Source organism: Triturus cristatus, chromosome 2_1 (assembly GCF_964204655.1).
Source record: "Triturus cristatus chromosome 2_1, aTriCri1.1, whole genome shotgun sequence".
In the NCBI taxonomy this organism is placed as follows: domain Eukaryota; kingdom Metazoa; phylum Chordata; class Amphibia; order Caudata; family Salamandridae; genus Triturus; species Triturus cristatus.
Genome location: NC_140581.1, coordinates 1,198,948,676 through 1,199,020,230, shown reverse-complemented (window position 1 = coordinate 1,199,020,230; position 71,555 = coordinate 1,198,948,676).

Here is a 71,555-nt window from a genome sequence, read left to right as displayed (position 1 = left end):
AATAGCTAAGGTCTTAACTCTTACTCTGGCCTAATAGCTAAGGTCTTAACTCTTACTCTGGCCTAATAGCTAAGGTCTTAGACTCATACTCTGGCCTAATAGCTAAGGTCTTAGACTTGTGCTCTGGCCTAATGGTTAAAGTCTTAACTCTTACTCTGGCCTAATAGCTAATGTCTTAGACTCGTACTCTGGCCTAATGGTTAATGTCTTAACTCTTACTCTGGCCTACAGGTTAACGTCTTAACTCTTACTCTGGCCTAATAGCTGAGGTCTTAGACTCTTACTCTGGCCTACTGATTAAGGTCTTAACTCTTAGTCTGGCCTAACAGCTAAGATCTTAACTCTTACTCTGGCCTAATAGCTAAGGTCTTAGACTCGTACTCTGGCCTAATGGAGAAGGTCTTAACTCTTACTCTGGCCTACAGGTTAAGGTCTTAACTCTAACTCTGGCCTAATTGCTAAGGTCTTAGACTCGTACTCTGGCCTAATAGCTAAGGTCTTAGACTCTTACTCTGGCCTACAGGTTAAGGTCTTAACTCTTACTCTGGCCTAATAGCTAAGGTCTTAGACTCGTACTATGGCCTACAGGTTGAGGTCTTAACTCTTGCTCTGCCCTACTGGTTAAGGTCTTAACTCTTACTCTGGCCTAATAGCTAAGGTCTTATAGTCGTACTCTGTCCTAATGGTTAAGGTCTTAACTCTTACTCTGGCCTAATAGCTAAGGTCTTAGACTCGTACTATGGCCTACAGGTTAAGGTCTTAACTCTTACTCTGGCCTACTGCTTAAGGTCTTAACTCTTACTCTGGCCTAATAGCTAAGGTCTTAACTCTTACTCTGGCCTAATAGCTAAGGTCTTAACTCTTACTCTGGCCTAATAGCTAAGATGTTAACTCTTACTCTGGCCTAATAGCTAAGGTCTTAGACTCGTACTCTGGCCTACTGGTTAAGGTCTTAACTCTTACTCTGGCCTAATTGCTAAGGTCTTAGACTCGTACTCTGGCCTAATGGTTAAGGTCTTAACTCTTACTCTTTCCTAATAGCTAAGATCTTAACTCTTACTCTGGCCTAATAGCTAAGGTCTTAGACTCGTAATCTGGCCTACTGGTTAAGGTCTTAACTCTTACTCTGGCCTACTGGAAAAGGTCTTAACACTTACTCTGGCCTAATAGCTAAGGTCTTAGACTCGTTCTCTGGCCTAATAGCTAAAGTCTTAACTCTTACTCTGTCCTACTGGTTAAGGTCTTAACTCTTACTCTGGCCTAATAGCTAAGGTCTTAGACTCTTACTCTGGCCTACAGGTTAAGGTCTTAACTCTTACTCTGGCCTACTGGTTAAGGTCTTAACTCTTACTCTGGCCTAATAGCTAAAGTCTTAACTCTTACTCTGGCCTAATAGCTAAGGTCTTAGACTCGTCCTCTGGCCTACTGGTTAAGGTCTTAACTCTTGCTCTGGCCTACTGGTTAAGGTCTTAACTCTTACTCTGGCCTAATTGCTAAGGTCTTAGACTCGTACTCTGGCCTAATGGTTAAGGTCTTAACTCTTACTCTGGCCTAATAGCTAAGATCTTAGACTCGTACTCTGGCCTACTGGTTAAGGTCTTAACTCTTACTCTGGCCTACTGGAAAAGGTCTTAACACTTACTTTGGCCTAATAGCTAAGGTCTTAGACTCGTTCTCTGGCCTAATAGCTAAGGTCTTAACTCTTACTCTGTCCTACTGGTTAAGGTCTTAACTCTTACTCTGGCCTAATAGCTAAGGTCTTAGACTCTTACTCTGGCCTACAGGTTAAGGTCTTAACTCTTACTCTGGCCTACTGGTTAAGGTCTTAACTCTTACTCTGGCCTAATAGCTAAGGTCTTAACTCTTACTCTGGCCTAATAGCTAAGGTCTTAACTCTTACTCTGGCCTAATAGCTAAGGTCTTAGACTCATACTCTGGCCTAATAGCTAAGGTCTTAGACTTGTGCTCTGGCCTAATGGTTAAAGTCTTAACTCTTACTCTGGCCTAATAGCTAATGTCTTAGACTCGTACTCTGGCCTAATGGTTAATGTCTTAACTCTTACTCTGGCCTACAGGTTAACGTCTTAACTCTTACTCTGGCCTAATAGCTGAGGTCTTAGACTCTTACTCTGGCCTACTGATTAAGGTCTTAACTCTTAGTCTGGCCTAACAGCTAAGATCTTAACTCTTACTCTGGCCTAATAGCTAAGGTCTTAGACTCGTACTCTGGCCTAATGGAGAAGGTCTTAACTCTTACTCTGGCCTACAGGTTAAGGTCTTAACTCTAACTCTGGCCTAATTGCTAAGGTCTTAGACTCGTACTCTGGCCTAATAGCTAAGGTCTTAGACTCTTACTCTGGCCTACAGGTTAAGGTCTTAACTCTTACTCTGGCCTAATAGCTAAGGTCTTAGACTCGTACTATGGCCTACAGGTTGAGGTCTTAACTCTTGCTCTGCCCTACTGGTTAAGGTCTTAACTCTTACTCTGGCCTAATAGCTAAGGTCTTATAGTCGTACTCTGTCCTAATGGTTAAGGTCTTAACTCTTACTCTGGCCTAATAGCTAAGGTCTTAGACTCGTACTATGGCCTACAGGTTAAGGTCTTAACTCTTACTCTGGCCTACTGCTTAAGGTCTTAACTCTTACTCTGACCTAATAGCTAAGGTCTTAGACTCGTACTATGGCCTACAGGTTGAGGTCTTAACTCTTGCTCTGCCCTACTGGTTAAGGTCTTAACTCTTACTCTGGCCTAATAGCTAAGGTCTTATAGTCGTACTCTGTCCTAATGGTTAAGGTCTTAACTCTTACTCTGGCCTAATAGCTAAGGTCTTAGACTCGTACTATGGCCTACAGGTTAAGGTCTTAACTCTTACTCTGGCCTACTGCTTAAGGTCTTAACTCTTACTCTGGCCTAATAGCTAAGGTCTTAACTCTTACTCTGGCCTAATAGCTAAGGTCTTAACTCTTACTCTGGCCTAATAGCTAAGATGTTAACTCTTACTCTGGCCTAATAGCTAAGGTCTTAGACTCGTACTCTGGCCTACTGGTTAAGGTCTTAACTCTTACTCTGGCCTAATTGCTAAGGTCTTAGACTCGTACTCTGGCCTAATGGTTAAGGTCTTAACTCTTACTCTTTCCTAATAGCTAAGATCTTAACTCTTACTCTGGCCTAATAGCTAAGGTCTTAGACTCGTAATCTGGCCTACTGGTTAAGGTCTTAACTCTTACTCTGGCCTACTGGAAAAGGTCTTAACACTTACTCTGGCCTAATAGCTAAGGTCTTAGACTCGTTCTCTGGCCTAATAGCTAAAGTCTTAACTCTTACTCTGTCCTACTGGTTAAGGTCTTAACTCTTACTCTGGCCTAATAGCTAGGGTCTTAGACTCTTACTCTGGCCTACAGGTTAAGGTCTTAACTCTTACTCTGGCCTAATAGCTAAAGTCTTAACTCTTACTCTGGCGTAATAGCTAAGGTCTTAACTCTTACTCTGGCCTAATAGCTAAGGTCTTAGACTCATACTCTGGCCTAATAGCTAAGGTCTTAGACTCGTGATCTGGCCTAATGGTTAAGGTCTTAACTCTTACTCTGGCCTAATAGCTAAGGTCTTAGAATCGTACTCTGGCCTAATGGTTAAGGTCTTAACTCTTACTCAGGCCTACAGGTTAAGGTCTTAACTCTTACTCTGGCCTAATAGCTAAGGTCATAGACTCTTACTCTGGCCTACTGATTAAGGTCTTAACACTTACTCTGTCCTAATAGCTAAGGTCTTAGACTCGTTCTCTGGCCTAATAGCTAAGGTCTTAACTCTTACTCTGTCCTACTGGTTAAGGTCTTAACTCTTACTCTGGCCTAATAGCTAAGGTCTTAGACTCTTACTCTGGCCTACAGGTTAAGGTCTTAACTCTTACTCTGGCCTACTGGTTAAGGTCTTAACTCTTACTCTGGCCTAATAGCTAAGGTCTTAACTCTTACTCTGGCCTAATAGCTAAGGTCTTAACTCTTACTCTGGCCTAATAGCTAAGGTCTTAGACTCATACTCTGGCCTAATAGCTAAGGTCTTAGACTCGTGCTCTGGCCTAATGGTTAAGGTCTTAACTCTTACTCTGGCCTAATAGCTAAGGTCTTAGACTCGTACTCTGGCCTAATGGTTAAGGTCTTAACTCTAACTCTGGCCTACAGGTTAACGTCTTAACTCTTACTCTGGCCTAATAGCTGAGGTCTTAGACTCTTACTCTGGCCTACTGATTAAGGTCTTAACTCTTACTCTGGCCTAATAGCTAAGATCTTAACACTTACTCTGGCCTAATAGCTAAGGTCTTAGACTCATACTCTGGCCTAATTGCTAAGGTCTTAGACTCGTGCTCTGGCCTAATTGTTAAGGTCTTAACTCTTACTCTGGCCTAATTGCTAAGGTCTTAGACTCATACTCTGGTCTAATGGTTAAGGTCTTAACTCTTACTCTGGCCTAATAGCTAAGATCTTAACTCTTACTCTGGCCTAATAGCTAAGGTCTTAGACTCGTACTCTGGCCTAATGGATAAGGTCTTAACTCTTACTCTGGCCTACAGGTTAAGGTCTTAACTCTAACTCTGGCCTAATTGCTAAGGTCTTAGACTCGTTCTCTGGCCTAATAGCTAAGGTCTTAGACTCTTACTCTGGCCTACAGGTTAAGGTCTTAACTCTTACTCTGGACTAATAGCTAAGGTCTTAGACTCGTACTATGGCCTACAGGTTGAGGTCTTAACTCTTACTCTGGCCTACTGGTTAAGGTCTTAACTCTTACTCTGGCCTAATAGCTAAGGTCTTATACTCGTACTCTGGCCTAATGGTTAAGGTCTTAACTCTTACTCTGGCCTAATAGCTAAGGTCTTAGACTCGTACTATGGCCTACAGGTTAAGGTCTTAACTCTTACTCTGGCCTACTGCTTAAGGTCTTAACTCTTACTCTGGCCTAATAGCTAAGGTCTTAACTCTTACTCTGGCCTAATAGCTAAGGTCTTAACTCTTACTCTGGCCTAATAGCTAAGATGTTAACTCGTACTCTGGCCTACTGGTTAAGGTCTTAACTCTTACTCTGGCCTAATTGCTAAGGTCTTAGACTCGTACTCTGGCCTAATGGTTAAGGTCTTAACTCTTACTCTTTCCTAATAGCTAAGATCTTAACTCTTACTCTGGCCTAATAGCTAAGGTCTTAGACTCGTACTCTGGCCTACTGGTTAAGGTCTTAACTCTTACTCTGGCCTACTGGAAAAGGTCTTAACACTTACTCTGGCCTAATAGCTAAGGTCTTAGACTCGTTCTCTGGCCTAATAGCTAAAGTCTTAACTCTTACTCTGTCCTACTGGTTAAGGTCTTAACTCTTACTCCGGCCTAATAGCTAAGGTCTTAGACTCTTACTCTGGCGTAATAGCTAAGGTCTTAACTCTTACTCTGGCCTACTGGAAAAGGTCTTAACACTTACTCTGGCCTAATAGCTAAGGTCTTAGACTCGTTCTCTGGCCTAATAGCTAAAGTCTTAACTCTTACTCTGTCCTACTGGTTAAGGTCTTAACTCTTACTCCGGCCTAATAGCTAAGGTCTTAGACTCATACTGTGGCCTAATAGCTAAGGTCTTAGACTCGTGCTCTGGCCTACAGGTTAAGGTCTTAACTCTTACTCTGGCCTACTGGTTAAGGTCTTAACTCTTACTCTGGCCTAATAGCTAAAGTCTTAACTCTTACTCTGGCGTAATAGCTAAGGTCTTAACTCTTACTCTGGCCTAATAGCTAAGGTCTTAGACTCATACTCTGGCCTAATAGCTAAGGTCTTAGACTCGTTCTCTGGCCTAATGGTTAAGGTCTTAACTCTTACTCTGGCCTAATAGCTAAGGTCTTAGACTCATACTCTGGCCTAATGGTTAAGGTCTCAACTCTTACTCAGGCCTACAGGTTAAGGTCATAACTCTTACTCTGGCCTAATAGCTAAGGTCATAGACTCTTACTCTGGCCTACTGATTAAGGTCTTAACTCTTACTCTGGCCTAATAGCTAAGATCTTAACTCTTACTCTGGCCTAATAGCTAAGGTCTTAGACTCGTACTCTGGCCTACTGGTTAAGGTCTTAACTCTTACTCTGGCCTACTGGAAAAGGTCTTAACACTTACTCTGGCCTAATAGCTAAGGTCTTAAACCTTACTGTGGCCTAATGGTAAGGTCTTAACTCTTACTCTGGCCTAATAGCTAAGGTCTTAACTCTTACTCTGGCCTACTGGTTAAGGTCTTAACTTTTACTCTAGCCTAATAGCTAAGGTCTTAGACTCGTACTCTGGCCTAATAGCTAAGGTCTTAACTCTTACTCTGGCCTAATAGCTAAGGTCTCAGACTCGTACTCTGGCCTAATGGTTAAGGTCTTAACTCTTACTCTGGCCTACAGGTTAAGGTCTTAACTCTTACTCTGGCCTAATAGCTAAGGTCTTAGACTCGTAATCTGGCCTAATGATTAAGGTCTTAACTCTTACTCTGGCCTAATAGCTAAGATCTTATCTCTTACTCTGGCCTAATAGCTAAGGTATTAGACTCGTACTCTGGCCTACTGGTTAAGGTCTTAACTCTTACTCTGGCCTAATTGCTAAGGTCTTAGACTCGTACTCTGGCCTAATGGTTAAGGTCTTAACTCTTACTCTGGCCTAATAGCTAAGATCCTAACTCTTACTCTGGCCTAATAGCTAAGGTCTTAGACTCGTACTCTGGCCTACTGGTTAAGGTCTTAACTCTTTCTCTGTCCTAATAGCTAAGGTCTTAGACTCGTACTATGGCCTACAGGTTAAGGTCTTAACTCTTACTCTGGCCTAATAGCTAAGGTCTTAGACTCGTACTCTGGCCTACTGGTTAAGGTCTTAACTCTTACTCTGGCCTAATGGTTAAGGTCTTAACTCTTACTCTGGCCTAATAGCTAAGGTCTTAACTCTTACTCTGGCCTAATAGCTAAGGTCTTAGACTCGTAATATGGCCTACAGGTTAAGGTCTTAACTCTTACTCTGGCCTAATAGCTAAGGTCTTAGACTCTTACTCTGGCCTACAGGTTAAGGATTTAACTCTTACTCTGGCCTAATAGCTAAGGTCTTAACTCTTACTCTGGCCTACTGGTTAAGGTCTTAGACTCCTACTCTCGCCTAATAGCTAAGGTCTTAACTCTTTCTCTGGCCTAATAGCTAAGGTCTTAACTCTTACTCTGGCCTAATAGCTAAGGTCTTAGACTCGTCCTCTGGCCTACTGGTTAAGGTCTTAACTCTTGCTCTGGCCTACTGGTTAAGGTCTTAACTCTTACTCTGGCCTAATTGCTAAGGTCTTAGACTCGTACTCTGGCCTAATGGTTAAGGTCTTAACTCTTACTCTGGCCTAATAGCTAAGATCTTAACTCTTACTCTGGCCTAATAGCTAAGGTCTTAGACTCGTACTCTGGCCTACTGGTTAAGGTCTTAACTCTTACTCTGGCCTACTGGAAAAGGTCTTAACACTTACTCTGGCCTAATAGCTAAGGTCTTAGACTCGTTCTCTGGCCTAATAGCTAAGGTCCTAACTCTTACTCCGTCCTACTGGTTAAGGTCTTAACTCTTACTCTGGCCTAATAGCTAAGGTCTTAGACTCTTACTCTGGCCTACCGGTTAAGGTCTTAACTCTTACTCTGGCCTACTGGTTAAGGTCTTAACTCTTACTCTGGCCTAATAGCTAAGGTCTTAACTCTTACTCTGGCCTAATAGCTAAGGTCTTAACTCTTACTCTGGCCTAATAGCTAAGGTCTTAGACTCATACTCTGGCCTAATAGCTAAGGTCTTAGACTCGTGCTCTGGCCTAATGGTTAAGGTCTTAACTCTTACTCTGGCCTTAATAGCTAAGGTCTTAGACTCGTACTCTGGCCTAATGGTTAAGGTCTTAACTCTTACTCTGGCCTACAGGTTAAGGTCTTAACTCTTACTCTGGCCTAATAGCTAAGGTCATAGACTCTTACCCTGGCCTACTGATTAAGGTCTTAACTCTTAGTCTGGCCTAATAGCTAAGATCTTAACTCTTACTCTGGCCTAATAGCTAAGGTCTTAGACTCGTACTCTGGCCTAATGGTTAAGGTCTTAACTCTTACTCTGGCCTACAGGTTAAGGTCTTAACTCTTACTCTGGCCTAATTGCTGAGGTCTTAGACTCATAATCTGGCCTAATGATTAAGGTCTTAACTCTTACTCTGGCCTAATAGCTAAGATCTTAGCTCTTACTCTGGCCTAATAGCTGAAGTCTTAGACTCGTACTCTGGCCTACTGGTTAAGGTCTTAACTCTTGCTCTGGCCTACTGGTTAAGGTCTTAACTCTAACTCTAGCCTAATTGCTAAGGTCTTAGACTCGTACTCTGGCCTAATGGTTAAGGTCTTAACTCTTACTCTGGCCTACAGGTTAAGGTCTTAACTCTTACTCTGGCCTAATAGCTAAGGTCTTAGACTCGTAATCTGGCCTAATGATTAAGGTCTTAACACTTACTCTGGCCTAATAGCTAAGATCTTAACTCTTACTCTGGCCTAATAGCTAAGGTCTTAGACTCGTACTCTGGCCTACTAGTTAAGGTCTTAACTCTTACTCTGGCCTAATAGCTAAGATCGTAACTCTTACTCTGGCCTAATAGCTAAGGTCTTAGACTCGTACTCTGGCCTACTGGTTAAGGTCTTAACTCTTACTCTGTCCTAATAGCTAAGGTCTTAGACTCGTACTATGGCCTACAGGTTAAGGTCTTAACTCTTACGTTGGCCTAATAGCTAAGGTTTTAGACTCGTACTCTGGCCTACTGGTTAAGGTCTTAACTCTTACTCTGGCCTAATGGTTAAGGTCTTAACTCTTACTCTGGCCTAATAGCTAAGGTCTTAACTCTTACTCTGGCCTAATAGCTAAGGTTTAGACTCGTACTATGGCCTACAGGGTAAGATCTTAACTCTTACTCTGGCCTAATAGCTAAGGTCTTAGACTCTTACTCTGGCCTACAGGTTAAGGATTTAACTCTTACTCTGGCCTAATAGCTAAGGTCTTAACTCTTACTCTGGCCTAATAGCTAAGGTCTCAGACTCGTACTCTGGACTAATGGTTAAGGTCTTAACTCTTACTCTGGCCTACAGGTTAAGGTCTTAACTCTTACTCTGGCCTAATAGCTAAGGTCTTAGACTCGTAATCTGGCCTAATGATTAAGGTCTTAACTCTTACTCTGGCCTAATAGCTAAGATCTTATCTCTTACTCTGGCCTAATAGCTAAGGTCTTAGACTCGTACTCTGGCCTATTGGTTAAGGTCTTAACTCTTACTCTGGCCTAATTGCTAAGGTCTTAGACTCGTACTCTGGCCTAATGGTTAAGGTCTTAACTCTTACTCTGGCCTAATAGCTAAGATCTTAACTCTTACTCTGGCCTAATAGCTAAGGTCTTAGACTCGTACTCTGCGCTACTGGTTAAGGTCTTAACTCTTACTCTGTCCTAATAGCTAAGGTCTTAGACTCGTACTATGGCCTACAGGTTAAGGTCTTAACTCTTACTCTGGCCTAATAGCTAAGGTCTTAGACTCGTACTCTGGCCTACTGGTTAAGGTCTTAACTCTTACTCTGGCCTAATGGTTAAGGTCTTAACTCTTACTCTGGCCTAATAGCTAAGGTCTTAACTCTTACTCTGGCCTAATAGCTAAGGTCTTAGACTCGTACTATGGCCTACAGGTTAAGGTCTTAACTCTTACTCTGGCCTAATAGCTAAGGTCTTAGACTCTTACTCTGGCCTACAGGTTAAGGATTTAACTCTTACTCTGGCCTAATAGCTAAGGTCTTAACTCTTACTCTGGCCTACTGGTTAAGGTCTTAGACTCCTACTCTCGCCTAATAGCTAAGGTCTTAACTCTTTCTCTGGACTAATAGCTAAGGTCTTAACTCTTACTCTGGCCTAACAGCTAAGGTCTTAGACTCGTCCTCTGGCCTACTGGTTAAGGTCTTAACTCTTGCTCTGGCCTACTGGTTAAGGTCTTAACTCTTACTCTGGCCTAATTGCTAAGGTCTGAGACTCGTACTCTGGCCTAATGGTTAAGGTCTTAACTCTTACTCTGGCCTAATAGCTAAGATCCTAACTCTTACTCTGGCCTAATAGCTAAGGTCTTAGACTCGTACTCTGGCCTACTGGATAAGGTCTTAACTCTTACTCTGGCCTACTGGAAAAGGTCTTAACACTTTCTCTGGCCTAATAGCTAAGGTCTTAGACTCGTTCTCTGGCCTAATAGCTAAGGTCTTAACTCTTACTCTGTCCTACTGGTTAAGGTCTTAACTCTTAATCTGGCCTAACAGCTAAGGTCTTAGACTCTTACTCTGGCCTACAGGTTAAGGTCTTAACTCTTACTCTGGCCTACTGGTTAAGGTCTTAACTCTTACTCTGGCCTAATAGCTAAGGTCTTAACTCTTACTCTGTCCTACTGGTTAAGGTCTTAACTCTTAATCTGGCCTAACAGCTAAGGTCTTAGACTCTTACTCTGGCCTACAGGTTAAGGTCTTAACTCTTACTCTGGCCTACTGGTTAAGGTCTTAACTCTTACTCTGGCCTAATAGCTAAGGTCTTAACTCTTACTCTGGCCTAATAGCTAAGGTCTTAACTCTTACTCTGGCCTAATAGCTAAGGTCTTAGACTCGTACTATGGCCTACAGGTTAAGGTCTTAACTCTTACTCAGGCCTAATAGCTAAGGTCTTAACTCTTATTCTGGCCTAATAGCTAAGCTCTTAGACTCGTACTCTGGCCTAATGGATAAGGTCTTAGACTCGTACTCTAGCCTAATGGTTAAGGTCTTAACTCTTACTCTGGCCTACAGATTAAGGTCTTAACTCTTACTCTGGCCCAATAGCTAAGGTCTTAGACTCGTACTCTGGCCTACTGGTTAAGTAAGGTCTTAACTCTTACTCTGGCCTAATAGCTAAGGTCTTAACTCTTACTCTGGCCTAATAGCTAAGGTCTTAGACTCGTACTCTGGCCTACTGGTTAAGGTCTTAACTCTTACTCTGGCCTACTGGTTAAGGTCTTAACTCTTACTCTGGCCTACTGGTTAAGGTCTTAACTCTTACTCTGGCCTAATAGCTAAGGTCCTAACTCTTACTCTGGCCTAATAGCTAAAGTCTTAACTCTTACTCTGGTGTAATAGCTAAGGTCTTAACTCTTACTCTGGCCTAATAGCTAAGGTCTTAGACTCATACTCTGGCCGGATAGCTAAGGTCTTAGACTCGTGCTCTGGCCTAATGGTTAAGGTCTTAACTCTTACTCTGGCCTAATAGCTAAGGTCTTAGACTCGTACTCTGGCCTAATGGTTAAGGTCTTAACTCTTACTCAGGCCTACTGGAAAAGGTCTTAACACTTACTCTGGCCTAATAGCTAAGGTCTTAGACTCGTTCTCTGGCCTAATAGCTAAGGTCTTAACTCTTACTCTGGCCTAATAGCTAAGGTCTTAACTCTTACTCTGGCCTACTGGTTAAGGTCTTAACTTTTACTCTAGCCTAATAGCTAAGGTCTTAGACTCGTACTCTGGCCTAATAGCTAAGGTCTTAACTCTTACTCTGGCCTAATAGCTAAGGTCTTAACTCTTACTCTGGCCTAATAGCTAAGGTCTTAGACTCGTACTCTGGCCTACTGGTTAAGGTCTTAACTCTTACTCTGGCCTACTGGAAAAGGTCTTAACACTTACTCTGGCCTAATAGCTAAGGTCTTAAATCGTACTGTTGCCTAATGGTAAGGTCTTAACTCTTACTCTGGCCTAATAGCTAAGGTCTTAACTCTTACTCTGGCCTACTGGTTAAGGTCTTAACTTTTACTCTAGCCTAATAGCTAAGGTCTTAGACTCGTACTCTGGCCTAATAGCTAAGGTCTTAACTCTTACTCTGGCCTTATAGCTAAGGTCTTAACTCTTACTCTGGCCTAATAGCTAAGGTCTCAGACTCGTACTCTGGCCTAATGGTTAAGGTCTTAACTCTTACTCTGGCCTAATAGCTAAGATCTTAGACTCGTAATCTGGCCTAATGATTAAGGTCTTAACTCTTACTCTGGCCTAATAGCTAAGATCTTATCTCTTACTCTGGCCTAATAGCTAAGGTATTAGACTCGTACTCTGGCCTACTGGTTAAGGTCTTAACTCTTACTCTGGCCTAATTGCTAAGGTCTTAGACTCGTACTCTGGCCTAATGGTTAAGGTCTTAACTCTTACTCTGGCCTAATAGCTAAGATCTTAACTCTTACTCTGGCCTAATAGCTAAGGTCTTAGACTCGTACTCTGGCCTACTGGTTAAGGTCTTAACTCTTACTCTGTCCTAATAGCTAAGGTCTAAGACTCGTACTATGGCCTACAGGTTAAGGTCTTAACTCTTACTCTGGCCTAATAGCTAAGGTCTTAACTCTTACTCTGGCCTACTGGTTAAGGTCTTAGACTCCTACTCTCGCCTAATAGCTAAGGTCTTAACTCTTTCTCTGGCCTAATAGCTAAGGTCTTAACTCTTACTCTGGCCTAATAGCTAAGGTCTTAGACTCGTACTATGGCCTACAGGTTAAGGTCTTAACTCTTGCTCTGGCCTACTGGTTAAGGTCTTAACTCTTACTCTGGCCCAATTGCTAAGGTCTTAGACTCTTACCCTGGCCTACTGGTTAAGGTCTTAACTATTACTCTGGCCTACTGGTTAAGGGATTAACTCTTACTCTGGCCTATTAGCTAAGGTCTTAACTGTTACTCTGGCCTACTGGTTAACGTCTTAGACTCCTACTCTGGCCTAATAGCTAAGGTCTTAACTCTTTCTCTGGCCTAATAGCTAAGGTCTTAACTCTTAATCTGGCCTAATAGCTAAGGTCTTAACTCTTACTCTGGCCTAATAGCTAAGATCTTAACTCTTACTCTGGCCTAATAGCTAAGATCTTAACTCTTACTCTGGCCTACAGGTTAAGGTCTTAACTCTTGCTCTGGCCTACTGGTTAAGGTCTTAACTCTTACTCTGGCCTAATTGCTAAGGTCTTAGACTCGTACTCTGGCCTAATGGTTAAGGTCTTAACTCTTACTCTGGCCTAATAGCTAAGATCTTAACTCTTACTCTGGCCTACAGGTTAAGGTCTTAACTCTTACTCTGGCCTAATAGCTAAGGTCATAGACTCTTACTCTGGCCTACTGATTAAGGTCTTAACTCTTAGTCTGGACTAATAGCTAAGATCTTAACTCTTACTCTGGCCTAATAGCTAAGGTCTTAGACTCATACTCTGGCTAATGGTTAAGGTCTTAACTCTTACTCTGGCCTACAGGTTAAGGTCTTAACTCTTACTCTGGCCTAATTGCTGAGGTCTTAGACTCGTAATCTGGCCTAATGATTAAGGTCTTAACTCTTACTCTTGCCTAATAGCTAAGATCTTAGCTCTTACTCTGGCCTAATAGCTAAAGTCTTAGACTCATACTCTGGCCTACTGGTTAAGGTCTTAACTCTTGCTCTGGCCTACTGGTTAAGGTCTTAACACTAACTCTGGCCTAATTGCTAAGGTCTTAGACTCGTACTCTGGCCTAATGGTTAAGGTCTTAACTCTTACTCTGTCCTAATAGCTAAGGTCTTAGACTCGTACTATGGCCTACAGGTTAAGGTCTTAACTCTTACTCTGGCCTAATGGTTAAGGTCTTAACTCTTACTCTGGCCTACTGGAAAAGGTCTTAACACTTACTCTGGCCTAATAGCTAAGGTCTTAGACTCGTTCTCTGGCCTAATAGCTAAAGTCTTAACTCTTACTCTGTCCTACTGGTTAAGGTCTTAACTCTTACTCTGGCCTAATAGCTAAGGTCTTAGACTCTTACTCTGGCCTACAGGTTAAGGTCTTAACTCTTACTCTGGCCTACTGGTTAAGGTCTTAACTCTTACTCTGGCCTAATAGCTAAAGTCTTAACTCTTACTCTGGCCTAATAGCTAAGGTCTTAGACTCGTCCTCTGGCCTACTGGTTAAGGTCTTAACTCTTGCTCTGGCCTACTGGTTAAGGTCTTAACTCTTACTCTGGCCTAATTGCTAAGGTCTTAGACTCGTACTCTGGCCTAATGGTTAAGGTCTTAACTCTTACTCTGGCCTAATAGCTAAGATCTTAGACTCATACTCTGGCCTACTGGTTAAGGTCTTAACTCTTACTCTGGCCTACTGGAAAAGGTCTTAACACTTACTTTGGCCTAATAGCTAAGGTCTTAGACTCGTTCTCTGGCCTAATAGCTAAGGTCTTAACTCTTACTCTGTCCTACTGGTTAAGGTCTTAACTCTTACTCTGGCCTAATAGCTAAGGTCTTAGACTCTTACTCTGGCCTACAGGTTAAGGTCTTAACTCTTACTCTGGCCTACTGGTTAAGGTCTTAACTCTTACTCTGGCCTAATAGCTAAGGTCTTAACTCTTACTCTGGCCTAATAGCTAAGGTCTTAACTCTTACTCTGGCCTAATAGCTAAGGTCTTAGACTCATACTCTGGCCTAATAGCTAAGGTCTTAGACTTGTGCTCTGGCCTAATGGTTAAAGTCTTAACTCTTACTCTGGCCTAATAGCTAATGTCTTAGACTCGTACTCTGGCCTAATGGTTAATGTCTTAACTCTTACTCTGGCCTACAGGTTAACGTCTTAACTCTTACTCTGGCCTAATAGCTGAGGTCTTAGACTCTTACTCTGGCCTACTGATTAAGGTCTTAACTCTTAGTCTGGCCTAACAGCTAAGATCTTAACTCTTACTCTGGCCTAATAGCTAAGGTCTTAGACTCGTACTCTGGCCTAATGGAGAAGGTCTTAACTCTTACTCTGGCCTACAGGTTAAGGTCTTAACTCTAACTCTGGCCTAATTGCTAAGGTCTTAGACTCGTACTCTGGCCTAATAGCTAAGGTCTTAGACTCTTACTCTGGCCTACAGGTTAAGGTCTTAACTCTTACTCTGGCCTAATAGCTAAGGTCTTAGACTCGTACTATGGCCTACAGGTTGAGGTCTTAACTCTTGCTCTGTCCTACTGGTTAAGGTCTTAACTCTTACTCTGGCCTAATAGCTAAGGTCTTATAGTCGTACTCTGTCCTAATGGTTAAGGTCTTAACTCTTACTCTGGCCTAATAGCTAAGGTCTTAGACTCGTACTATGGCCTACAGGTTAAGGTCTTAACTCTTACTCTGGCCTACTGCTTAAGGTCTTAACTCTTACTCTGGCCTAATAGCTAAGGTCTTAACTCTTACTCTGGCCTAATAGCTAAGGTCTTAACTCTTACTCTGGCCTAATAGCTAAGATGTTAACTCTTACTCTGGCCTAATAGCTAAGGTCTTAGACTCGTACTCTGGCCTACTGGTTAAGGTCTTAACTCTTACTCTGGCCTAATTGCTAAGGTCTTAGACTCGTACTCTGGCCTAATGGTTAAGGTCTTAACTCTTACTCTTTCCTAATAGCTAAGATCTTAACTCTTACTCTGGCCTAATAGCTAAGGTCTTAGACTCGTAATCTGGCCTACTGGTTAAGGTCTTAACTCTTACTCTGGCCTACTGGAAAAGGTCTTAACACTTACTCTGGCCTAATAGCTAAGGTCTTAGACTCGTTCTCTGGCCTAATAGCTAAAGTCTTAACTCTTACTCTGTCCTACTGGTTAAGGTCTTAACTCTTACTCTGGCCTAATAGCTAGGGTCTTAGACTCTTACTCTGGCCTACAGGTTAAGGTCTTAACTCTTACTCTGGCCTAATAGCTAAAGTCTTAACTCTTACTCTGGCGTAATAGCTAAGGTCTTAACTCTTACTCTGGCCTAATAGCTAAGGTCTTAGACTCATACTCTGGCCTAATAGCTAAGGTCTTAGACTCGTGATCTGGCCTAATGGTTAAGGTCTTAACTCTTACTCTGGCCTAATAGCTAAGGTCTTAGAATCGTACTCTGGCCTAATGGTTAAGGTCTTAACTCTTACTCAGGCCTACAGGTTAAGGTCTTAACTCTTACTCTGGCCTAATAGCTAAGGTCATAGACTCTTACTCTGGCCTACTGATTAAGGTCTTAACACTTACTCTGTCCTAATAGCTAAGGTCTTAGACTCGTTCTCTGGCCTAATAGCTAAGGTCTTAACTCTTACTCTGTCCTACTGGTTAAGGTCTTAACTCTTACTCTGGCCTAATAGCTAAGGTCTTAGACTCTTACTCTGGCCTACAGGTTAAGGTCTTAACTCTTACTCTGGCCTACTGGTTAAGGTCTTAACTCTTACTCTGGCCTAATAGCTAAGGTCTTAACTCTTACTCTGGCCTAATAGCTAAGGTCTTAACTCTTACTCTGGCCTAATAGCTAAGGTCTTAGACTCATACTCTGGCCTAATAGCTAAGGTCTTAGACTCGTGCTCTGGCCTAATGGTTAAGGTCTTAACTCTTACTCTGGCTTAATAGCTAAGGTCTTAGACTCGTACTCTGGCCTAATGGTTAAGGTCTTAACTCTAACTCTGGCCTACAGGTTAACGTCTTAACTCTTACTCTGGCCTAATAGCTGAGGTCTTAGACTCTTACTCTGGCCTACTGATTAAGGTCTTAACTCTTACTCTGGCCTAATAGCTAAGATCTTAACACTTACTCTGGCCTAATAGCTAAGGTCTTAGACTCATACTCTGGCCTAATTGCTAAGGTCTTAGACTCGTGCTCTGGCCTAATTGTTAAGGTCTTAACTCTTACTCTGGCCTAATTGCTAAGGTCTTAGACTCATACTCTGGTCTAATGGTTAAGGTCTTAACTCTTACTCTGGCCTAATAGCTAAGATCTTAACTCTTACTCTGGCCTAATAGCTAAGGTCTTAGACTCGTACTCTGGCCTAATGGATAAGGTCTTAACTCTTACTCTGGCCTACAGGTTAAGGTCTTAACTCTAACTCTGGCCTAATTGCTAAGGTCTTAGACTCGTACTCTGGCCTAATAGCTAAGGTCTTAGACTCTTACTCTGGCCTACAGGTTAAGGTCTTAACTCTTACTCTGGACTAATAGCTAAGGTCTTAGACTCGTACTATGGCCTACAGGTTGAGGTCTTAACTCTTACTCTGGCCTACTGGTTAAGGTCTTAACTCTTACTCTGGCCTAATAGCTAAGGTCTTATACTCGTACTCTGGCCTAATGGTTAAGGTCTTAACTCTTACTCTGGCCTAATAGCTAAGGTCTTAGACTCGTACTATGGCCTACAGGTTAAGGTCTTAACTCTTACTCTGGCCTACTGCTTAAGGTCTTAACTCTTACTCTGGCCTAATAGCTAAGGTCTTAACTCTTACTCTGGCCTAATAGCTAAGGTCTTAACTCTTACTCTGGCCTAATAGCTAAGATGTTAACTCTTACTCTGGCCTAATAGCTAAGGTCTTAGACTCGTACTCTGGCCTACTGGTTAAGGTCTTAACTCTTACTCTGGCCTAATTGCTAAGGTCTTAGACTCGTACTCTGGCCTAATGGTTAAGGTCTTAACTCTTACTCTTTCCTAATAGCTAAGATCTTAACTCTTACTCTGGCCTAATAGCTAAGGTCTTAGACTCGTACTCTGGCCTACTGGTTAAGGTCTTAACTCTTACTCTGGCCTACTGGAAAAGGTCTTAACACTTACTCTGGCCTAATAGCTAAGGTCTTAGACTCGTTCTCTGGCCTAATAGCTAAAGTCTTAACTCTTACTCTGTCCTACTGGTTAAGGTCTTAACTCTTACCCCGGCCTAATAGCTAAGGTCTTAGACTCATACTCTGGCCTAATAGCTAAGGTCTTAGACTCGTGCTCTGGCCTACAGGTTAAGGTCTTAACTCTTACTCTGGCCTACTGGTTAAGGTCTTAACTCTTACTCTGGCCTAATAGCTAAAGTCTTAACTCTTACTCTGGCGTAATAGCTAAGGTCTTAACTCTTACTCTGGCCTAATAGCTAAGGTCTTAGACTCATACTCTGGCCTAATAGCTAAGGTCTTAGACTCGTTCTCTGGCCTAATGGTTAAGGTCTTAACTCTTACTCTGGCCTAATAGCTAAGGTCTTAGACTCATACTCTGGCCTAATGGTTAAGGTCTCAACTCTTACTCAGGCCTACAGGTTAAGGTCATAACTCTTACTCTGGCCTAATAGCTAAGGTCATAGACTCTTACTCTGGCCTACTGATTAAGGTCTTAACTCTTACTCTGGCCTAATAGCTAAGATCTTAACTCTTACTCTGGCCTAATAGCTAAGGTCTTAGACTCGTACTCTGGCCTACTGGTTAAGGTCTTAACTCTTACTCTGGCCTACTGGAAAAGGTCTTAACACTTACTCTGGCCTAATAGCTAAGGTCTTAAACCTTACTGTGGCCTAATGGTAAGGTCTTAACTCTTACTCTGGCCTAATAGCTAAGGTCTTAACTCTTACTCTGGCCTACTGGTTAAGGTCTTAACTTTTACTCTAGCCTAATAGCTAAGGTCTTAGACTCGTACTCTGGCCTAATAGCTAAGGTCTTAACTCTTACTCTGGCCTAATAGCTAAGGTCTCAGACTCGTACTCTGGCCTAATGGTTAAGGTCTTAACTCTTACTCTGGCCTACAGGTTAAGGTCTTAACTCTTACTCTGGCCTAATAGCTAAGGTCTTAGACTCGTAATCTGGCCTAATGATTAAGGTCTTAACTCTTACTCTGGCCTAATAGCTAAGATCTTATCTCTTACTCTGGCCTAATAGCTAAGGTATTAGACTCGTACTCTGGCCTACTGGTTAAGGTCTTAACTCTTACTCTGGCCTAATTGCTAAGGTCTTAGACTCGTACTCTGGCCTAATGGTTAAGGTCTTAACTCTTACTCTGGCCTAATAGCTAAGATCCTAACTCTTACTCTGGCCTAATAGCTAAGGTCTTAGACTCGTACTCTGGCCTACTGGTTAAGGTCTTAACTCTTTCTCTGTCCTAATAGCTAAGGTCTTAGACTCGTACTATGGCCTACAGGTTAAGGTCCTAACTCTTACTCTGGCCTAATAGCTAAGGTCTTAGACTCGTACTCTGGCCTACTGGTTAAGGTCTTAACTCTTACTCTGGCCTAATGGTTAAGGTCTTAACTCTTACTCTGGCCTAATAGCTAAGGTCTTAACTCTTACTCTGGCCTAATAGCTAAGGTCTTAGACTCGTAATATGGCCTACAGGTTAAGGTCTTAACTCTTACTCTGGCCTAATAGCTAAGGTCTTAGACTCTTACTCTGGCCTACAGGTTAAGGATTTAACTCTTACTCTGGCCTAATAGCTAAGGTCTTAACTCTTACTCTGGCCTACTGGTTAAGGTCTTAGACTCCTACTCTCGCCTAATAGCTAAGGTCTTAACTCTTTCTCTGGCCTAATAGCTAAGGTCTTAACTCTTACTCTGGCCTAATAGCTAAGGTCTTAGACTCGTCCTCTGGCCTACTGGTTAAGGTCTTAACTCTTGCTCTGGCCTACTGGTTAAGGTCTTAACTCTTACTCTGGCCTAATTGCTAAGGTCTTAGACTCGTACTCTGGCCTAATGGTTAAGGTCTTAACTCTTACTCTGGCCTAATAGCTAAGATCTTAACTCTTACTCTGGCCTAATAGCTAAGGTCTTAGACTCGTACTCTGGCCTACTGGTTAAGGTCTTAACTCTTACTCTGGCCTACTGGAAAAGGTCTTAACACTTACTCTGGCCTAATAGCTAAGGTCTTAGACTCGTTCTCTGGCCTAATAGCTAAGGTCCTAACTCTTACTCCGTCCTACTGGTTAAGGTCTTAACTCTTACTCTGACCTAATAGCTAAGGTCTTAGACTCTTACTCTGGCCTACCGGTTAAGGTCTTAACTCTTACTCTGGCCTACTGGTTAAGGTCTTAACTCTTACTCTGGCCTAATAGCTAAGGTCTTAACTCTTACTCTGGCCTAATAGCTAAGGTCTTAACTCTTACTCTGGCCTAATAGCTAAGGTCTTAGACTCATACTCTGGCCTAATAGCTAAGGTCTTAGACTCGTGCTCTGGCCTAATGGTTAAGGTCTTAACTCTTACTCTGGCCTTAATAGCTAAGGTCTTAGACTCGTACTCTGGCCTAATGGTTAAGGTCTTAACTCTTACTCTGGCCTACAGGTTAAGGTCTTAACTCTTACTCTGGCCTAATAGCTAAGGTCATAGACTCTTACCCTGGCCTACTGATTAAGGTCTTAACTCTTAGTCTGGCCTAATAGCTAAGATCTTAACTCTTACTCTGGCCTAATAGCTAAGGTCTTAGACTCGTACTCTGGCCTAATGGTTAAGGTCTTAACTCTTACTCTGGCCTACAGGTTAAGGTCTTAACTCTTACTCTGGCCTAATTGCTGAGGTCTTAGACTCATAATCTGGCCTAATGATTAAGGTCTTAACTCTTACTCTGGCCTAATAGCTAAGATCTTAGCTCTTACTCTGGCCTAATAGCTGAAGTCTTAGACTCGTACTCTGGCCTACTGGTTAAGGTCTTAACTCTTGCTCTGGCCTACTGGTTAAGGTCTTAACTCTAACTCTAGCCTAATTGCTAAGGTCTTAGACTCGTACTCTGGCCTAATGGTTAAGGTCTTAACTCTTACTCTGGCCTACAGGTTAAGGTCTTAACTCTTACTCTGGCCTAATAGCTAAGGTCTTAGACTCGTAATCTGGCCTAATGATTAAGGTCTTAACACTTACTCTGGCCTAATAGCTAAGATCTTAACTCTTACTCTGCCCTAATAGCTAAGGTCTTAGACTCGTACTCTGGCCTACTAGTTAAGGTCTTAACTCTTACTCTGGCCTAATAGCTAAGATCGTAACTCTTACTCTGGCCTAATAGCTAAGGTCTTAGACTCGTACTCTGGCCTACTGGTTAAGGTCTTAACTCTTACTCTGTCCTAATAGCTAAGGTCTTAGACTCGTACTATGGCCTACAGGTTAAGGTCTTAACTCTTACGTTGGCCTAATAGCTAAGGTTTTAGACTCGTACTCTGGCCTACTGGTTAAGGTCTTAACTCTTACTCTGGCCTAATGGTTAAGGTCTTAACTCTTACTCTGGCCTAATAGCTAAGGTCTTAACTCTTACTCTGGCCTAATTGCTAAGGTCTTAGACTCGTACTCTGGCCTAATGGTTAAGGTCTTAACTCTTACTCTGGCCTAATAGCTAAGATCTTAACTCTTACTCTGGCCTAATAGCTAAGGTCTTAGACTCGTACTCTGGCCTACTGGTTAAGGTCTTAACTCTTACTCTGGCCTACTGGAAAAGGTCTTAACACTTACTCTGGCCTAATAGCTAAGGTCTTAGACTCGTTCTCTGGCCTAATAGCTAAGGTCCTAACTCTTACTCCGTCCTACTGGTTAAGGTCTTAACTCTTACTCTGACCTAATAGCTAAGGTCTTAGACTCTTACTCTGGCCTACCGGTTAAGGTCTTAACTCTTACTCTGGCCTACTGGTTAAGGTCTTAACTCTTACTCTGGCCTAATAGCTAAGGTCTTAACTCTTACTCTGGCCTAATAGCTAAGGTCTTAACTCTTACTCTGGCCTAATAGCTAAGGTCTTAGACTCATACTCTGGCCTAATAGCTAAGGTCTTAGACTCGTGCTCTGGCCTAATGGTTAAGGTCTTAACTCTTACTCTGGCCTTAATAGCTAAGGTCTTAGACTCGTACTCTGGCCTAATGGTTAAGGTCTTAACTCTTACTCTGGCCTACAGGTTAAGGTCTTAACTCTTACTCTGGCCTAATAGCTAAGGTCATAGACTCTTACCCTGGCCTACTGATTAAGGTCTTAACTCTTAGTCTGGCCTAATAGCTAAGATCTTAACTCTTACTCTGGCCTAATAGCTAAGGTCTTAGACTCGTACTCTGGCCTAATGGTTAAGGTCTTAACTCTTACTCTGGCCTACAGGTTAAGGTCTTAACTCTTACTCTGGCCTAATTGCTGAGGTCTTAGACTCATAATCTGGCCTAATGATTAAGGTCTTAACTCTTACTCTGGCCTAATAGCTAAGATCTTAGCTCTTACTCTGGCCTAATAGCTGAAGTCTTAGACTCGTACTCTGGCCTACTGGTTAAGGTCTTAACTCTTGCTCTGGCCTACTGGTTAAGGTCTTAACTCTAACTCTAGCCTAATTGCTAAGGTCTTAGACTCGTACTCTGGCCTAATGGTTAAGGTCTTAACTCTTACTCTGGCCTACAGGTTAAGGTCTTAACTCTTACTCTGGCCTAATAGCTAAGGTCTTAGACTCGTAATCTGGCCTAATGATTAAGGTCTTAACACTTACTCTGGCCTAATAGCTAAGATCTTAACTCTTACTCTGCCCTAATAGCTAAGGTCTTAGACTCGTACTCTGGCCTACTAGTTAAGGTCTTAACTCTTACTCTGGCCTAATAGCTAAGATCGTAACTCTTACTCTGGCCTAATAGCTAAGGTCTTAGACTCGTACTCTGGCCTACTGGTTAAGGTCTTAACTCTTACTCTGTCCTAATAGCTAAGGTCTTAGACTCGTACTATGGCCTACAGGTTAAGGTCTTAACTCTTACGTTGGCCTAATAGCTAAGGTTTTAGACTCGTACTCTGGCCTACTGGTTAAGGTCTTAACTCTTACTCTGGCCTAATGGTTAAGGTCTTAACTCTTACTCTGGCCTAATAGCTAAGGTCTTAACTCTTACTCTGGCCTAATAGCTAAGGTTTAGACTCGTACTATGGCCTACAGGGTAAGATCTTAACTCTTACTCTGGCCTAATAGCTAAGGTCTTAGACTCTTACTCTGGCCTACAGGTTAAGGATTTAACTCTTACTCTGGCCTAATAGCTAAGGTCTTAACTCTTACTCTGGCCTAATAGCTAAGGTCTCAGACTCGTACTCTGGACTAATGGTTAAGGTCTTAACTCTTACTCTGGCCTACAGGTTAAGGTCTTAACTCTTACTCTGGCCTAATAGCTAAGGTCTTAGACTCGTAATCTGGCCTAATGATTAAGGTCTTAACTCTTACTCTGGCCTAATAGCTAAGATCTTATCTCTTACTCTGGCCTAATAGCTAAGGTCTTAGACTCGTACTCTGGCCTATTGGTTAAGGTCTTAACTCTTACTCTGGCCTAATTGCTAAGGTCTTAGACTCGTACTCTGGCCTAATGGTTAAGGTCTTAACTCTTACTCTGGCCTAATAGCTAAGATCTTAACTCTTACTCTGGCCTAATAGCTAAGGTCTTAGACTCGTACTCTGCGCTACTGGTTAAGGTCTTAACTCTTACTCTGTCCTAATAGCTAAGGTCTTAGACTCGTACTATGGCCTACAGGTTAAGGTCTTAACTCTTACTCTGGCCTAATAGCTAAGGTCTTAGACTCGTACTCTGGCCTACTGGTTAAGGTCTTAACTCTTACTCTGGCCTAATGGTTAAGGTCTTAACTCTTACTCTGGCCTAATAGCTAAGGTCTTAACTCTTACTCTGGCCTAATAGCTAAGGTCTTAGACTTGTACTATGGCCTACAGGTTAAGGTCTTAACTCTTACTCTGGCCTAATAGCTAAGGTCTTAGACTCTTACTCTGGCCTACAGGTTAAGGATTTAACTCTTACTCTGGCCTAATAGCTAAGGTCTTAACTCTTACTCTGGCCTACTGGTTAAGGTCTTAGACTCCTACTCTCGCCTAATAGCTAAGGTCTTAACTCTTTCTCTGGACTAATAGCTAAGGTCTTAACTCTTACTCTGGCCTAACAGCTAAGGTCTTAGACTCGTCCTCTGGCCTACTGGTTAAGGTCTTAACTCTTGCTCTGGCCTACTGGTTAAGGTCTTAACTCTTACTCTGGCCTAATTGCTAAGGTCTGAGACTCGTACTCTGGCCTAATGGTTAAGGTCTTAACTCTTACTCTGGCCTAATAGCTAAGATCCTAACTCTTACTCTGGCCTAATAGCTAAGGTCTTAGACTCGTACTCTGGCCTACTGGATAAGGTCTTAACTCTTACTCTGGCCTACTGGAAAAGGTCTTAACACTTACTCTGGCCTAATAGCTAAGGTCTTAGACTCGTTCTCTGGCCTAATAGCTAAGGTCTTAACTCTTACTCTGTCCTACTGGTTAAGGTCTTAACTCTTAATCTGGCCTAACAGCTAAGGTCTTAGACTCTTACTCTGGCCTACAGGTTAAGGTCTTAACTCTTACTCTGGCCTACTGGTTAAGGTCTTAACTCTTACTCTGGCCTAATAGCTAAGGTCTTAACTCTTACTCTGGCCTAATAGCTAAGGTCTTAACTCTTACTCTGGCCTAATAGCTAAGGTCTTAGACTCGTACTATGGCCTACAGGTTAAGGTCTTAACTCTTACTCAGGCCTAATAGCTAAGGTCTTAACTCTTATTCTGGCCTAATAGCTAAGCTCTTAGACTCGTACTCTGGCCTAATGGATAAGGTCTTAGACTCGTACTCTAGCCTAATGGTTAAGGTCTTAACTCTTACTCTGGCCTACAGATTAAGGTCTTAACTCTTACTCTGGCCCAATAGCTAAGGTCTTAGACTCGTACTCTGGCCTACTGGTTAAGTAAGGTCTTAACTCTTACTCTGGCCTAATAGCTAAGGTCTTAACTCTTACTCTGGCCTAATAGCTAAGGTCTTAGACTCGTACTCTGGCCTACTGGTTAAGGTCTTAACTCTTACTCTGGCCTACTGGTTAAGGTCTTAACTCTTACTCTGGCCTACTGGTTAAGGTCTTAACTCTTACTCTGGCCTAATAGCTAAGGTCCTAACTCTTACTCTGGCCTAATAGCTAAAGTCTTAACTCTTACTCTGGTGTAATAGCTAAGGTCTTAACTCTTACTCTGGCCTAATAGCTAAGGTCTTAGACTCATACTCTGGCCGAATAGCTAAGGTCTTAGACTCGTGCTCTGGCCTAATGGTTAAGGTCTTAACTCTTACTCTGGCCTAATAGCTAAGGTCTTAGACTCGTACTCTGGCCTAATGGTTAAGGTCTTAACTCTTACTCAGGCCTACTGGAAAAGGTCTTAACACTTACTCTGGCCTAATAGCTAAGGTCTTAGACTCGTTCTCTGGCCTAATAGCTAAGGTCTTAACTCTTACTCTGGCCTAATAGCTAAGGTCTTAACTCTTACTCTGGCCTACTGGTTAAGGTCTTAACTTTTACTCTAGCCTAATAGCTAAGGTCTTAGACTCGTACTCTGGCCTAATAGCTAAGGTCTTAACTCTTACTCTGGCCTAATAGCTAAGGTCTTAACTCTTACTCTGGCCTAATAGCTAAGGTCTTAGACTCGTACTCTGGCCTACTGGTTAAGGTCTTAACTCTTACTCTGGCCTACTGGAAAAGGTCTTAACACTTACTCTGGCCTAATAGCTAAGGTCTTAAATCGTACTGTTGCCTAATGGTAAGGTCTTAACTCTTACTCTGGCCTAATAGCTAAGGTCTTAACTCTTACTCTGGCCTACTGGTTAAGGTCTTAACTTTTACTCTAGCCTAATAGCTAAGGTCTTAGACTCGTACTCTGGCCTAATAGCTAAGGTCTTAACTCTTACTCTGGCCTAATAGCTAAGGTCTTAACTCTTACTCTGGCCTAATAGCTAAGGTCTCAGACTCGTACTCTGGCCTAATGGTTAAGGTCTTAACTCTTACTCTGGCCTAATAGCTAAGATCTTAGACTCGTAATCTGGCCTAATGATTAAGGTCTTAACTCTTACTCTGGCCTAATAGCTAAGATCTTATCTCTTACTCTGGCCTAATAGCTAAGGTATTAGACTCGTACTCTGGCCTACTGGTTAAGGTCTTAACTCTTACTCTGGCCTAATTGCTAAGGTCTTAGACTCGTACTCTGGCCTAATGGTTAAGGTCTTAACTCTTACTCTGGCCTAATAGCTAAGATCTTAACTCTTACTCTGGCCTAATAGCTAAGGTCTTAGACTCGTACTCTGGCCTACTGGTTAAGGTCTTAACTCTTACTCTGTCCTAATAGCTAAGGTCTAAGACTCGTACTATGGCCTACAGGTTAAGGTCTTAACTCTTACTCTGGCCTAATAGCTAAGGTCTTAACTCTTACTCTGGCCTACTGGTTAAGGTCTTAGACTCCTACTCTCGCCTAATAGCTAAGGTCTTAACTCTTTCTCTGGCCTAATAGCTAAGGTCTTAACTCTTACTCTGGCCTAATAGCTAAGGTCTTAGACTCGTACTCTGGCCTACTGGTTAAGGTCTTAACTCTTACTCTGGCCTAATGGTTAAGGTCTTAACTCTTACTCTGGCCTAATAGCTAAGGTCTTAACTCTTACTCTGGCCTAATAGCTAAGGTCTTAGACTCGTACTATGGCCTAATGATTAAGGTCTTAACTCTTACTCTTGCCTAATAGCTAAGATCTTAGCTCTTACTCTGGCCTAATAGCTAAAGTCTTAGACTCATACTCTGGCCTACTGGTTAAGGTCTTAACTCTTGCTCTGGCCTACTGGTTAAGGTCTTAACACTAACTCTGGCCTAATTGCTAAGGTCTTAGACTCGTACTCTGGCCTAATGGTTAAGGTCTTAACTCTTACTCTGGCCTACTGGAAAAGGTCTTAACACTTACTCTGGCCTAATAGCTAAGGTCTTAGACTCGTTCTCTGGCCTAATAGCTAAGGTCTTAACTCTTACTCTGGCCTAATAGCTAAGGTCTTAACTCTTACTCTGGCCTACTGGTTAAGGTCTTAACTTTTACTCTAGCCTAATAGCTAAGGTCTTAGACTCGTACTCTGGCCTAATAGCTAAGGTCTTAACTCTTACTCTGGCCTAATAGCTAAGGTCTTAACTCTTACTCTGGCCTAATAGCTAAGGTCTTAGACTCGTACTCTGGCCTACTGGTTAAGGTCTTAACTCTTACTCTGGCCTACTGGAAAAGGTCTTAACACTTACTCTGGCCTAATAGCTAAGGTCTTAAATCGTACTGTTGCCTAATGGTAAGGTCTTAACTCTTACTCTGGCCTAATAGCTAAGGTCTTAACTCTTACTCTGGCCTACTGGTTAAGGTCTTAACTTTTACTCTAGCCTAATAGCTAAGGTCTTAGACTCGTACTCTGGCCTAATAGCTAAGGTCTTAACTCTTACTCTGGCCTAATAGCTAAGGTCTTAACTCTTACTCTGGCCTAATAGCTAAGGTCTTAACTCTTACTCTGGCCTAATAGCTAAGGTCTCAGACTCGTACTCTGGCCTAATGGTTAAGGTCTTAACTCTTACTCTGGCCTAATAGCTAAGATCTTAGACTCGTAATCTGGCCTAATGATTAAGGTCTTAACTCTTACTCTGGCCTAATAGCTAAGATCTTATCTCTTACTCTGACCTAATAGCTAAGGTATTAGACTCGTACTCTGGCCTACTGGTTAAGGTCTTAACTCTTACTCTGGCCTAATTGCTAAGGTCTTAGACTCGTACTCTGGCCTAATGGTTAAGGTCTTAACTCTTACTCTGGCCTAATAGCTAAGATCTTAACTCTTACTCTGGCCTAATAGCTAAGGTCTTAGACTCGTACTCTGGCCTACTGGTTAAGGTCTTAACTCTTACTCTGTCCTAATAGCTAAGGTCTAAGACTCGTACTATGGCCTACAGGTTAAGGTCTTAACTCTTACTCTGGCCTAATAGCTAAGGTCTTAGACTCGTACTCTGGCCTACTGGTTAAGGTCTTAACTCTTACTCTGGCCTAATGGTTAAGGTCTTAACTCTTACTCTGGCCTAATAGCTAAGGTCTTAACTCTTACTCTGGCCTAATAGCTAAGGTCTTAGACTCGTACTATGGCCTACAGGTTAAGGTCTTAACTCTTACTCTGGCCTAATAGCTAAGGTCTTAGACTCTTACTCTGGCCTACAGGTTAAGGATTTAACTCTTACTCTGGCCTAATAGCTAAGGTCTTAACTCTTACTCTGGCCTACTGGTTAAGGTCTTATACTCCTACTCTCGCCTAATAGCTAAGGTCTTAACTCTTTCTCTGGCCTAATAGCTAAGGTCTTAACTCTTACTCTGGCCTAATAGCTAAGATCTTAACTCTTACTCTGGCCTACAGGTTAAGGTCTTAACTCTTGCTCTGGCCTACTGGTTAAGGTCTTAACTCTTACTCTGGCCTAATTGCTAAGGTCTTAGACTCGTACTCTGGCCTAATGGTTAAGGTCTTAACTCTTACTCTGGCCTAATAGCTAAGATCTTAACTCTTACTCTGGCCTACAGGTTAAGGTCTTAACTCTTACTCTGGCCTAATAGCTAAGGTCATAGACTCTTACTCTGGCCTACTGATTAAGGTCTTAACTCTTAGTCTGGACTAATAGCTAAGATCTTAACTCTTACTCTGGCCTAATAGCTAAGGTCTTAGACTCATACTCTGGCTAATGGTTAAGGTATTAACTCTTACTCTGGCCTACAGGTTAAGGTCTTAACTCTTACTCTGGCCTAATTGCTGAGGTCTTAGACTCGTAATCTGGCCTAATGATTAAGGTCTTAACTCTTACTCTTGCCTAATAGCTAAGATCTTAGCTCTTACTCTGGCCTAATAGCTAAAGTCTTAGACTCATACTCTGGCCTACTGGTTAAGGTCTTAACTCTTGCTCTGGCCTACTGGTTAAGGTCTTAACACTAACTCTGGCCTAATTGCTAAGGTCTTAGACTCGTACTCTGGCCTAATGGTTAAGGTCTTAACTCTTACTCTGTCCTAATAGCTAAGGTCTTAGACTCGTACTATGGCCTACAGGTTAAGGTCTTAACTCTTACTCTGGCCTAATGGTTAAGGTCTTAACTCTTACTCTGGCCTACTGGAAAAGGTCTTAACACTTACTCTGGCCTAATAGCTAAGGTCTTAGACTCGTTCTCTGGCCTAATAGCTAAAGTCTTAACTCTTACTCTGTCCTACTGGTTAAGGTCTTAACTCTTACTCTGGCCTAATAGCTAAGGTCTTAGACTCTTACTCTGGCCTACAGGTTAAGGTCTTAACTCTTACTCTGGCCTACTGGTTAAGGTCTTAACTCTTACTCTGGCCTAATAGCTAAAGTCTTAACTCTTACTCTGGCCTAATAGCTAAGGTCTTAGACGTGTCCTCTGGCCTACTGGTTAAGGTCTTAACTCTTGCTCTGGCCTACTGGTTAAGGTCTTAACTCTTACTCTGGCCTAATTGCTAAGGTCTTAGACTCGTACTCTGGCCTAATGGTTAAGGTCTTAACTCTTACTCTGGCCTAATAGCTAAGATCTTAGACTCGTACTCTGGCCTACTGGTTAAGGTCTTAACTCTTACTCTGGCCTACTGGAAAAGGTCTTAACACTTACTTTGGCCTAATAGCTAAGGTCTTAGACTCGTTCTCTGGCCTAATAGCTAAGGTCTTAACTCTTACTCTGTCCTACTGGTTAAGGTCTTAACTCTTACTCTGGCCTAATAGCTAAGGTCTTAGACTCTTACTCTGGCCTACAGGTTAAGGTCTTAACTCTTACTCTGGCCTACTGGTTAAGGTCTTAACTCTTACTCTGGCCTAATAGCTAAGGTCTTAACTCTTACTCTGGCCTAATAGCTAAGGTCTTAACTCTTACTCTGGCCTAATAGCTAAGGTCTTAGACTCATACTCTGGCCTAATAGCTAAGGTCTTAGACTCGTGCTCTGGCCTAATGGTTAAAGTCTTAACTCTTACTCTGGCCTAATAGCTAATGTCTTAGACTCGTACTCTGGCCTAATGGTTAATGTCTTAACTCTTACTCTGGCCTACAGGTTAACGTCTTAACTCTTACTCTGGCCTAATAGCTGAGGTCTTAGACTCTTACTCTGGCCTACTGATTAAGGTCTTAACTCTTAGTCTGGCCTAACAGCTAAGATCTTAACTCTTACTCTGGCCTAATAGCTAAGGTCTTAGACTCGTACTCTGGCCTAATGGAGAAGGTCTTAACTCTTACTCTGGCCTACAGGTTAAGGTCTTAACTCTAACTCTGGCCTAATTGCTAAGGTCTTAGACTCGTACTCTGGCCTAATAGCTAAGGTCTTAGACTCTTACTCTGGCCTACAGGTTAAGGTCTTAACTCTTACTCTGGCCTAATAGCTAAGGTCTTAGACTCGTACTATGGCCTACAGGTTGAGGTCTTAACTCTTGCTCTGGCCTACTGGTTAAGGTCTTAACTCTTACTCTGGCCTAATAGCTAAGGTCTTATAGTCGTACTCTGTCCTAATGGTTAAGGTCTTAACTCTTACTCTGGCCTAATAGCTAAGGTCTTAGACTCGTACTATGGCCTACAGGTTAAGGTCTTAACTCTTACTCTGGCCTACTGCTTAAGGTCTTAACTCTTACTCTGGCCTAATAGCTAAGGTCTTAACTCTTACTCTGGCCTAATAGCTAAGGTCTTAACTCTTACTCTGGCCTAATAGCTAAGATGTTAACTCTTACTCTGGCCTAATAGCTAAGGTCTTAGACTCGTACTCTGGCCTACTGGTTAAGGTCTTAACTCTTACTCTGGCCTAATTGCTAAGGTCTTAGACTCGTACTCTGGCCTAATGGTTAAGGTCTTAACTCTTACTCTTTCCTAATAGCTAAGATCTTAACTCTTACTCTGGCCTAATAGCTAAGGTCTTAGACTCGTAATCTGGCCTACTGGTTAAGGTCTTAACTCTTACTCTGGCCTACTGGAAAAGGTCTTAACACTTACTCTGGCCTAATAGCTAAGGTCTTAGACTCGTTCTCTGGCCTAATAGCTAAAGTCTTAACTCTTACTCTGTCCTACTGGTTAAGGTCTTAACTCTTACTCTGGCCTAATAGCTAGGGTCTTAGACTCTTACTCTGGCCTACAGGTTAAGGTCTTAACTCTTACTCTGGCCTAATAGCTAAAGTCTTAACTCTTACTCTGGCGTAATAGCTAAGGTCTTAACTCTTACTCTGGCCTAATAGCTAAGGTCTTAGACTCATACTCTGGCCTAATAGCTAAGGTCTTAGACTCGTGATCTGGCCTAATGGTTAAGGTCTTAACTCTTACTCTGGCCTAATAGCTAAGGTCTTAGAATCGTACTCTGGCCTAATGGTTAAGGTCTTAACTCTTACTCAGGCCTACAGGTTAAGGTCTTAACTCTTACTCTGGCCTAATAGCTAAGGTCATAGACTCTTACTCTGGCCTACTGATTAAGGGCTTAACACTTACTCTGTCCTAATAGCTAAGGTCTTAGACTCGTTCTCTGGCCTAATAGCTAAGGTCTTAACTCTTACTCTGTCCTACTGGTTAAGGTCTTAACTCTTACTCTGGCCTAATAGCTAAGGTCTTAGACTCTTACTCTGGCCTACAGGTTAAGGTCTTAACTCTTACTCTGGCCTACTGGTTAAGGTCTTAACTCTTACTCTGGCCTAATAGCTAAGGTCTTAACTCTTACTCTGGCCTAATAGCTAAGGTCTTAACTCTTACTCTGGCCTAATAGCTAAGGTCTTAGACTCATACTCTGGCCTAATAGCTAAGGTCTTAGACTCGTGCTCTGGCCTAATGGTTAAGGTCTTAACTCTTACTCTGGCCTAATAGCTAAGGTCTTAGACTCGTACTCTGGCCTAATGGTTAAGGTCTTAACTCTAACTCTGGCCTACAGGTTAACGTCTTAACTCTTACTCTGGCCTAATAGCTGAGGTCTTAGACTCTTACTCTGGCCTACTGATTAAGGTCTTAACTCTTACTCTGGCCTAATAGCTAAGATCTTAACACTTACTCTGGCCTAATAGCTAAGGTCTTAGACTCATACTCTGGCCTAATTGCTAAGGTCTTAGACTCGTGCTCTGGCCTAATTGTTAAGGTCTTAACTCTTACTCTGGCCTAATTGCTAAGGTCTTAGACTCATAGTCTGGTCTAATGGTTAAGGTCTTAACTCTTACTCTGGCCTAATAGCTAAGATCTTAACTCTTACTCTGGCCTAATAGCTAAGGTCTTAGACTCGTACTCTGGCCTAATGGATAAGGTCTTAACTCTTACTCTGGCCTACAGGTTAAGGTCTTAACTCTAACTCTGGCCTAATTGCTAAGGTCTTAGACTCGTACTCTGGCCTAATAGCTAAGGTCTTAGACTCTTACTCTGGCCTACAGGTTAAGGTCTTAACTCTTACTCTGGACTAATAGCTAAGGTCTTAGACTCGTACTATGGCCTACAGGTTGAGGTCTTAACTCTTACTCTGGCCTACTGGTTAAGGTCTTAACTCTTACTCTGGCCTAATAGCTAAGGTCTTATACTCGTACTCTGGCCTAATGGTTAAGGTCTTAACTCTTACTCTGGCCTAATTGCTAAGGTCTTAGACTCGTACTATGGCCTACAGGTTAAGGTCTTAACTCTTACTCTGGCCTACTGCTTAAGGTCTTAACTCTTACTCTGGCCTAATAGCTAAGGTCTTAACTCTTACTCTGGCCTAATAGCTAAGGTCTTAACTCTTACTCTGGCCTAATAGCTAAGATGTTAACTCTTACTCTGGCCTAATAGCTAAGGTCTTAGACTCGTACTCTGGCCTACTGGTTAAGGTCTTAACTCTTACTCTGGCCTAATTGCTAAGGTCTTAGACTCGTACTCTGGCCTAATGGTTAAGGTCTTAACTCTTACTCTTTCCTAATAGCTAAGATCTTAACTCTTACTCTGGCCTAATAGCTAAGGTCTTAGACTCGTACTCTGGCCTACTGGTTAAGGTCTTAACTCTTACTCTGGCCTACTGGAAAAGGTCTTAACACTTACTCTGGCCTAATAGCTAAGGTCTTAGACTCGTTCTCTGGCCTAATAGCTAAAGTCTTAACTCTTACTCTGTCCTACTGGTTAAGGTCTTAACTCTTACTCCGGCCTAATAGCTAAGGTCTTAGACTCTTACTCTGGCGTAATAGCTAAGGTCTTAACTCTTACTCTGGCCTACTGGAAAAGGTCTTAACACTTACTCTGGCCTAATAGCTAAGGTCTTAGACTCGTTCTCTGGCCTAATAGCTAAAGTCTTAACTCTTACTCTGTCCTACTGGTTAAGGTCTTAACTCTTACTCCGGCCTAATAGCTAAGGTCTTAGACTCATACTCTGGCCTAATAGCTAAGGTCTTAGACTCGTGCTCTGGCCTACAGGTTAAGGTCTTAACTCTTACTCTGGCCTACTGGTTAAGGTCTTAACTCTTACTCTGGCCTAATAGCTAAAGTCTTAACTCTTACTCTGGCGTAATAGCTAAGGTCTTAACTCTTACTCTGGCCTAATAGCTAAGGTCTTAGACTCATACTCTGGCCTAATAGCTAAGGTCTTAGACTCGTTCTCTGGCCTAATGGTTAAGGTCTTAACTCTTACTCTGGCCTAATAGCTAAGGTCTTAGACTCATACTCTGGCCTAATGGTTAAGGTCTCAACTCTTACTCAGGCCTACAGGTTAAGGTCATAACTCTTACTCTGGCCTAATAGCTAAGGTCATAGACTCTTACTCTGGCCTACTGATTAAGGTCTTAACTCTTACTCTGGCCTAATAGCTAAGATCTTAACTCTTACTCTGGCCTAATAGCTAAGGTCTTAGACTCGTACTCTGGCCTACTGGTTAAGGTCTTAACTCTTACTCTGGCCTACTGGAAAAGGTCTTAACACTTACTCTGGCCTAATAGCTAAGGTCTTAAACCTTACTGTGGCCTAATGGTAAGGTCTTAACCCTTACTCTGGCCTAATAGCTAAGGTCTTAACTCTTACTCTGGCCTACTGGTTAAGGTCTTAACTTTTACTCTAGCATAATAGCTAAGGTCTTAGACTCATACTCTGGCCTAATAGCTAAGGTCTTAACTCTTACTCTGGCCTAATAGCTAAGGTCTCAGACTCGTACTCTGGCCTAATGGTTAAGGTCTTAACTCTTACTCTGGCCTACAGGTTAAGGTCTTAACTCTTACTCTGGCCTAATAGCTAAGGTCTTAGACTCGTAATCTGGCCTAATGATTAAGGTCTTAACTCTTACTCTGGCCTAATAGCTAAGATCTTATCTCTTACTCTGGCCTAATAGCTAAGGTATTAGACTCGTACTCTGGCCTACTGGTTAAGGTCTTAACTCTTACTCTGGCCTAATTGCTAAGGTCTTAGACTCGTACTCTGGCCTAATGGTTAAGGTCTTAACTCTTACTCTGGCCTAATAGCTAAGATCCTAACTCTTACTCTGGCCTAATAGCTAAGGTCTTAGACTCGTACTCTGGCCTACTGGTTAAGGTCTTAACTCTTTCTCTGTCCTAATAGCTAAGGTCTTAGACTCGTACTATGGCCTACAGGTTAAGGTCTTAACTCTTACTCTGGCCTAATAGCTAAGGTCTTAGACTCGTACTCTGGCCTACTGGTTAAGGTCTTAACTCTTACTCTGGCCTAATGGTTAAGGTCTTAACTCTTACTCTGGCCTAATAGCTAAGGTCTTAACTCTTACTCTGGCCTAATAGCTAAGGTCTTAGACTCATAATATGGCCTACAGGTTAAGGTCTTAACTCTTACTCTGGCCTAATAGCTAAGGTCTTAGACTCTTACTCTGGCCTACAGGTTAAGGATTTAACTCTTACTCTGGCCTAATAGCTAAGGTCTTAACTCTTACTCTGGCCTACTGGTTAAGGTCTTAGACTCCTACTCTCGCCTAATAGCTAAGGTCTTAACTCTTTCTCTGGCCTAATAGCTAAGGTCTTAACTCTTACTCTGGCCTAATAGCTAAGGTCTTAGACTCGTCCTCTGGCCTACTGGTTAAGGTCTTAACTCTTGCTCTGGCCTACTGGTTAAGGTCTTAACTCTTACTCTGGCCTAATTGCTAAGGTCTTAGACTCGTACTCTGGCCTAATGGTTAAGGTCTTAACTCTTACTCTGGCCTAATAGCTAAGATCTTAACTCTTACTCTGGCCTAATAGCTAAGGTCTTAGACTCGTACTCTGGCCTACTGGTTAAGGTCTTAACTCTTACTCTGGCCTACTGGAAAAGGTCTTAACACTTACTCTGGCCTAATAGCTAAGGTCTTAGACTCGTTCTCTGGCCTAATAGCTAAGGTCCTAACTCTTATTCCGTCCTACTGGTTAAGGTCTTAACTCTTACTCTGGCCTAATAGCTAAGGTCTTAGACTCTTACTCTGGCCTACCGGTTAAGGTCTTAACTCTTACTCTGGCCTACTGGTTAAGGTCTTAACTCTTACTCTGGCCTAATAGCTAAGGTCTTAACTCTTACTCTGGCCTAATAGCTAAGGTCTTAACTCTTACTCTGGCCTAATAGCTAAGGTCTTAGACTCATACTCTGGCCTAATAGCTAAGGTCTTAGACTCGTGCTCTGGCCTAATGGTTAAGGTCTTAACTCTTACTCTGGCCTTAATAGCTAAGGTCTTAGACTCGTACTCTGGCCTAATGGTTAAGGTCTTAACTCTTACTCTGGCCTACAGGTTAAGGTCTTAACTCTTACTCTGGCCTAATAGCTAAGGTCATAGACTCTTACCCTGGCCTACTGATTAAGGTCTTAACTCTTAGTCTGGCCTAATAGCTAAGATCTTAACTCTTACTCTGGCCTAATAGCTAAGGTCTTAGACTCGTACTCTGGCCTAATGGTTAAGGTCTTAACTCTTACTCTGGCCTACAGGTTAAGGTCTTAACTCTTACTCTGGCCTAATTGCTGAGGTCTTAGACTCATAATCTGGCCTAATGATTAAGGTCTTAACTCTTACTCTGGCCTAATAGCTAAGATCTTAGCTCTTACTCTGGCCTAATAGCTGAAGTCTTAGACTCGTACTCTGGCCTACTGGTTAAGGTCTTAACTCTTGCTCTGGCCTACTGGTTAAGGTCTTAACTCTAACTCTAGCCTAATTGCTAAGGTCTTAGACTCGTACTCTGGCCTAATGGTTAAGGTCTTAACTCTTACTCTGGCCTACAGGTTAAGGTCTTAACTCTTACTCTGGCCTAATAGCTAAGGTCTTAGACTCGTAATCTGGCCTAATGATTAAGGTCTTAACACTTACTCTGGCCTAATAGCTAAGATCTTAACTCTTACTCTGGCCTAATAGCTAAGGTCTTAGACTCGTACTCTGGCCTACTAGTTAAGGTCTTAACTCTTACTCTGGCCTAATAGCTAAGATCGTAACTCTTACTCTGGCCTAATAGCTAAGGTCTTAGACTCGTACTCTGGCCTACTGGTTAAGGTCTTAACTCTTACTCTGTCCTAATAGCTAAGGTCTTAGACTCGTACTATGGCCTACAGGTTAAGGTCTTAACTCCTACGTTGGCCTAATAGCTAAGGTTTTAGACTCGTACTCTGGCCTACTGGTTAAGGTCTTAACTCTTACTCTGGCCTAATGGTTAAGGTCTTAACTCTTACTCTGGCCTAATAGCTAAGGTCTTAACTCTTACTCTGGCCTAATAGCTAAGGTTTAGACTCGTACTATGGCCTACAGGGTAAGATCTTAACTCTTACTCTGGCCTAATAGCTAAGGTCTTAGACTCTTACTCTGGCCTACAGGTTAAGGATTTAACTCTTACTCTGGCCTAATAGCTAAGGTCTTAACTCTTACTCTGGCCTAATAGCTAAGGTCTCAGACTCGTACTCTGGACTAATGGTTAAGGTCTTAACTCTTACTCTGGCCTACAGGTTAAGGTCTTAACTCTTACTCTGGCCTAATAGCTAAGGTCTTAGACTCGTAATCTGGCCTAATGATTAAGGTCTTAACTCTTACTCTGGCCTAATAGCTAAGATCTTATCTCTTACTCTGGCCTAATAGCTAAGGTCTTAGACTCGTACTCTGGCCTATTGGTTAAAGTCTTAACTCTTACTCTGGCCTAATTGCTAAGGTCTTAGACTCGTACTCTGGCCTAATGGTTAAGGTCTTAACTCTTACTCTGGCCTAATAGCTAAGATCTTAACTCTTACTCTGGCCTAATAGCTAAGGTCTTAGACTCGTACTCTGCGCTACTGGTTAAGGTCTTAACTCTTACTCTGTCCTAATAGCTAAGGTCTTAGACTCGTACTATGGCCTACAGGTTAAGGTCTTAACTCTTACTCTGGCCTAATAGCTAAGGTCTTAGACTCGTACTCTGGCCTACTGGTTACGGTCTTAACTCTTACTCTGGCCTAATGGTTAAGGTCTTAACTCTTACTCTGGCCTAATAGCTAAGGTCTTAACTCTTACTCTGGCCTAATAGCTAAGGTCTTAGACTCGTACTATGGCCTACAGGTTAAGGTCTTAACTCTTACTCTGGCCTAATAGCTAAGGTCTTAGACTCTTACTCTGGCCTACAGGTTAAGGATTTAACTCTTACTCTGGCCTAATAGCTAAGGTCTTAACTCTTACTCTGGCCTACTGGTTAAGGTCTTAGACTCCTACTCTCGCCTAATAGCTAAGGTCTTAACTCTTTCTCTGGACTAATAGCTAAGGTCTTAACTCTTACTCTGGCCTAACAGCTAAGGTCTTAGACTCGTCCTCTGGCCTACTGGTTAAGGTCTTAACTCTTGCTCTGGCCTACTGGTTAAGGTCTTAACTCTTACTCTGGCCTAATTGCTAAGGTCTGAGACTCGTACTCTGGCCTAATGGTTAAGGTCTTAACTCTTACTCTGGCCTAATAGCTAAGATCCTAACTCTTACTCTGGCCTAATAGCTAAGGTCTTAGACTCGTACTCTGGCCTACTGGATAAGGTCTTAACTCTTACTCTGGCCTACTGGAAAAGGTCTTAACACTTACTCTGGCCTAATAGCTAAGGTCTTAGACTCGTTCTCTGGCCTAATAGCTAAGGTCTTAACTCTTACTCTGTCCTACTGGTTAAGGTCTTAACTCTTAATCTGGCCTAACAGCTAAGGTCTTAGACTCTTACTCTGGCCTACAGGTTAAGGTCTTAACTCTTACTCTGGCCTACTGGTTAAGGTCTTAACTCTTACTCTGGCCTAATAGCTAAGGTCTTAACTCTTACTCTGGCCTAATAGCTAAGGTCTTAACTCTTACTCTGGCCTAATAGCTAAGGTCTTAGACTCGTACTATGGCCTACAGGTTAAGGTCTTAACTCTTACTCAGGCCTAATAGCTAAGGTCTTAACTCTTATTCTGGCCTAATAGCTAAGCTCTTAGACTCGTACTCTGGCCTAATGGATAAGGTCTTAGACTCGTACTCTAGCCTAATGGTTAAGGTCTTAACTCTTACTCTGGCCTACAGATTAAGGTCTTAACTCTTACTCTGGCCCAATAGCTAAGGTCTTAGACTCGTACTCTGGCCTACTGGTTACGGTCTTAACTCTTACTCTGGCCTAATAGCTAAGGTCTTAACTCTTACTCTGGCCTAATAGCTAAGGTCTTAACTCTTACTCTGGCCTAATAGCTAAGGTCTTAGACTCGTACTATGGCCTACAGGTTAAGGTCTTAACTCTTACTCTGGCCTAATAGCTAAGGTCTTAGACTCTTACTCTGGCCTACAGGTTAAGGATTTAACTCTTACTCTGGCCTAATAGCTAAGGTCTTAACTCTTACTCTGGCCTACTGGTTAAGGTCTTAGACTCCTACTCTCGCCTAATAGCTAAGGTCTTAACTCTTTCTCTGGACTAATAGCTAAGGTCTTAACTCTTACTCTGGCCTAACAGCTAAGGTCTTAGACTCGTCCTCTGGCCTACTGGTTAAGGTCTTAACTCTTGCTCTGGCCTACTGGTTAAGGTCTTAACTCTTACTCTGGCCTAATTGCTAAGGTCTGAGACTCGTACTATGGCCTAATGGTTAAGGTCTTAACTCTTACTCTGGCCTAATAGCTAAGATCCTAACTCTTACTCTGGCCTAATAGCTAAGGTCTTAGACTCGTACTCTGGCCTACTGGATAAGGTCTTAACTCTTACTCTGGCCTACTGGAAAAGGTCTTAACACTTACTCTGGCCTAATAGCTAAGGTCTTAGACTCGTTCTCTGGCCTAATAGCTAAGGTCTTAACTCTTACTCTGTCCTACTGGTTAAGGTCTTAACTCTTAATCTGGCCTAACAGCTAAGGTCTTAGACTCTTACTCTGGCCTACAGGTTAAGGTCTTAACTCTTACTCTGGCCTACTGGTTAAGGTCTTAACTCTTACTCTGGCCTAATAGCTAAGGTCTTAACTCTTACTCTGGCCTAATAGCTAAGGTCTTAACTCTTACTCTGGCCTAATAGCTAAGGTCTTAGACTCGTACTATGGCCTACAGGTTAAGGTCTTAACTCTTACTCAGGCCTAATAGCTAAGGTCTTAACTCTTATTCTGGCCTAATAGCTAAGCTCTTAGACTCGTACTCTGGCCTAATGGATAAGGTCTTAGACTCGTACTCTAGCCTAATGGTTAAGGTCTTAACTCTTACTCTGGCCTACAGATTAAGGTCTTAACTCTTACTCTGGCCCAATAGCTAAGGTCTTAGACTCGTACTCTGGCCTACTGGTTAAGTAAGGTCTTAACTCTTACTCTGGCCTAATAGCTAAGGTCTTAACTCTTACTCTGGCCTAATAGCTAAGGTCTTAGACTCGTACTCTGGCCTACTGGTTAAGGTCTTAACTCTTACTCTGGCCTACTGGTTAAGGTCTTAACTCTTACTCTGGCCTACTGGTTAAGGTCTTAACTCTTACTCTGGCCTAATAGCTAAGGTCCTAACTCTTACTCTGGCCTAATAGCTAAGGTCTTAACTCCTACTCTGGCCTAATAGCTAAGGTCTTAGACTCGTACTCTGGCCTAATGGTTAAGGTCTTAACTCTTACTCTGGCCTAATAGCTAAGGTTTTAGACTCGTACTCTGGCCTACTGGTTAAGGTCTTAACTCTTACTCTGGCCTAATAGCTAAGGTCTTAGACTCGTACTCTGGCCTAATGGTTAAGGTCTTAACTCTTACTCAGGCCTACTGGAAAAGGTCTTAACACTTACTCTGGCCTAATAGCTAAAGTCTTAACTCTTACTCTGGTGTAATAGCTAAGGTCTTAACTCTTACTCTGGCCTACAGGTTAAGGTCTTAACTCTTACTCTGGCCTAATAGCTAAAGTCTTAACTCTTACTCTGGTGTAATAGCTAAGGTCTTAACTCTTACTCTGGCCTAATAGCTAAGGTCTTAGACTCATACTCTGGCCGAATAGCTAAGGTCTTAGACTCGTGCTCTGGCCTAATGGTTAAGGTCTTAACTCTTACTCTGGCCTAATAGCTAAGGTCTTAGACTCGTACTCTGGCCTAATGGTTAAGGTCTTAACTCTTACTCAGGCCTACTGGAAAAGGTCTTAACACTTACTCTGGCCTAATAGCTAAGGTCTTAGACTCGTTCTCTGGCCTAATAGCTAAGGTCTTAACTCTTACTCTGGCCTAATAGCTAAGGTCTTAACTCTTACTCTGGCCTACTGGTTAAGGTCTTAACTTTTACTCTAGCCTAATAGCTAAGGTCTTAGACTCGTACTCTGGCCTAATAGCTAAGGTCTTAACTCTTACTCTGGCCTAATAGCTAAGGTCTTAACTCTTACTCTGGCCTAATAGCTAAGGTCTTAGACTCGTACTCTGGCCTACTGGTTAAGGTCTTAACTCTTACTCTGGCCTACTGGAAAAGGTCTTAACACTTACTCTGGCCTAATAGCTAAGGTCTTAAATCGTACTGTTGCCTAATGGTAAGGTCTTAACTCTTACTCTGGCCTAATAGCTAAGGTCTTAACTCTTACTCTGGCCTACTGGTTAAGGTCTTAACTTTTACTCTAGCCTAATAGCTAAGGTCTTAGACTCGTACTCTGGCCTAATAGCTAAGGTCTTAACTCTTACTCTGGCCTAATAGCTAAGGTCTTAACTCTTACTCTGGCCTAATAGCTAAGGTCTCAGACTCGTACTCTGGCCTAATGGTTAAGGTCTTAACTCTTACTCTGGCCTAATAGCTAAGATCTTAGACTCGTAATCTGGCCTAATGATTAAGGTCTTAACTCTTACTCTGGCCTAATAGCTAAGATCTTATCTCTTACTCTGGCCTAATAGCTAAGGTATTAGACTCGTACTCTGGCCTACTGGTTAAGGTCTTAACTCTTACTCTGGCCTAATTGCTAAGGTCTTAGACTCGTACTCTGGCCTAATGGTTAAGGTCTTAACTCTTACTCTGGCCTAATAGCTAAGATCTTAACTCTTACTCTGGCCTAATAGCTAAGGTCTTAGACTCGTACTCTGGCCTACTGGTTAAGGTCTTAACTCTTACTCTGTCCTAATAGCTAAGGTCTAAGACTCGTACTATGGCCTACAGGTTAAGGTCTTAACTCTTACTCTGGCCTAATAGCTAAGGTCTTAACTCTTACTCTGGCCTACTGGTTAAGGTCTTAGACTCCTACTCTCGCCTAATAGCTAAGGTCTTAACTCTTTCTCTGGCCTAATAGCTAAGGTCTTAACTCTTACTCTGGCCTAATAGCTAAGGTCTTAGACTCGTACTCTGGCCTACTGGTTAAGGTCTTAACTCTTACTCTGGCCTAATGGTTAAGGTCTTAACTCTTACTCTGGCCTAATAGCTAAGGTCTTAACTCTTACTCTGGCCTAATAGCTAAGGTCTTAGACTCGTACTATGGCCTAATGATTAAGGTCTTAACTCTTACTCTTGCCTAATAGCTAAGATCTTAGCTCTTACTCTGGCCTAATAGCTAAAGTCTTAGACTCATACTCTGGCCTACTGGTTAAGGTCTTAACTCTTGCTCTGGCCTACTGGTTAAGGTCTTAACACTAACTCTGGCCTAATTGCTAAGGTCTTAGACTCGTACTCTGGCCTAATGGTTAAGGTCTTAACTCTTACTCAGGCCTACTGGAAAAGGTCTTAACACTTACTCTGGCCTAATAGCTAAGGTCTTAGACTCGTTCTCTGGCCTAATAGCTAAGGTCTTAACTCTTACTCTGGCCTAATAGCTAAGGTCTTAACTCTTACTCTGGCCTACTGGTTAAGGTCTTAACTTTTACTCTAGCCTAATAGCTAAGGTCTTAGACTCGTACTCTGGCCTAATAGCTAAGGTCTTAACTCTTACTCTGGCCTAATAGCTAAGGTCTTAACTCTTACTCTGGCCTAATAGCTAAGGTCTTAGACTCGTACTCTGGCCTACTGGTTAAGGTCTTAACTCTTACTCTGGCCTACTGGAAAAGGTCTTAACACTTACTCTGGCCTAATAGCTAAGGTCTTAAATCGTACTGTTGCCTAATGGTAAGGTCTTAACTCTTACTCTGGCCTAATAGCTAAGGTCTTAACTCTTACTCTGGCCTACTGGTTAAGGTCTTAACTTTTACTCTAGCCTAATAGCTAAGGTCTTAGACTCGTACTCTGGCCTAATAGCTAAGGTCTTAACTCTTACTCTGGCCTAATAGCTAAGGTCTTAACTCTTACTCTGGCCTAATAGCTAAGGTCTCAGACTCGTACTCTGGCCTAATGGTTAAGGTCTTAACTCTTACTCTGGCCTAATAGCTAAGATCTTAGACTCGTAATCTGGCCTAATGATTAAGGTCTTAACTCTTACTCTGGCCTAATAGCTAAGATCTTATCTCTTACTCTGGCCTAATAGCTAAGGTATTAGACTCGTACTCTGGCCTACTGGTTAAGGTCTTAACTCTTACTCTGGCCTAATTGCTAAGGTCTTAGACTCGTACTCTGGCCTAATGGTTAAGGTCTTAACTCTTACTCTGGCCTAATAGCTAAGATCTTAACTCTTACTCTGGCCTAATAGCTAAGGTCTTAGACTCGTACTCTGGCCTACTGGTTAAGGTCTTAACTCTTACTCTGTCCTAATAGCTAAGGTCTAAGACTCGTACTATGGCCTACAGGTTAAGGTCTTAACTCTTACTCTGGCCTAATAGCTAAGGTCTTAACTCTTACTCTGGCCTACTGGTTAAGGTCTTAGACTCCTACTCTCGCCTAATAGCTAAGGTCTTAACTCTTTCTCTGGCCTAATAGCTAAGGTCTTAACTCTTACTCTGGCCTAATAGCTAAGGTCTTAGACTCGTACTCTGGCCTACTGGTTAAGGTCTTAACTCTTACTCTGGCCTAATGGTTAAGGTCTTAACTCTTACTCTGGCCTAATAGCTAAGGTCTTAACTCTTACTCTGGCCTAATAGCTAAGGTCTTAGACTCGTACTATGGCCTACAGGTTAAGGTCTTAACTCTTACTCTGGCCTAATAGCTAAGGTCTTAGACTCTTACTCTGGCCTACAGGTTAAGGATTTAACTCTTACTCTGGCCTAATAGCTAAGGTCTTAACTCTTACTCTGGCCTACTGGTTAAGGTCTTAGACTCCTACTCTCGCCTAATAGCTAAGGTCTTAACTCTTTCTCTGGCCTAATAGCTAAGGTCTTAACTCTTACTCTGGCCTAATAGCTAAGGTCTTAGACTCGTCCTCTGGCCTACTGGTTAAGGTCTTAACTCTTGCTCTGGCCTACTGGTTAAGGTCTTAACTCTTACTCTGGCCTAATTGCTAAGGTCTTAGACTCGTACTCTGGCCTAATGGTTAAGGTCTTAACTCTTACTCTGGCCTAATAGCTAAGATCTTAACTCTTACTCTGGCCTACAGGTTAAGGTCTTAACTCTTACTCTGGCCTAATTGCTGAGGTCTTAGACTCGTAATCTGGCCTAATGATTAAGGTCTTAACTCTTACTCTTGCCTAATAGCTAAGATCTTAGCTCTTACTCTGGCCTAATAGCTAAAGTCTTAGACTCATACTCTGGCCTACTGGTTAAGGTCTTAACTCTTGCTCTGGCCTACTGGTTAAGGTCTTAACACTAACTCTGGCCTAATTGCTAAGGTCTTAGACTCGTACTCTGGCCTAATGGTTAAGGTCTTAACTCTTACTCTGTCCTAATAGCTAAGGTCTTAGACTCGTACTATGGCCTACAGGTTAAGGTCTTAACTCTTACTCTGGCCTAATGGTTAAGGTCTTAACTCTTACTCTGGCCTACTGGAAAAGGTCTTAACACTTACTCTGGCCTAATAGCTAAGGTCTTAGACTCGTTCTCTGGCCTAATAGCTAAAGTCTTAACTCTTACTCTGTCCTACTGGTTAAGGTCTTAACTCTTACTCTGGCCTAATAGCTAAGGTCTTAGACTCTTACTCTGGCCTACAGGTTAAGGTCTTAACTCTTACTCTGGCCTACTGGTTAAGGTCTTAACTCTTACTCTGGCCTAATAGCTAAAGTCTTAACTCTTACTCTGGTGTAATAGCTAAGGTCTTAACTCTTACTCTGGCCTAATAGCTAAGGTCTTAGACTCATACTCTGGCCGAATAGCTAAGGTCTTAGACTCGTGCTCTGGCCTAATGGTTAAGGTCTTAACTTTTACTCTGGCCTAATAGCTAAGGTCTTAGACTCGTACTCTGGCCTAATGGTTAAGGTCTTAACTCTTACTCAGGCCTACTGGAAAAGGTCTTAACACTTACTCTGGCCTAATAGCTAAGGTCTTAGACTCGTTCTCTGGCCTAATAGCTAAGGTCTTAACTCTTACTCTGGCCTAATAGCTAAGGTCTTAACTCTTACTCTGGCCTAATAGCTAAGGTCTTAACTCTTACTCTGGCCTAATAGCTAAGGTCTTAGACTCGTACTCTGGCCTACTGGTTAAGGTCTTAACTCTTACTCTGGCCTACTGGAAAAGGTCTTAACACTTACTCTGGCCTAATAGCTAAGGTCTTAAATTGTACTGTTGCCTAATGGTAAGGTCTTAACTCTTACTCTGGCCTAATAGCTAAGGTCTTAACTCTTACTCTGGCCTACTGGTTAAGGTCTTAACTTTTACTCTAGCCTAATAGCTAAGGTCTTAGACTCGTACTCTGGCCTAATAGCTAAGGTCTTAACTCTTACTCTGGCCTAATAGCTAAGGTCTTAACTCTTACTCTGGCCTAATAGCTAAGGTCTTAACTCTTACTCTGGCCTAATAGCTAAGGTCTCAGACTCGTACTCTGGCCTAATGGTTAAGGTCTTAACTCTTACTCTGGCCTAATAGCTAAGATCTTAGACTCGTAATCTGGCCTAATGATTAAGGTCTTAACTCTTACTCTGGCCTAATAGCTAAGATCTTATCTCTTACTCTGGCCTAATAGCTAAGGTATTAGACTCGTACTCTGGCCTACTGGTTAAGGTCTTAACTCTTACTCTGGCCTAATTGCTAAGGTCTTAGACTCGTACTCTGGCCTAATGGTTAAGGTCTTAACTCTTACTCTGGCCTAATAGCTAAGATCTTAACTCTTCCTCTGGCCTAATAGCTAAGGTCTTAGACTCGTACTCTGGCCTACTGGTTAAGGTCTTAACTCTTACTCTGTCCTAATAGCTAAGGTCTAAGACTCGTACTATGGCCTACAGGTTAAGGTCTTAACTCTTACTCTGGCCTAATAGCTAAGGTCTTAGACTCGTACTCTGGCCTACTGGTTAAGGTCTTAACTCTTACTCTGGCCTAATGGTTAAGGTCTTAACTCTTACTCTGGCCTAATAGCTAAGGTCTTAACTCTTACTCTGGCCTAATAGCTAAGCTCTTAGACTCGTACTATGGCCTACAGGTTAAGGTCTTAACTCTTACTCTGGCCTAATAGCTAAGGTCTTAGACTCTTACTCTGGCCTACAGGTTAAGGATTTAACTCTTACTCTGGCCTAATAGCTAAGGTCTTAACTCTTACTCTGGCCTACTGGTTAAGGTCTTAGACTCCTACTCTCGCCTAATAGCTAAGGTCTTAACTCTTTCTCTGGCCTAATAGCTAAGGTCTTAACTCTTACTCTGGCCTAATAGCTAAGGTCTTAGACTCGTCCTCTGGCCTACTGGTTAAGGTCTTAACTCTTGCTCTGGCCTACTGGTTAAGGTCTTAACTCTTACTCTGGCCTAATTGCTAAGGTCTTAGACTCGTACTCTGGCCTAATGGTTAAGGTCTTAACTCTTACTCTGGCCTAATAGCTAAGATCTTAACTCTTACTCTGGCCTACAGGTTAAGGTCTTAACTCTTACTCTGGCCTAATAGCTAAGGTCATAGACTCTTACTCTGGCCTACTGATTAAGGTCTTAACTCTTAGTCTGGACTAATAGCTAAGATCTTAACTCTTACTCTGGCCTAATAGCTAAGGTCTTAGACTCATACTCTGGCTAATGGTTAAGGTCTTAACTCTTACTCTGGCCTACAGGTTAAGGTCTTAACTCTTACTCTGGCCTAATTGCTGAGGTCTTAGACTCGTAATCTGGCCTAATGATTAAGGTCTTAACTCTTACTCTTGCCTAATAGCTAAGATCTTAGCTCTTACTCTGGCCTAATAGCTAAAGTCTTAGACTCATACTCTGGCCTACTGGTTAAGGTCTTAACTCTTGCTCTGGCCTACTGGTTAAGGTCTTAACACTAACTCTGGCCTAATTGCTAAGGTCTTAGACTCGTACTCTGGCCTAATGGTTAAGGTCTTAACTCTTACTCTGTCCTAATAGCTAAGGTCTTAGACTCGTACTATGGCCTACAGGTTAAGGTCTTAACTCTTACTCTGGCCTAATGGTTAAGGTCTTAACTCTTACTCTGGCCTACTGGAAAAGGTCTTAACACTTACTCTGGCCTAATAGCTAAGGTCTTAGACTCGTTCTCTGGCCTAATAGCTAAAGTCTTAACTCTTACTCTGTCCTACTGGTTAAGGTCTTAACTCTTACTCTGGCCTAATAGCTAAGGTCTTATACTCTTACTCTGGCCTACAGGTTAAGGTCTTAACTCTTACTCTGGCCTACTGGTTAAGGTCTTAACTCTTACTCTGGCCTAATAGCTAAAGTCTTAACTCTTACTCTGGTGTAATAGCTAAGGTCTTAACTCTTACTCTGGCCTAATAGCTAAGGTCTTAGACTCATACTCTGGCCGAATAGCTAAGGTCTTAGACTCGTGCTCTGGCCTAATGGTTAAGGTCTTAACTCTTACTCTGGCCTAATAGCTAAGGTCTTAGACTCGTACTCTGGCCTAATGGTTAAGGTCTTAACTCTTACTCAGGTCTACTGGAAAAGGTCTTAACACTTACTCTGGCCTAATAGCTAAGGTCTTAGACTCGTTCTCTGGCCTAATAGCTAAGGTCTTAACTCTTACTCTGGCCTAATAGCTAAGGTCTTAACTCTTACTCTGGCCTACTGGTTAAGGTCTTAACTTTTACTCTAGCCTAATAGCTAAGGTCTTAGACTCGTACTCTGGCCTAATAGCTAAGGTCTTAACTCTTACTCTGGCCTAATAGCTAAGGTCTTAGACTCGTACTCTGGCCTACTGGTTAAGGTCTTAACTCTTACTCTGGCCTACTGGAAAAGGTCTTAACACTTACTCTGGCCTAATAGCTAAGGTCTTAAATCGTACTGTTGCCTAATGGTAAGGTCTTAACTCTTACTCTGGCCTAATAGCTAAGGTCTTAACTCTTACTCTGGCCTACTGGTTAAGGTCTTAACTTTTACTCTAGCCTAATAGCTAAGGTCTTAGACTCGTACTCTGGCCTAATAGCTAAGGTCTTAACTCTTACTCTGGCCTAATAGCTAAGGTCTTAACTCTTACTCTGGCCTAATAGCTAAGGTCTTAACTCTTACTCTGGCCTAATAGCTAAGGTCTCAGACTTGTACTCTGGCCTAATGGTTAAGGTCTTAACTCTTACTCTGGCCTAATAGCTAAGATCTTAGACTCGTAATCTGGCCTAATGATTAAGGTCTTAACTCTTACTCTGGCCTAATAGCTAAGATCTTATCTCTTACTCTGGCCTAATAGCTAAGGTATTAGACTCGTACTCTGGCCTACTGGTTAAGGTCTTAACTCTTACTCTGGCCTAATTGCTAAGGTCTTAGACTCGTACTCTGGCCTAATGGTTAAGGTCTTAACTCTTACTCTGGCCTAATAGCTAAGGTCTTAGACTCGTACTCTGGCCTACTGGTTAAGGTCTTAACTCTTACTCTGGCCTAATGGTTAAGGTCCAAACTCTTACTCTGGCCTAATAGCTAAGGTCTTAACTCTTACTCTGGCCTAATAGCTAAGGTCTTAGACTCGTACTATGGCCTACAGGTTAAGGTCTTAACTCTTACTCTGGCCTTATAGCTAAGGTCTTAGACTCTTACTCTGGCCTACAGGTTAAGGATTTAACTCTTACTCTGGCCTAATAGCTAAGGTCTTAACTCTTACTCTGGCCTACTGGTTAAGGTCTTAGACTCCTACTCTCGCCTAATAGCTAAGGTCTTAACTCTTTCTCTGGCCTAATAGCTAAGGTCTTAACTCTTACTCTGGCCTAATAGCTAAGGTCTTAGACTTGTCCTCTGGCCTACTGGTTAAGGTCTTAACTCTTGCTCTGGCCTACTGGTTAAGGTCTTAACTCTTACTCTGGCCTAATTGCTAAGGTCTTAGACTCGTACTCTGGCCTAATGGTTAAGGTCTTAACTCTTACTCTGGCCTAATAGCTAAGATCTTAACTCTTACTCTGGCCTAATAACTAAGGTCTTAGACTCGTACTCTGGCCTACTGGTTAAGGTCTTAACTCTTACTCTGGCCTACTGGAAAAGGTCTTAACACTTACTCTGGCCTAATTGCTAAGGTCTGAGACTCGTACTCTGGCCTAATGGTTAAGGTCTTAACTCTTACTCTGGCCTAATAGATAAGATCTTAACTCTTACTCTGGCCTAATAGCTAAGGTCTTAGACTCGTACTCTGGCCTACTGGATAAGGTCTTAACTCTTACTCTGGCCTACTGGAAAAGGTCTTATCACTTACTCTGGCCTAATAGCTAAGGTCTTAGACTCGTTCTCTGGCCTAATAGCTAAGGTCTTAACTCTTACTCTGTCCTACTGGTTAAGGTCTTAACTCTTACTCTGGCCTAATAGCTAAGGTCTTAGACTCTTACTCTGGCCTACAGGTTAAGGTCTTAACTCTTACTCTGGCCTACTGGTTAAGGTCTTAACTCTTACTCTGGCCTAATAGCTAAGGTCTTAACTCTTACTCTGGCCTAATAGCTAAGATCTTAACTCTTACTCTGGCCTAATAGCTAAGGTCTTAGACTCGTACTCTGGCCTACTGGATAAGGTCTTAACTCTTACTCTGGCCTACTGGAAAAGGTCTTATCACTTACTCTGGCCTAATAGCTAAGGTCTTAGACTCGTTCTCTGGCCTAATAGCTAAGGTCTTAACTCTTACTCTGTCCTACTGGTTAAGGTCTTAACTCTTACTCTGGCCTAATAGCTAAGATCTTAGCTCTTACTCTGGCCTAATAGCTAAAGTCTTAGACTCATACTCTGGCCTACTGGTTAAGGTCTTAACTCTTGCTCTGGCCTACTGGTTAAGGTCTTAACTCTAACTCTGGCCTAATTGCTAAGGTCTTAGACTCGTACTCTGGCCTAATGGTTAAGGTCTTAACTCTTACTCTGTCCTAATAGCTAAGGTCTTAGACTCGTACTATGGCCTACAGGTTAAGGTCTTAACTCTTACGTTGGCCTAATAGCTAAGGTCTTAGACTCGTACTCTGGCCTACTGGTTAAGGTCTTAACTCTTACTCTGGCCTAATGGTTAAGGTCTTAACTCTTACTCTGGCCTAATAGCTAAGGTCTTAGACTCGTACTATGGCCTACAGGTTAAGATCTTAACTCTTACTCTGGCCTAATAGCTAAGGTCTTAGACTCTTACTCTGGCCTACAGGTTAAGGATTTAACTCTTACTCTGGCCTAATAGCTAAGGTCTTAACTCTTACTCTGGCCTAATAGCTAAGGTCTTAGACTCGTACTCTGGCCTACTGGATAAGGTCTTAACTCTTACTCTGGCCTACTGGAAAAGGTCTTATCACTTACTCTGGCCTAATAGCTAAGGTCTTAGACTCGTTCTCTGGCCTAATAGCTAAGGTCTTAACTCTTACTCTGTCCTACTGGTTAAGGTCTTAACTCTTACTCTGGCCTAATAGCTAAGATCTTAGCTCTTACTCTGGCCTAATAGCTAAAGTCTTAGACTCATACTCTGGCCTACTGGTTAAGGTCTTAACTCTTGCTCTGGCCTACTGGTTAAGGTCTTAACTCTAACTCTGGCCTAATTGCTAAGGTCTTAGACTCGTACTCTGGCCTAATGGTTAAGGTCTTAACTCTTACTCTGTCCTAATAGCTAAGGTCTTAGACTCGTACTATGGCCTACAGGTTAAGGTCTTAACTCTTACGTTGGCCTAATAGCTAAGGTCTTAGACTCGTACTCTGGCCTACTGGTTAAGGTCTTAACTCTTACTCTGGCCTAATGGTTAAGGTCTTAACTCTTACTCTGGCCTAATAGCTAAGGTCTTAGACTCGTACTATGGCCTACAGGTTAAGATCTTAACTCTTACTCTGGCCTAATAGCTAAGGTCTTAGACTCTTACTCTGGCCTACAGGTTAAGGTCTTAACTCTTACTCTGGCCTAATAGCTAAGATCTTATCTCTTACTCTGGCCTAATAGCTAAGGTATTAGACTCGTACTCTGGCCTACTGGTTAAGGTCTTAACTCTTACTCTGGCCTAATTGCTAAGGTCTTAGACTCGTACTCTGGCCTAATGGTTAAGGTCTTAACTCTTACTCTGGCCTAATAGCTAAGATCTTAACTCTTCCTCTGGCCTAATAGCTAAGGTCTTAGACTCGTACTCTGGCCTACTGGTTAAGGTCTTAACTCTTACTCTGTCCTAATAGCTAAGGTCTAAGACTCGTACTATGGCCTACAGGTTAAGGTCTTAACTCTTACTCTGGCCTAATAGCTAAGGTCTTAGACTCGTACTCTGGCCTACTGGTTAAGGTCTTAACTCTTACTCTGGCCTAATGGTTAAGGTCTTAACTCTTACTCTGGCCTAATAGCTAAGGTCTTAACTCTTACTCTGGCCTAATAGCTAAGCTCTTAGACTCGTACTATGGCCTACAGGTTAAGGTCTTAACTCTTACTCTGGCCTAATAGCTAAGGTCTTAGACTCTTACTCTGGCCTACAGGTTAAGGATTTAACTCTTACTCTGGCCTAATAGCTAAGGTCTTAACTCTTACTCTGGCCTACTGGTTAAGGTCTTAGACTCCTACTCTCGCCTAATAGCTAAGGTCTTAACTCTTTCTCTGGCCTAATAGCTAAGGTCTTAACTCTTACTCTGGCCTAATAGCTAAGGTCTTAGACTCGTCCTCTGGCCTACTGGTTAAGGTCTTAACTCTTGCTCTGGCCTACTGGTTAAGGTCTTAACTCTTACTCTGGCCTAATTGCTAAGGTCTTAGACTCGTACTCTGGCCTAATGGTTAAGGTCTTAACTCTTACTCTGGCCTAATAGCTAAGATCTTAACTCTTACTCTGGCCTACAGGTTAAGGTCTTAACTCTTACTCTGGCCTAATAGCTAAGGTCATAGACTCTTACTCTGGCCTACTGATTAAGGTCTTAACTCTTAGTCTGGACTAATAGCTAAGATCTTAACTCTTACTCTGGCCTAATAGCTAAGGTCTTAGACTCATACTCTGGCTAATGGTTAAGGTCTTAACTCTTACTCTGGCCTACAGGTTAAGGTCTTAACTCTTACTCTGGCCTAATTGCTGAGGTCTTAGACTCGTAATCTGGCCTAATGATTAAGGTCTTAACTCTTACTCTTGCCTAATAGCTAAGATCTTAGCTCTTACTCTGGCCTAATAGCTAAAGTCTTAGACTCATACTCTGGCCTACTGGTTAAGGTCTTAACTCTTGCTCTGGCCTACTGGTTAAGGTCTTAACACTAACTCTGGCCTAATTGCTAAGGTCTTAGACTCGTACTCTGGCCTAATGGTTAAGGTCTTAACTCTTACTCTGTCCTAATAGCTAAGGTCTTAGACTCGTACTATGGCCTACAGGTTAAGGTCTTAACTCTTACTCTGGCCTAATGGTTAAGGTCTTAACTCTTACTCTGGCCTACTGGAAAAGGTCTTAACACTTACTCTGGCCTAATAGCTAAGGTCTTAGACTCGTTCTCTGGCCTAATAGCTAAAGTCTTAACTCTTACTCTGTCCTACTGGTTAAGGTCTTAACTCTTACTCTGGCCTAATAGCTAAGGTCTTATACTCTTACTCTGGCCTACAGGTTAAGGTCTTAACTCTTACTCTGGCCTACTGGTTAAGGTCTTAACTCTTACTCTGGCCTAATAGCTAAAGTCTTAACTCTTACTCTGGTGTAATAGCTAAGGTCTTAACTCTTACTCTGGCCTAATAGCTAAGGTCTTAGACTCATACTCTGGCCGAATAGCTAAGGTCTTAGACTCGTGCTCTGGCCTAATGGTTAAGGTCTTAACTCTTACTCTGGCCTAATAGCTAAGGTCTTAGACTCGTACTCTGGCCTACTGGTTAAGGTCTTAACTCTTACTCTGGCCTACTGGAAAAGGTCTTAACACTTACTCTGGCCTAATAGCTAAGGTCTTAAATCGTACTGTTGCCTAATGGTAAGGTCTTAACTCTTACTCTGGCCTAATAGCTAAGGTCTTAACTCTTACTCTGGCCTACTGGTTAAGGTCTTAACTTTTACTCTAGCCTAATAGCTAAGGTCTTAGACTCGTACTCTGGCCTAATAGCTAAGGTCTTAACTCTTACTCTGGCCTAATAGCTAAGGTCTTAACTCTTACTCTGGCCTAATAGCTAAGGTCTTAACTCTTACTCTGGCCTAATAGCTAAGGTCTCAGACTTGTACTCTGGCCTAATGGTTAAGGTCTTAACTCTTACTCTGGCCTAATAGCTAAGATCTTAGACTCGTAATCTGGCCTAATGATTAAGGTCTTAACTCTTACTCTGGCCTAATAGCTAAGATCTTATCTCTTACTCTGGCCTAATAGCTAAGGTATTAGACTCGTACTCTGGCCTACTGGTTAAGGTCTTAACTCTTACTCTGGCCTAATTGCTAAGGTCTTAGACTCGTACTCTGGCCTAATGGTTAAGGTCTTAACTCTTACTCTGGCCTAATAGCTAAGGTCTTAGACTCGTACTCTGGCCTACTGGTTAAGGTCTTAACTCTTACTCTGGCCTAATGGTTAAGGTCTAAACTCTTACTCTGGCCTAATAGCTAAGGTCTTAACTCTTACTCTGGCCTAATAGCTAAGGTCTTAGACTCGTACTATGGCCTACAGGTTAAGGTCTTAACTCTTACTCTGGCCTTATAGCTAAGGTCTTAGACTCTTACTCTGGCCTACAGGTTAAGGATTTAACTCTTACTCTGGCCTAATAGCTAAGGTCTTAACTCTTACTCTGGCCTACTGGTTAAGGTCTTAGACTCCTACTCTCGCCTAATAGCTAAGGTCTTAACTCTTTCTCTGGCCTAATAGCTAAGGTCTTAACTCTTACTCTGGCCTAATAGCTAAGGTCTTAGACTCGTCCTCTGGCCTACTGGTTAAGGTCTTAACTCTTGCTCTGGCCTACTGGTTAAGGTCTTAACTCTTACTCTGGCCTAATTGCTAAGGTCTTAGACTCGTACTCTGGCCTAATGGTTAAGGTCTTAACTCTTACTCTGGCCTAATAGCTAAGATCTTAACTCTTACTCTGGCCTACAGGTTAAGGTCTTAACTCTTACTCTGGCCTAATAGCTAAGGTCATAGACTCTTACTCTGGCCTACTGATTAAGGTCTTAACTCTTAGTCTGGACTAATAGCTAAGATCTTAACTCTTACTCTGGCCTAATAGCTAAGGTCTTAGACTCATACTCTGGCTAATGGTTAAGGTCTTAACTCTTACTCTGGCCTACAGGTTAAGGTCTTAACTCTTACTCTGGCCTAATTGCTGAGGTCTTAGACTCGTAATCTGGCCTAATGATTAAGGTCTTAACTCTTACTCTTGCCTAATAGCTAAGATCTTAGCTCTTACTCTGGCCTAATAGCTAAAGTCTTAGACTCATACTCTGGCCTACTGGTTAAGGTCTTAACTCTTGCTCTGGCCTACTGGTTAAGGTCTTAACACTAACTCTGGCCTAATTGCTAAGGTCTTAGACTCGTACTCTGGCCTAATGGTTAAGGTCTTAACTCTTACTCTGTCCTAATAGCTAAGGTCTTAGACTCGTACTATGGCCTACAGGTTAAGGTCTTAACTCTTACTCTGGCCTAATGGTTAAGGTCTTAACTCTTACTCTGGCCTACTGGAAAAGGTCTTAACACTTACTCTGGCCTAATAGCTAAGGTCTTAGACTCGTTCTCTGGCCTAATAGCTAAAGTCTTAACTCTTACTCTGTCCTACTGGTTAAGGTCTTAACTCTTACTCTGGCCTAATAGCTAAGGTCTTATACTCTTACTCTGGCCTACAGGTTAAGGTCTTAACTCTTACTCTGGCCTACTGGTTAAGGTCTTAACTCTTACTCTGGCCTAATAGCTAAAGTCTTAACTCTTACTCTGGTGTAATAGCTAAGGTCTTAACTCTTACTCTGGCCTAATAGCTAAGGTCTTAGACTCATACTCTGGCCGAATAGCTAAGGTCTTAGACTCGTGCTCTGGCCTAATGGTTAAGGTCTTAACTCTTACTCTGGCCTAATAGCTAAGGTCTTAGACTCGTACTCTGGCCTAATGGTTAAGGTCTTAACTCTTACTCAGGTCTACTGGAAAAGGTCTTAACACTTACTCTGGCCTAATAGCTAAGGTCTTAGACTCGTTCTCTGGCCTAATAGCTAAGGTCTTAACTCTTACTCTGGCCTAATAGCTAAGGTCTTAACTCTTACTCTGGCCTACTGGTTAAGGTCTTAACTTTTACTCTAGCCTAATAGCTAAGGTCTTAGACTCGTACTCTGGCCTAATAGCTAAGGTCTTAACTCTTACTCTGGCCTAATAGCTAAGGTCTTAACTCTTACTCTGGCCTAATAGCTAAGGTCTTAGACTCGTACTCTGGCCTACTGGTTAAGGTCTTAACTCTTACTCTGGCCTACTGGAAAAGGTCTTAACACTTACTCTGGCCTAATAGCTAAGGTCTTAAATCGTACTGTTGCCTAATGGTAAGGTCTTAACTCTTACTCTGGCCTAATAGCTAAGGTCTTAACTCTTACTCTGGCCTACTGGTTAAGGTCTTAACTTTTACTCTAGCCTAATAGCTAAGGTCTTAGACTCGTACTCTGGCCTAATAGCTAAGGTCTTAACTCTTACTCTGGCCTAATAGCTAAGGTCTTAACTCTTACTCTGGCCTAATAGCTAAGGTCTTAACTCTTACTCTGGCCTAATAGCTAAGGTCTCAGACTTGTACTCTGGCCTAATGGTTAAGGTCTTAACTCTTACTCTGGCCTAATAGCTAAGATCTTAGACTCGTAATCTGGCCTAATGATTAAGGTCTTAACTCTTACTCTGGCCTAATAGCTAAGATCTTATCTCTTACTCTGGCCTAATAGCTAAGGTATTAGACTCGTACTCTGGCCTACTGGTTAAGGTCTTAACTCTTACTCTGGCCTAATTGCTAAGGTCTTAGACTCGTACTCTGGCCTAATGGTTAAGGTCTTAACTCTTACTCTGGCCTAATAGCTAAGGTCTTAGACTCGTACTCTGGCCTACTGGTTAAGGTCTTAACTCTTACTCTGGCCTAATGGTTAAGGTCCAAACTCTTACTCTGGCCTAATAGCTAAGGTCTTAACTCTTACTCTGGCCTAATAGCTAAGGTCTTAGACTCGTACTATGGCCTACAGGTTAAGGTCTTAACTCTTACTCTGGCCTTATAGCTAAGGTCTTAGACTCTTACTCTGGCCTACAGGTTAAGGATTTAACTCTTACTCTGGCCTAATAGCTAAGGTCTTAACTCTTACTCTGGCCTACTGGTTAAGGTCTTAGACTCCTACTCTCGCCTAATAGCTAAGGTCTTAACTCTTTCTCTGGCCTAATAGCTAAGGTCTTAACTCTTACTCTGGCCTAATAGCTAAGGTCTTAGACTTGTCCTCTGGCCTACTGGTTAAGGTCTTAACTCTTGCTCTGGCCTACTGGTTAAGGTCTTAACTCTTACTCTGGCCTAATTGCTAAGGTCTTAGACTCGTACTCTGGCCTAATGGTTAAGGTCTTAACTCTTACTCTGGCCTAATAGCTAAGATCTTAACTCTTACTCTGGCCTAATAACTAAGGTCTTAGACTCGTACTCTGGCCTACTGGTTAAGGTCTTAACTCTTACTCTGGCCTACTGGAAAAGGTCTTAACACTTACTCTGGCCTAATTGCTAAGGTCTGAGACTCGTACTCTGGCCTAATGGTTAAGGTCTTAACTCTTACTCTGGCCTAATAGATAAGATCTTAACTCTTACTCTGGCCTAATAGCTAAGGTCTTAGACTCGTACTCTGGCCTACTGGATAAGGTCTTAACTCTTACTCTGGCCTACTGGAAAAGGTCTTATCACTTACTCTGGCCTAATAGCTAAGGTCTTAGACTCGTTCTCTGGCCTAATAGCTAAGGTCTTAACTCTTACTCTGTCCTACTGGTTAAGGTCTTAACTCTTACTCTGGCCTAATAGCTAAGGTCTTAGACTCTTACTCTGGCCTACAGGTTAAGGTCTTAACTCTTACTCTGGCCTACTGGTTAAGGTCTTAACTCTTACTCTGGCCTAATAGCTAAGGTCTTAACTCTTACTCTGGCCTAATAGCTAAGATCTTAACTCTTATTCTGGCCTAATAGCTAAGGTCTTAGACTCGTACTCTGGCCTACTGGATAAGGTCTTAACTCTTACTCTGGCCTACTGGAAAAGGTCTTATCACTTACTCTGGCCTAATAGCTAAGGTCTTAGACTCGTTCTCTGGCCTAATAGCTAAGGTCTTAACTCTTACTCTGTCCTACTGGTTAAGGTCTTAACTCTTACTCTGGCCTAATAGCTAAGATCTTAGCTCTTACTCTGGCCTAATAGCTAAAGTCTTAGACTCATACTCTGGCCTACTGGTTAAGGTCTTAACTCTTGCTCTGGCCTACTGGTTAAGGTCTTAACTCTAACTCTGGCCTAATTGCTAAGGTCTTAGACTCGTACTCTGGCCTAATGGTTAAGGTCTTAACTCTTACTCTGTCCTAATAGCTAAGGTCTTAGACTCGTACTATGGCCTACAGGTTAAGGTCTTAACTCTTACGTTGGCCTAATAGCTAAGGTCTTAGACTCGTACTCTGGCCTACTGGTTAAGGTCTTAACTCTTACTCTGGCCTAATGGTTAAGGTCTTAACTCTTACTCTGGCCTAATAGCTAAGGTCTTAGACTCGTACTATGGCCTACAGGTTAAGATCTTAACTCTTACTCTGGCCTAATAGCTAAGGTCTTAGACTCTTACTCTGGCCTACAGGTTAAGGATTTAACTCTTACTCTGGCCTAATAGCTAAGGTCTTAACTCTTACTCTGGCCTAATAGCTAAGGTCTTAGACTCGTACTCTGGCCTACTGGATAAGGTCTTAACTCTTACTCTGGCCTACTGGAAAAGGTCTTATCACTTACTCTGGCCTAATAGCTAAGGTCTTAGACTCGTTCTCTGGCCTAATAGCTAAGGTCTTAACTCTTACTCTGTCCTACTGGTTAAGGTCTTAACTCTTACTCTGGCCTAATAGCTAAGATCTTAGCTCTTACTCTGGCCTAATAGCTAAAGTCTTAGACTCATACTCTGGCCTACTGGTTAAGGTCTTAACTCTTGCTCTGGCCTACTGGTTAAGGTCTTAACTCTAACTCTGGCCTAATTGCTAAGGTCTTAGACTCGTACTCTGGCCTAATGGTTAAGGTCTTAACTCTTACTCTGTCCTAATAGCTAAGGTCTTAGACTCGTACTATGGCCTACAGGTTAAGGTCTTAACTCTTACGTTGGCCTAATAGCTAAGGTCTTAGACTCGTACTCTGGCCTACTGGTTAAGGTCTTAACTCTTACTCTGGCCTAATGGTTAAGGTCTTAACTCTTACTCTGGCCTAATAGCTAAGGTCTTAGACTCGTACTATGGCCTACAGGTTAAGATCTTAACTCTTACTCTGGCCTAATAGCTAAGGTCTTAGACTCTTACTCTGGCCTACAGGTTAAGGTCTTAACTCTTACTCTGGCCTAATAGCTAAGATCTTATCTCTTACTCTGGCCTAATAGCTAAGGTATTAGACTCGTACTCTGGCCTACTGGTTAAGGTCTTAACTCTTACTCTGGCCTAATTGCTAAGGTCTTAGACTCGTACTCTGGCCTAATGGTTAAGGTCTTAACTCTTACTCTGGCCTAATAGCTAAGATCTTAACTCTTCCTCTGGCCTAATAGCTAAGGTCTTAGACTCGTACTCTGGCCTACTGGTTAAGGTCTTAACTCTTACTCTGTCCTAATAGCTAAGGTCTAAGACTCGTACTATGGCCTACAGGTTAAGGTCTTAACTCTTACTCTGGCCTAATAGCTAAGGTCTTAGACTCGTACTCTGGCCTACTGGTTAAGGTCTTAACTCTTACTCTGGCCTAATGGTTAAGGTCTTAACTCTTACTCTGGCCTAATAGCTAAGGTCTTAACTCTTACTCTGGCCTAATAGCTAAGCTCTTAGACTCGTACTATGGCCTACAGGTTAAGGTCTTAACTCTTACTCTGGCCTAATAGCTAAGGTCTTAGACTCTTACTCTGGCCTACAGGTTAAGGATTTAACTCTTACTCTGGCCTAATAGCTAAGGTCTTAACTCTTACTCTGGCCTACTGGTTAAGGTCTTAGACTCCTACTCTCGCCTAATAGCTAAGGTCTTAACTCTTTCTCTGGCCTAATAGCTAAGGTCTTAACTCTTACTCTGGCCTAATAGCTAAGGTCTTAGACTCGTCCTCTGGCCTACTGGTTAAGGTCTTAACTCTTGCTCTGGCCTACTGGTTAAGGTCTTAACTCTTACTCTGGCCTAATTGCTAAGGTCTTAGACTCGTACTCTGGCCTAATGGTTAAGGTCTTAACTCTTACTCTGGCCTAATAGCTAAGATCTTAACTCTTACTCTGGCCTACAGGTTAAGGTCTTAACTCTTACTCTGGCCTAATAGCTAAGGTCATAGACTCTTACTCTGGCCTACTGATTAAGGTCTTAACTCTTAGTCTGGACTAATAGCTAAGATCTTAACTCTTACTCTGGCCTAATAGCTAAGGTCTTAGACTCATACTCTGGCTAATGGTTAAGGTCTTAACTCTTACTCTGGCCTACAGGTTAAGGTCTTAACTCTTACTCTGGCCTAATTGCTGAGGTCTTAGACTCGTAATCTGGCCTAATGATTAAGGTCTTAACTCTTACTCTTGCCTAATAGCTAAGATCTTAGCTCTTACTCTGGCCTAATAGCTAAAGTCTTAGACTCATACTCTGGCCTACTGGTTAAGGTCTTAACTCTTGCTCTGGCCTACTGGTTAAGGTCTTAACACTAACTCTGGCCTAATTGCTAAGGTCTTAGACTCGTACTCTGGCCTAATGGTTAAGGTCTTAACTCTTACTCTGTCCTAATAGCTAAGGTCTTAGACTCGTACTATGGCCTACAGGTTAAGGTCTTAACTCTTACTCTGGCCTAATGGTTAAGGTCTTAACTCTTACTCTGGCCTACTGGAAAAGGTCTTAACACTTACTCTGGCCTAATAGCTAAGGTCTTAGACTCGTTCTCTGGCCTAATAGCTAAAGTCTTAACTCTTACTCTGTCCTACTGGTTAAGGTCTTAACTCTTACTCTGGCCTAATAGCTAAGGTCTTATACTCTTACTCTGGCCTACAGGTTAAGGTCTTAACTCTTACTCTGGCCTACTGGTTAAGGTCTTAACTCTTACTCTGGCCTAATAGCTAAAGTCTTAACTCTTACTCTGGTGTAATAGCTAAGGTCTTAACTCTTACTCTGGCCTAATAGCTAAGGTCTTAGACTCATACTCTGGCCGAATAGCTAAGGTCTTAGACTCGTGCTCTGGCCTAATGGTTAAGGTCTTAACTCTTACTCTGGCCTAATAGCTAAGGTCTTAGACTCGTACTCTGGCCTAATGGTTAAGGTCTTAACTCTTACTCAGGTCTACTGGAAAAGGTCTTAACACTTACTCTGGCCTAATAGCTAAGGTCTTAGACTCGTTCTCTGGCCTAATAGCTAAGGTCTTAACTCTTACTCTGGCCTAATAGCTAAGGTCTTAACTCTTACTCTGGCCTACTGGTTAAGGTCTTAACTTTTACTCTAGCCTAATAGCTAAGGTCTTAGACTCGTACTCTGGCCTAATAGCTAAGGTCTTAACTCTTACTCTGGCCTAATAGCTAAGGTCTTAACTCTTACTCTGGCCTAATAGCTAAGGTCTTAGACTCGTACTCTGGCCTACTGGTTAAGGTCTTAACTCTTACTCTGGCCTACTGGAAAAGGTCTTAACACTTACTCTGGCCTAATAGCTAAGGTCTTAAATCGTACTGTTGCCTAATGGTAAGGTCTTAACTCTTACTCTGGCCTAATAGCTAAGGTCTTAACTCTTACTCTGGCCTACTGGTTAAGGTCTTAACTTTTACTCTAGCCTAATAGCTAAGGTCTTAGACTCGTACTCTGGCCTAATAGCTAAGGTCTTAACTCTTACTCTGGCCTAATAGCTAAGGTCTTAACTCTTACTCTGGCCTAATAGCTAAGGTCTTAACTCTTACTCTGGCCTAATAGCTAAGGTCTCAGACTTGTACTCTGGCCTAATGGTTAAGGTCTTAACTCTTACTCTGGCCTAATAGCTAAGATCTTAGACTCGTAATCTGGCCTAATGATTAAGGTCTTAACTCTTACTCTGGCCTAATAGCTAAGATCTTATCTCTTACTCTGGCCTAATAGCTAAGGTATTAGACTCGTACTCTGGCCTACTGGTTAAGGTCTTAACTCTTACTCTGGCCTAATTGCTAAGGTCTTAGACTCGTACTCTGGCCTAATGGTTAAGGTCTTAACTCTTACTCTGGCCTAATAGCTAAGGTCTTAGACTCGTACTCTGGCCTACTGGTTAAGGTCTTAACTCTTACTCTGGCCTAATGGTTAAGGTCTAAACTCTTACTCTGGCCTAATAGCTAAGGTCTTAACTCTTACTCTGGCCTAATAGCTAAGGTCTTAGACTCGTACTATGGCCTACAGGTTAAGGTCTTAACTCTTACTCTGGCCTTATAGCTAAGGTCTTAGACTCTTACTCTGGCCTACAGGTTAAGGATTTAACTCTTACTCTGGCCTAATAGCTAAGGTCTTAACTCTTACTCTGGCCTACTGGTTAAGGTCTTAGACTCCTACTCTCGCCTAATAGCTAAGGTCTTAACTCTTTCTCTGGCCTAATAGCTAAGGTCTTAACTCTTACTCTGGCCTAATAGCTAAGGTCTTAGACTTGTCCTCTGGCCTACTGGTTAAGGTCTTAACTCTTGCTCTGGCCTACTGGTTAAGGTCTTAACTCTTACTCTGGCCTAATTGCTAAGGTCTTAGACTCGTACTCTGGCCTAATGGTTAAGGTCTTAACTCTTACTCTGGCCTAATAGCTAAGATCTTAACTCTTACTCTGGCCTAATAACTAAGGTCTTAGACTCGTACTCTGGCCTACTGGTTAAGGTCTTAACTCTTACTCTGGCCTACTGGAAAAGGTCTTAACACTTACTCTGGCCTAATTGCTAAGGTCTGAGACTCGTACTCTGGCCTAATGGTTAAGGTCTTAACTCTTACTCTGGCCTAATAGATAAGATCTTAACTCTTACTCTGGCCTAATAGCTAAGGTCTTAGACTCGTACTCTGGCCTACTGGATAAGGTCTTAACTCTTACTCTGGCCTACTGGAAAAGGTCTTATCACTTACTCTGGCCTAATAGCTAAGGTCTTAACTCTTACTCTGGCCTAATAGCTAAGATCTTAACTCTTACTCTGGCCTAATAGCTAAGGTCTTAGACTCGTACTCTGGCCTACTGGATAAGGTCTTAACTCTTACTCTGGCCTACTGGAAAAGGTCTTATCACTTACTCTGGCCTAATAGCTAAGGTCTTAGACTCGTTCTCTGGCCTAATAGCTAAGGTCTTAACTCTTACTCTGTCCTACTGGTTAAGGTCTTAACTCTTACTCTGGCCTAATAGCTAAGATCTTAGCTCTTACTCTGGCCTAATAGCTAAAGTCTTAGACTCATACTCTGGCCTACTGGTTAAGGTCTTAACTCTTGCTCTGGCCTACTGGTTAAGGTCTTAACTCTAACTCTGGCCTAATTGCTAAGGTCTTAGACTCGTACTCTGGCCTAATGGTTAAGGTCTTAACTCTTACTCTGTCCTAATAGCTAAGGTCTTAGACTCGTACTATGGCCTACAGGTTAAGGTCTTAACTCTTACGTTGGCCTAATAGCTAAGGTCTTAGACTCGTACTCTGGCCTACTGGTTAAGGTCTTAACTCTTACTCTGGCCTAATGGTTAAGGTCTTAACTCTTACTCTGGCCTAATAGCTAAGGTCTTAGACTCGTACTATGGCCTACAGGTTAAGATCTTAACTCTTACTCTGGCCTAATAGCTAAGGTCTTAGACTCTTACTCTGGCCTACAGGTTAAGGATTTAACTCCTACTCTCGCCTAATAGCTAAGGTCTTTACTCTTTCTCTGGCCTAATAGCTAAGGTCTTAACTCTTACTCTGGCCTAATAGCTAAGGTCTTAGACTCGTCTTCTGGCCTACTGGTTAAGGTCTTAACTCTTGCTCTGGCCTACTGGTTAATGTCTTAAGTCTTACTCTGGCCTAATAGCTAAGGTCTTAGACTCGTACTCTGGCCTAATGGTTAAGGTCTTAACTCTTACTCTGGCCTAATAGCTAAGATCTTATCTCTTACTCTGGCCTAATAGCTAAGGTATTAGACTCGTACTCTGGCCTACTGGTTAAGGTCTTAACTCTTACTCTGGCCTAATTGCTAAGGTCTTAGACTCGTACTCTGGCCTAATGGTTAAGGTCTTAACTCTTACTCTGGCCTAATAGCTAAGATCTTAACTCTTCCTCTGGCCTAATAGCTAAGGTCTTAGACTCGTACTCTGGCCTACTGGTTAAGGTCTTAACTCTTACTCTGTCCTAATAGCTAAGGTCTAAGACTCGTACTATGGCCTACAGGTTAAGGTCTTAACTCTTACTCTGGCCTAATAGCTAAGGTCTTAGACTCGTACTCTGGCCTACTGGTTAAGGTCTTAACTCTTACTCTGGCCTAATGGTTAAGGTCTTAACTCTTACTCTGGCCTAATAGCTAAGGTCTTAACTCTTACTCTGGCCTAATAGCTAAGCTCTTAGACTCGTACTATGGCCTACAGGTTAAGGTCTTAACTCTTACTCTGGCCTAATAGCTAAGGTCTTAGACTCTTACTCTGGCCTACAGGTTAAGGATTTAACTCTTACTCTGGCCTAATAGCTAAGGTCTTAACTCTTACTCTGGCCTACTGGTTAAGGTCTTAGACTCCTACTCTCGCCTAATAGCTAAGGTCTTAACTCTTTCTCTGGCCTAATAGCTAAGGTCTTAACTCTTACTCTGGCCTAATAGCTAAGGTCTTAGACTCGTCCTCTGGCCTACTGGTTAAGGTCTTAACTCTTGCTCTGGCCTACTGGTTAAGGTCTTAACTCTTACTCTGGCCTAATTGCTAAGGTCTTAGACTCGTACTCTGGCCTAATGGTTAAGGTCTTAACTCTTACTCTGGCCTAATAGCTAAGATCTTAACTCTTACTCTGGCCTACAGGTTAAGGTCTTAACTCTTACTCTGGCCTAATAGCTAAGGTCATAGACTCTTACTCTGGCCTACTGATTAAGGTCTTAACTCTTAGTCTGGACTAATAGCTAAGATCTTAACTCTTACTCTGGCCTAATAGCTAAGGTCTTAGACTCATACTCTGGCTAATGGTTAAGGTCTTAACTCTTACTCTGGCCTACAGGTTAAGGTCTTAACTCTTACTCTGGCCTAATTGCTGAGGTCTTAGACTCGTAATCTGGCCTAATGATTAAGGTCTTAACTCTTACTCTTGCCTAATAGCTAAGATCTTAGCTCTTACTCTGGCCTAATAGCTAAAGTCTTAGACTCATACTCTGGCCTACTGGTTAAGGTCTTAACTCTTGCTCTGGCCTACTGGTTAAGGTCTTAACACTAACTCTGGCCTAATTGCTAAGGTCTTAGACTCGTACTCTGGCCTAATGGTTAAGGTCTTAACTCTTACTCTGTCCTAATAGCTAAGGTCTTAGACTCGTACTATGGCCTACAGGTTAAGGTCTTAACTCTTACTCTGGCCTAATGGTTAAGGTCTTAACTCTTACTCTGGCCTACTGGAAAAGGTCTTAACACTTACTCTGGCCTAATAGCTAAGGTCTTAGACTCGTTCTCTGGCCTAATAGCTAAAGTCTTAACTCTTACTCTGTCCTACTGGTTAAGGTCTTAACTCTTACTCTGGCCTAATAGCTAAGGTCTTATACTCTTACTCTGGCCTACAGGTTAAGGTCTTAACTCTTACTCTGGCCTACTGGTTAAGGTCTTAACTCTTACTCTGGCCTAATAGCTAAAGTCTTAACTCTTACTCTGGTGTAATAGCTAAGGTCTTAACTCTTACTCTGGCCTAATAGCTAAGGTCTTAGACTCATACTCTGGCCGAATAGCTAAGGTCTTAGACTCGTGCTCTGGCCTAATGGTTAAGGTCTTAACTCTTACTCTGGCCTAATAGCTAAGGTCTTAGACTCGTACTCTGGCCTAATGGTTAAGGTCTTAACTCTTACTCAGGTCTACTGGAAAAGGTCTTAACACTTACTCTGGCCTAATAGCTAAGGTCTTAGACTCGTTCTCTGGCCTAATAGCTAAGGTCTTAACTCTTACTCTGGCCTAATAGCTAAGGTCTTAACTCTTACTCTGGCCTACTGGTTAAGGTCTTAACTTTTACTCTAGCCTAATAGCTAAGGTCTTAGACTCGTACTCTGGCCTAATAGCTAAGGTCTTAACTCTTACTCTGGCCTAATAGCTAAGGTCTTAACTCTTACTCTGGCCTAATAGCTAAGGTCTTAGACTCGTACTCTGGCCTACTGGTTAAGGTCTTAACTCTTACTCTGGCCTACTGGAAAAGGTCTTAACACTTACTCTGGCCTAATAGCTAAGGTCTTAAATCGTACTGTTGCCTAATGGTAAGGTCTTAACTCTTACTCTGGCCTAATAGCTAAGGTCTTAACTCTTACTCTGGCCTACTGGTTAAGGTCTTAACTTTTACTCTAGCCTAATAGCTAAGGTCTTAGACTCGTACTCTGGCCTAATAGCTAAGGTCTTAACTCTTACTCTGGCCTAATAGCTAAGGTCTTAACTCTTACTCTGGCCTAATAGCTAAGGTCTTAACTCTTACTCTGGCCTAATAGCTAAGGTCTCAGACTTGTACTCTGGCCTAATGGTTAAGGTCTTAACTCTTACTCTGGCCTAATAGCTAAGATCTTAGACTCGTAATCTGGCCTAATGATTAAGGTCTTAACTCTTACTCTGGCCTAATAGCTAAGATCTTATCTCTTACTCTGGCCTAATAGCTAAGGTATTAGACTCGTACTCTGGCCTACTGGTTAAGGTCTTAACTCTTACTCTGGCCTAATTGCTAAGGTCTTAGACTCGTACTCTGGCCTAATGGTTAAGGTCTTAACTCTTACTCTGGCCTAATAGCTAAGGTCTTAGACTCGTACTCTGGCCTACTGGTTAAGGTCTTAACTCTTACTCTGGCCTAATGGTTAAGGTCTAAACTCTTACTCTGGCCTAATAGCTAAGGTCTTAACTCTTACTCTGGCCTAATAGCTAAGGTCTTAGACTCGTACTATGGCCTACAGGTTAAGGTCTTAACTCTTACTCTGGCCTTATAGCTAAGGTCTTAGACTCTTACTCTGGCCTACAGGTTAAGGATTTAACTCTTACTCTGGCCTAATAGCTAAGGTCTTAACTCTTACTCTGGCCTACTGGTTAAGGTCTTAGACTCCTACTCTCGCCTAATAGCTAAGGTCTTAACTCTTTCTCTGGCCTAATAGCTAAGGTCTTAACTCTTACTCTGGCCTAATAGCTAAGGTCTTAGACTTGTCCTCTGGCCTACTGGTTAAGGTCTTAACTCTTGCTCTGGCCTACTGGTTAAGGTCTTAACTCTTACTCTGGCCTAATTGCTAAGGTCTTAGACTCGTACTCTGGCCTAATGGTTAAGGTCTTAACTCTTACTCTGGCCTAATAGCTAAGATCTTAACTCTTACTCTGGCCTAATAACTAAGGTCTTAGACTCGTACTCTGGCCTACTGGTTAAGGTCTTAACTCTTACTCTGGCCTACTGGAAAAGGTCTTAACACTTACTCTGGCCTAATTGCTAAGGTCTGAGACTCGTACTCTGGCCTAATGGTTAAGGTCTTAACTCTTACTCTGGCCTAATAGATAAGATCTTAACTCTTACTCTGGCCTAATAGCTAAGGTCTTAGACTCGTACTCTGGCCTACTGGATAAGGTCTTAACTCTTACTCTGGCCTACTGGAAAAGGTCTTATCACTTACTCTGGCCTAATAGCTAAGGTCTTAACTCTTACTCTGGCCTAATAGCTAAGATCTTAACTCTTACTCTGGCCTAATAGCTAAGGTCTTAGACTCGTACTCTGGCCTACTGGATAAGGTCTTAACTCTTACTCTGGCCTACTGGAAAAGGTCTTATCACTTACTCTGGCCTAATAGCTAAGGTCTTAGACTCGTTCTCTGGCCTAATAGCTAAGGTCTTAACTCTTACTCTGTCCTACTGGTTAAGGTCTTAACTCTTACTCTGGCCTAATAGCTAAGATCTTAGCTCTTACTCTGGCCTAATAGCTAAAGTCTTAGACTCATACTCTGGCCTACTGGTTAAGGTCTTAACTCTTGCTCTGGCCTACTGGTTAAGGTCTTAACTCTAACTCTGGCCTAATTGCTAAGGTCTTAGACTCGTACTCTGGCCTAATGGTTAAGGTCTTAACTCTTACTCTGTCCTAATAGCTAAGGTCTTAGACTCGTACTATGGCCTACATGTTAAGGTCTTAACTCTTACGTTGGCCTAATAGCTAAGGTCTTAGACTCGTACTCTGGCCTACTGGTTAAGGTCTTAACTCTTACTCTGGCCTAATGGTTAAGGTCTTAACTCTTACTCTGGCCTAATAGCTAAGGTCTTAGACTCGTACTATGGCCTACAGGTTAAGATCTTAACTCTTACTCTGGCCTAATAGCTAAGGTCTTAGACTCTTACTCTGGCCTACAGGTTAAGGATTTAACTCCTACTCTCGCCTAATAGCTAAGGTCTTTACTCTTTCTCTGGCCTAATAGCTAAGGTCTTAACTCTTACTCTGGCCTAATAGCTAAGGTCTTAGACTCGTCTTCTGGCCTACTGGTTAAGGTCTTAACTCTTGCTCTGGCCTACTGGTTAATGTCTTAAGTCTTACCCTGGCCTAATTGCTAAGGTCTTAGACTCGTACTCTGGCCTAATGGTTAAGGTCTTAACTCTTACTCTGGCCTAATAGCTAAGATCTTAACTCTTACTATGGCCTAATAGCTAAGGTCTTAGACTCGTACTCTGGCCTACTGGTTAAGGTCTTAACTCTTACTCTGGCCTACTGGAAAAAGTCTTAATACTTACTCTGGCCTAATAGCTAAGGTCTTAGACTCTTACTCTGGCCTACTGGTTAAGGTCTTAACTCTTACTCTGGCCTAATAGCTAAGGTCTTAACTCTTACTCTGGCCTAATAGCTAAGGTCTTAACTCTTACTCTGGCCTAATAGCTAAGGTCTTAGACTCATACTCTGGCCTGATAGCTAAGGTCTTAGACTCGTGCTCTGGCCTAATGGTTAAGGTCTTAACTCTTACTCTGGCCTAATAGCTAAGGTCTTAGACTCGTACTCTGGCCTAATGGTTAAGGTCTTAACTCTTACTCTGGCCTACAGGTTAAGGTCTTAACTCTTACTCTGGCCTAATATTTAATGTCATAGACTCTTACTCTGGCCTACTGATTAAGGTCTTAACTCTTAGTCTGGCCTAATAGCTAAGATCTTAACTCTTACTCTGGCCTAATAGCTAAGGTCTTAGACTCGTACTCTGGCCTAATGGTTAAGGTCTTAACTCCTACTCTGGCCTACAGGTTAAGGTCTTAACTCTTACTCTGGCCTAATTGCTGAGGTCTTAGACTCGTAATCTGGCCTAATGATTAAGGTCTTAACTCTTACTCTGGCCTAATAGCTAAGATCTTAACTCTTACTCTGGCCTAATAGCTAAGGTCTTAGACTCGTCCTCTGGCCTACTGGTTAAGGTCTTAACTCTTGCTCTGGCCTACTGGTTAAGGTCTTAACTCTTACTCTGGCCTAATAGCTAAGGTCTTAGACTTGTACTATGGCCTACAGGTTAAGGTCTTAACTCTTACTCTGGCCTACTGGTTAAGGTCTTAACTCTTACTCTGGCCTAATTGCTGAGGTCTTAGACTCATAATCTGGCCTAATGATTAAGGTCTTAACTCTTACTCTGGCCTAATAGCTAATATCTTAACTCTTACTCTGGCCTAATAGCTAAAGTCTTAGACTCGTCGTCTGGCCTACTGGTTAAGGTCTTAACTCTTGCCTACTGGTTAAGGTCTTAACTCTTACTCTGGCCTAATAGCTAAGGTCTTAGACTCGTACTATGGCCTACAGGTTAAGGTCTTAACTCTTACTCTGGCCTACTGGTTAAGGTCTTAACTCTTACTCTGGCCTAATAGCTAAGGTCTTAACTCTTACTCTGGCCTAATAGCTAAGGTCTTAACTCTTACTCTGGCCTACTGGTTAAGGTCTTAACTCTTACTCTGGCCTAATAGCTAAGGTCTTAGACTCGTACTCTGGCCTAATGGTTAAGGTCTTAACTCTTACTCTGGCCTAATAGCTAAGGTCTTAAATCTTACTGTGGCCTAATGGTTAAGATCTTAACTCTTACTCTGGCCTAATAGCTAAGGTCTTAACTCTTACTCTGGCCTACTGGTTAAGGTCTTAACTTTTACTCTAGCCTACTGGTTAAGGTCTTAACTTTTACTCTAGCCTAATAGCTAAGGTCTTAGACTCGTACTCTGGCCTAATAGCTAAGGTCTTAACTCTTACTCTGGCCAAATAGCTATGGTCTTAACTCTTACTCTGGCCTAATAGCTAAGGTCTTAGACTCGTACTCTGGCCTAATGTTTAAGGTCTTAACTCTTACTCTGGCCTACAGGTTAAGGTCTTAACTCTTACTCTGGCCTAATAGCTAAGGTCTTAGACTCGTAATCTGGCCTAATGATTAAGGTCTTAACTCTTACTCTGGCCTAATAGCTAAGATCTTAACTCTTACTCTGGCCTAATAGCTAAAGTCTTAGACTCGTCGTCTGGCCTACTGGTTAAGGTCTTAACTCTTGCCTACTGGTTAAGGTCTTAACTCTTACTCTGGCCTAATAGCTAAGGTCTTAGACTCGTACTATGGCCTACAGGTTAAGGTCTTAACTCTTACTCTGGCCTACTGGTTAAGGTCTTAACTCTTACTCTGGCCTAATAGCTAAGGTCTTAACTCTTACTCTGGCCTAATAGCTAAGGTCTTAACTCTTACTCTGGCCTAATAGCTAAGGTCTTAGACTCGTACTATGGCCTATAGGTTAAGGTCTTAACTCTTACTCTGGCCTACTGGTTAAGATCTTAACCCTTACTCTGGCCTACTGGTTAAGGTCTTATCTCTTACTCTGGCCTTATAGCTAAGGTCTTAACTCTTACTCTGGCCTACTGGTTAAGGTCTTAGACTCCTACTCTGGCCTAATAGCTAAGGTCTTAACTCTTTCTCTGGCCTAATAGCTAAGGTCTTAACTCTTACTCTGGCCTAATAGCTAAGGTCTTAACTCTTACTCTGGCCTACTGGTAAAGGTCTTAGACTCTTACTCTGGCCTACAGGTTAAGGTCTTAACTCTTACTCTGGCCTACTGGTTAAGGTCTTAGACTCTTACTCTGGCCTACAGGTTAAGGTCTTAACTCTTACTCTGGCCTACTGGTTAAGGTCTTAACTCTTACTCTAGCCTAATAGCTAAGGTCTTAACTCTTACTCTGGCCTAAAAGCTAAGGTCTTAGACTCGTACTCTGGCCTAATGGATAAGGTCTTAGACTCGTACTCTAGCCTAATGGTTAAGGTCTTAACTCTTACTCTGGCCTACAGATTAAGGTCTTAACTCTTACTCTGGCCTAATAGCTAAGGTCTTAGACTCGTACTCTGGCCTACTGGTTAAGTAAGGTCTTAACTCTTACTCCGGCCTAATAGCTAAGGACTTAACTCTTACTCTGGCCTAATAGCTAAGGTCTTAGACTCGTACTCTGGCCTACTGGTTAAGGTCTTAACTCTTACTCTGGCCTACTGGTTAAGGTCTTAACTCTTACTCTGGCCTACTGCTTACGGTCTTAACTCTTACTCTGGCCTAATAGCTAAGGTCTTAACTCTTACTCTGGCCTAATAGCTAAGGTCTTAACTCTTACTCTGGCCTAATAGCTAAGTTCATAACTCTTACTCTGGCATTATAGCTAAGGTCTTAACTCTTACTCTGGCCTACTGGTTAAGGTCTTAACTCTTACTCTGGCCTAATAGCTAAGGTCTTAACTCCTACTCTGGCCTAATAGCTAAGGTCTTAGACTCGTACTCAGGCCTAATGGTTAAGGTCTTAACTCTTACTCTGGCCTAATAGCTAAGGTTTTAGACTCATACTCTGGCCTACTGGTTAAGGTCTTAACTCTTACTCTGGCCTAATAGCTGAGGTCTTAACTCTTTCTCTGGCCTAATAGCTAAGGTCTTAACTCTTACTCTGGACTGATAGCTAAGGTCTTAGACTTGTACTCTGGCCTAATAGCTAAGGTCTTAACTCTTACTCTGGCCTAATAGCTAAGGTCTTAGACTCGTACTCTGGCCTAATGGTTAAGGTCTTAACTCTTACACTGGCCTAATAGCTAAGGTCTTAACTCTTACTCTGGCCTAGTAGCTAAGGTCTTAGACTCGTACTATGGTCTACAGTTTAAGGTCTTAACTCTTGCTCTGGCCTACTGGTTAAGGTCTTAACTCTTACTCTGGCCTAATTGCTAAGGTCTTAGACTCTTACTCTGGCCTACTGGTTAAGGTCTTAACTATTACTCTGGCCTACTGGTTAAGGGATTAACTCTTACTCTGGCCTAATAGCTAAGGTCTGAACTCTTACTCTGGCCTACTGGTTAAGGTCTTAGACTCCTACTCTGGCCTAATATCTAAGGTCTTAACTCTTTCTCTGGCCTAATAGCTAAGGTCTTAACTCTTACTCTGGCCTAAAAGCTAAGGTCTTAACTCTTTCTCTGGCCTAATAGCTAAGATCTTAACTCTTACTCTGGCCTAATAGCTAAGGTCTTAGACTCGTACTCTGGCCTACTGGTTAAGGTCTTAACTCTTACTCTGTCCTAATAGCTAAGGTCTTAGACTCGTACTATGGCCTACAGGTTAAGGTCTTAACTCTTACTCTGGCCTACTAGTAAAGGTCTTAACTCTTACTCTGGCCTAATAGCTAAGGTCTTAACTCTTACTCAGGCAAAATAGCAAAGGTCTTAGACTTGTACTCTGGCCTACTGGTTAAGGTCTTAACTCTTACTCTGGCCTACTGGTTAAGGTCTTAACTCTTACTCTGGCCTACTGCTTAAGATCTTAACTCTTACTCTGGCCTAATAGCTAAGGTCTTAGACTCGTACTATGGCCTACAGGTTAAGGTCTTAACTCTTACTCTGGCCTAATAGCTAAGGACATAGACTCATACTTTGGCCTACATGTTAAGGTCTTAACTCTTACTCTAGCCTAATAGCTAAGGTCTTAGACTCGCAATCTGGCCTAATAGCTAAGGTCTTAACTCTTACTCTGGCCAAATAGCTAAGGTCTTAACTCTTACTCTGGCCTAATAGCTAAGGTCTTAGACTCGAACTCTGGCCTAATGTTTAAGG